General features: G+C 40.8%; 4 protein-coding genes and 1 long non-coding RNA gene across 5 annotated transcripts; 1 reads left to right on the top strand and 4 right to left on the bottom strand.

Moving 5' to 3' along the window:
- Positions 1–9,452: 9,452 nt before the first annotated feature.
- spef1 (sperm flagellar 1) lies at positions 9,453–20,032 on the bottom strand. The gene is made up of 7 exons (XM_018750854.1): positions 19,625–20,032; positions 18,747–18,858; positions 17,388–17,538; positions 16,222–16,270; positions 10,625–10,712; positions 10,374–10,476; positions 9,453–9,601 (listed from the first exon to the last, which is right to left on the bottom strand). Exons 1-7 carry the CDS (start codon positions 19,731–19,733, stop codon positions 9,488–9,490), a joined length of 726 nt encoding a protein of 241 aa, XP_018606370.1. The 5' UTR covers positions 19,734–20,032; the 3' UTR covers positions 9,453–9,487.
- A 107-nt stretch (positions 20,033–20,139) lies between these two features.
- adam8b (ADAM metallopeptidase domain 8b) lies at positions 20,140–32,376 on the bottom strand. Its single transcript, XM_029259235.1, has 26 exons — positions 32,230–32,376; positions 31,790–31,905; positions 31,152–31,225; positions 30,881–30,959; positions 29,679–29,755; positions 27,631–27,814; positions 27,161–27,226; positions 26,881–26,952; positions 26,582–26,767; positions 25,742–25,807; positions 25,390–25,532; positions 25,093–25,270; positions 24,862–24,951; positions 24,485–24,680; positions 24,107–24,209; positions 23,781–23,949; positions 23,570–23,647; positions 23,383–23,461; positions 23,123–23,167; positions 22,239–22,359; positions 21,909–22,080; positions 21,614–21,658; positions 21,448–21,495; positions 20,938–20,988; positions 20,774–20,851; positions 20,140–20,494 (listed from the first exon to the last, which is right to left on the bottom strand). Exons 1-26 carry the CDS (start codon positions 32,279–32,281, stop codon positions 20,441–20,443), a joined length of 2,622 nt encoding a protein of 873 aa, XP_029115068.1. The 5' UTR covers positions 32,282–32,376; the 3' UTR covers positions 20,140–20,440.
- A 1,014-nt stretch (positions 32,377–33,390) lies between these two features.
- On the bottom strand, positions 33,391–44,038 carry tubgcp2 (tubulin gamma complex component 2). Its single transcript, XM_018750813.2, has 18 exons — positions 43,969–44,038; positions 43,426–43,581; positions 43,063–43,191; positions 42,716–42,892; positions 41,923–42,082; positions 41,361–41,568; positions 41,049–41,248; positions 40,761–40,950; positions 40,466–40,611; positions 40,112–40,292; positions 39,334–39,514; positions 36,004–36,176; positions 35,683–35,811; positions 35,116–35,236; positions 34,538–34,681; positions 34,317–34,445; positions 34,062–34,225; positions 33,391–33,973 (listed from the first exon to the last, which is right to left on the bottom strand). The coding sequence occupies exons 2-18, from the start codon at positions 43,573–43,575 to the stop codon at positions 33,898–33,900; spliced, it is 2,658 nt and encodes an 885-aa protein (XP_018606329.1). The 5' UTR covers positions 43,576–43,581; positions 43,969–44,038; the 3' UTR covers positions 33,391–33,897.
- Positions 44,039–47,282: 3,244 nt separating this feature from the next.
- LOC108933652 (homeobox protein MSH-C-like) lies at positions 47,283–50,447 on the bottom strand. The gene is made up of 2 exons (XM_018750843.2): positions 49,786–50,447; positions 47,283–49,096 (listed from the first exon to the last, which is right to left on the bottom strand). Exons 1-2 carry the CDS (start codon positions 50,192–50,194, stop codon positions 48,681–48,683), a joined length of 825 nt encoding a protein of 274 aa, XP_018606359.2. The 5' UTR covers positions 50,195–50,447; the 3' UTR covers positions 47,283–48,680.
- A 3,797-nt stretch (positions 50,448–54,244) lies between these two features.
- Positions 54,245–56,691, top strand: LOC108933699 (uncharacterized). Its single transcript, XR_001966079.1, has 3 exons — positions 54,245–54,314; positions 54,934–55,011; positions 56,619–56,691. It is a non-coding gene; the product is annotated as an uncharacterized LOC108933699 (long non-coding RNA).
- Positions 56,692–59,877: the final 3,186 nt, after the last annotated feature.

Raw genomic sequence — 59,877 nt, 5'->3', positions numbered from 1 at the left:
GGATTGGAATTGGGGGAGGGAGAGGGACATCGAAGATATTAACCACACAGCCCCTTTTTACAGCCTCCCTGGGGTCCACACTTTTGAGTTCACCATCATTGTGACTCTGAAAATAAAAAAGTGAAGATGTCTGGAACTGTATTTCATTCTTTGGAAGAACAGTGTGGCCTTCTTGCGAGGCTGTGAAGACTGCAGTTCTGTGTGAATGTCGGTTAAAATGTTAAGACTTGCTGGCTTTTGTCTGTACAGTGGACTTTAGGGACGGAACTGTTGCTGAGAGCGGCGTGCCCCAAGGCTGTTGGGAGCGACCTGCCAGGGGCCGCGAGATGGCCGGGGCCCTGTGGCTTCACCGGCTTTCCTGCCCAAATGGTGGTCGACCACACAGGGCAGAAATAAAGACTGTGCTGGTTCACCTCACTAGCTGTTTGAGAGCATTCGCAATCTTGTAGTCAGTCACTGCTAGCTGAGTGAGGCTGTTCTCTGTTCACACACAGTTTTTTTTAATACATGCTCTTGATGCATGAACATTTCACAAAATCAACAGACAGCGGTTTATTCTTCTCAAACTGTGTTGTCAGTTTAAAATGATATTGCTGGGTTTTGGGCTAAAGCTGATTGCATGTTCAGAAGGAATGTGGCAGTAATAAAGACTGTGAAACGGACAGCTGGTAGTGTAGTGGTTAGATGTTGCTGCCCTTGCATCTAAATGTCACAGGTTTGATCCCTGCCTCTGGCTGTAGTATCCTTGAGCAAGGTACTTAGCCTGAATTGCTCCAGTAAAATTACCCAGTTGTATAAATGGGTAAATAACTGTAAGATTGTCATAATTGTGTCCTTAACATTGTAAGTTGCTTTGGAGAAAAGCATCAGATAAATGTAAAATGCCACAAGCTATTATGGAGCAGTATATCTGTTTGCATTTAGCAGACAGTCCATAAGAATGGAAATAGGTCCAGAACAGATGGGCTTGAGGTCCATCTTGAATACTGGAAGGGATTCAGCAGTTCTGAGGGTGACAGTGTGATGGGGTGATGGTTCCTTAGTTATATTCCTTCAATTGCATTTGTCAGCCTTAACATCAGTGGGAACCCCATTACAAATCCATCCACTTTCAATGACTGATTGTCCTGAGCAGGGTCTCTGTGAGCCAGAGGCTCTGGGCTGCCCCACAGTCAAGACAAGACCAAAAGGTATACACCCTGGACCAGATGCTCTGCACAGACTGAGCAGGGATTGAACCCATGTTCTCTCACACCCAGACAATACTGCTACTTGCTGTGCCACCATGGTACCCACCATTCCCCATTCTTCCTGCTCTATTGTCATAAGTGGTAAATTTTGCTCCAAACATTTAGATGGCTGTCAGTGTCAACTCGCACAGATCTGTTCTTGTCCAGCTGGCACTTGGGCAGAAACAACACATAAGAGCTGTCTGCAAATTTACTGCTCTGTGGCAAATGACTGGACTGTATGTTTTTCTTCTTACTCTTGTTTGTTGTTTTGTTCTCATCTGTGGAGCTCACAGGCTGGAATCTGCCATGCAGGATTAGGGAGAGGCCCCTCTCCTGCAAGAAAAAACACTCTCTTCACCTTGGATGGGAGGGACCATTTTTCAGACCTCCAACAGATAAACAATTGCAACCGTCCAAACCACTCACCCCATACGGGGCACGGGGAACCAGAGCCTAACCCAGCACACAGGGCATAAGGTCAGAGGGGGAGGGGACACACCCAGGACGGGATGCCAGTCTGTCGCAAGGCACCCCAAGCAGGACTCAAACCCCAAACCCCAAACCCACTGAAGAGCAGGACAAGGACCAACCCACTGCGCCACCACACCCTCTAAACAATTGCAACATTTTTTTTTTTTTTTTGCAATTTCTGTAAGATAATTTGTGACTTCCGGGTTTGTCTGCAGAGGCCCAGGGACTGGGGAATGAATATGGCGGCAGGAAAACAAGCAGTTTACAGCACACAGCAACTGTCCTGAGTTTAAGGAAGAAATACCTGAACAAGAAACAGTTTGTTTCATAGCCCCACTTGTGCAACACTCCTTCCCTCCACTTGCGCAAAAATTTATCCTGTGTGTGTGTGTGTGTGTGTGTGTGTGTGTGTGCCACCAAACAACCAGAGCCAAAAGGGGATCTTGTGAATCACGGGATTTGTCATTATTACCAGAACTGTGGCTCTCAGCTGGAGTGCACAGACAAAAAGAACTAAAGCTCTGGGCAGCTGAACAAGACGGCAGAAGTACAGGAGAGGTCGAACGCCACGCAGGCCTCCCTCTATGGACGTCATTGGGGACAGAGTGAACAAGCTTAACCGCATCGGCAACTTCCTGAGCTCATGAGTCCCAACATACTGCCTTGAGAAAGAAAATAACCACAGAAAACAAACAGATGTAGTGAGGCAAGGCAGTCAGCTCTGATTCCACAACTGCTGTGGCCTAGGCTATGGTTCAATCCATTTGAAGATGAAAATCCTTCAAATATTTCTGAAAGAAACCATACCATCAGGTACATATAGAGCATATATATGCAGCTGGACATTTAAAAAATGTGAAAATGAGAGTAAAAGTTGACACATTTAGTAGGTGTTGCCATGTGAAACATTTACTGTAACGACTTCCCAGCAAAAAAGCTTTCTATCACTACATGTGCTCTCCACACTTGGCCCTGGACATCAACAGCATATGCAAGATATTGTTTCAGAAAAAATCCCGCCCCTGTTCTAGTACCCTTGATCGAGGTGCTGTACTGTACTTACCCTGAACAGTAAAAATTAGCCTAAAATTATCATAAATAAGTAAATGATTGCAAAAAGTTTAGTGTACATACTCATCATCGTAATTTGTCTTTTACCTTTACACAAAGGTGTGAGCTGAATAAATAATAAATGATCATTAAATGGGTCATTTATGAAATCTTTATTTGTGTTTTTGCATTTTTAATGTAACAACAGAACAGGCCAGGCAAAATATGAAAAACAGTACAAGCAGTGTTTTTTTTTTTTTTTGTAGACACTATTTTCTTTTCTTTAAAGTGTTTATATTCATATGACCCAGAAATCCTGAAAGGTCTCAGAGTGCTCATGGGTTTGTTTAAAATGATTCAAATACAATATAAAACTCCAGACTTCTGTGACCTGTTTTTATTTGGTTTATATGCCTACAGGTACTGCACATAAACCCCATCTAAGGGGCACCAATAAGAATATCCTGTGGACATTTGTTTCTCGGAACATCACTGAATATTAGTTAGACCAAATGGTATGAAAAGCAACAAAATACTAAAATTTCAGTATCAAAAACTGGGAGTTTGCACCCCTGTGGCTAGAATGATAACATTTGTGAAGGTAACAGAACATTAATTATAACAAAGAATTTTTGTTATTAGGTAACAACACTGAAGCCTCTTTCTGTCTGAGATATAAGAATGTATTAAATTTATTAAAGACTTAATATTAATAACAGTTTTGCCCCCACTAATACCACACAAACTCTCTTACACCACAATTTGTGTATCGTAAATAAAGCAGCATGGATTTCTGTAGTTCATAGGTTATGAATACTGATATATGGGGGGCATCATCTCCACCACCTATTAGTCATTACAACAGTAATTTTGTGTAACACCAGGAACTCTGCTGGTTTCATATACTCCCCTTTCATCTCATTCGCTTCAAAGTGACATTCTGGCCAGCAAGCACATCTGTAAACCGCTCTGTTTCTTTTCAAGTAGCAGGTGGTAGGTTATTGTGAGTACATGAGTGAAGAATAGAATAAATAAGGCCAATGACAATGAGTCATAATGAAATATGTTCAAGACCTCAGTCATGGGCACAGCTGCACAAAGCTGTGGTTTGAGGGAAGCTGGTGCCTCCTGCTATACCAACTGTAGGACCCCAGCATTAAGGTGAAGAACATGACCTTCCTGACAGTGCTGAGATCATGGCCCTCTCTGGGCAAAGAATAGGGTGCTCTCCAGAGGTAAGAGGGAACAACTGCCCCTACTGGAACAATTCAAGTATCTTGGGGTCCTGTTCAGTGATAGAGAAAGGGAACAGGAGCTGGAAAGGCAGGTTGGGGAGGTTGCAGCATTTCTGAGGGCACTGTACTCATCTGTGATGGGGAAGAAGGAGCTGAGACTTCAGAATAAGCTCCACAACATGGTGAGGAGCTTGGCAATCCAGAAGAGCCTTAAAATAGAGTCTCTGCTTCTCCAGATTGAGAGGAGTCATCTGAAGTGATTTGAGCACATCTTAAGAATGGCATGTCCCATGGGAGGAGACTCTGCGGCAGACTAAGGGCATGTTGGAGGGATTATTTCTTTTGAATGGCCTAGAAATGCCTGGGGACCCCCCAGGAGGAGCTGGGCACTGTTGCTGAGAACAGAAAACTTTGGAGCTGCTTGTTCAGCTTGCTACCACAGCAACCCTCACCAGGACTAATAAAAATTGGGAAAAAATCCTAAATCATATAGTGGAAAACTGGTCTATATCAGAAAAATATAGCCATGTTCCAACATAGCAAAAGCAAGAGGTACAATGAATTTCCCTGTAAAGAGCAGACATGAAATTACAGTACTGTATAGATTATATGCAACCAAAACATCATCCCTTCAGCTGTATGTTTCCACTTTCTTTGTAATGTCGGGGTAGGTGTACCGGTGTATCTGCCGAAGGTTTATGCTGTGACAATGGCGGCTTTCACTGCAAAGCCAAATAGGTTCATTTTAACGCTGCATTAAGGGCATGTCTGACTCACGGGGGCTCAGCAGAGCAGGAGACAGCAGGGAGAAATGGATAGGGGGGAATCACTCACACAGCACAGCTCAGTACAGAGGTTTGAGCCTGCAGGCAGAGCCCAGGCAGGGAGGGAGGGGGTACCAGTAGCTTGGCTCTTAGAAACATTGACACACTGCTGCTAGACTTGAGTTAGAACCAGGTCTCCTTGTGTGTCTAATTTTTCTTTATCTCACATTGTAGATCTGGACCCGTGTAATTGAAAGAAGCCACCAGATAGTGATTAAGTGTAACAGAGGAGTGTTTCTGGCTGCAAGCAGTTCTTCCTTAAATGAGATTTCGATTAAATTGATTTCTTTCAAATATTTCTCCCACATCATTCCCATTGTTCCTGCAAAAATGCTGTTTTCTGCCATCCCATACAGCACATCTCACATTGTTTTAGTAAAGTCAGATGATGTGTCTATTGTCAGTCTGCAGACAGTTGGTAGTGTAGTGATTAGAGCAACTGCCTTTAGATTTGCAGGTTCAAACCTTACATACTGTTGTAGTACCCTTGAGCAAGGTACTTACCCTGAATTGCTCCACTGGGGAAAGGAAAAAAAAAAATTACCCAGCTGTATAAAGGGGTAAATAATTGTAACCTTAACATTGTAAGTTGCTTTGGTGAAAAGCATCAGCTAAAGCTAGTCTAGTTATTTTCAGACCTCCTGTAAAATCAAGTCATAATTTCAATGAAAAGCAGCTCCTTCTTGCTGTGTTTGTTTTGTGATGGATGTCGTACATTACCCAGTGGTCTTAATAAACTGGGCAATTGCATTATTATTTTGTGTAAGTTTAGGTAACCATTAAATAATTTATTCAAGCAAGAAGAAACCGGTTTTCCTTCTCTGTTTTATGATAAGCCTGCAGGGGTAACCACCTGAAAATTACATTTACGGGCTGAGTCACATTATGCAATGTGTTACAGCTGAACATTTCTCATCCAAGTTGTGGGTAAAACTTCTTCCTCTTGCAAACTTGCAAACTTAAGCAAGCAAAAAAAAAAATTCACAAAAGCAATCTTATGCATTTCACAACTTATTGCATTCTGTCAAGTAAATCTACTACAAAACTCTTCAGTGTGGAACAAGTTCTAATGTAGGCTCACATTCATAGTTTAGAATATAAACTAGGCAGTAATAATTTTTGTAGCTGATATACAGTACTTCAGACTATAAACTATTCAAAGGTAAATTAATGATTACAGTATAATTATTTCTGCATTTCTGCGGAATAATAAATGTTATAGGAGATATCTGAAGAGAGTAAGATGTACTTTATCAAAATGATTATAAGGCCAATAATATAGATAGGTTATTTATATACCTTTTTGTGCCACTTTCATGCTAAAAAAATTTTATTTAGTTGAGTATATTTACATTTTGTCTTTACACTTTATTCAATTTGAAGGACAGAGACCTTGTCAAAAAAGTTTGCTAAAAAATTTACTGTCCTCGGATTTTCTTACACTTCTTTGGCAGACACTTTTCTCCAAAGAGATGTACAATGATTACTAAGTAGAGTTTAGCTGACACCTGTATCCTGTATGTATGGGTACAAGGAGTAGTACTGTTGTCTCACAGCTCCTGGGTGGTGCGAGAAGACGTAGGTTCGATCCCTGCTCAGTCTGTGTGGAGTTTGCATGTTCTTCCCATGTCTGCCTGGGTTTCCTCCCACAGTCCAAAGACATGTTGTTCAGGTTCACCCATAGTGTGTGAGTGACAGATAGAGTCTATTTCACTGATCTATGGATGAGTGACCCATTGTAAGTAGTAGATCTAGCAGTGTACATCACCTTGTTGAATAAGGTGTGGGGGCTGATAATGCTATGTAGAGTTCATTGGGAGCTGCTTTGGACAAAAGTATGTGATAAATAAAGCCTAAGTGTCTTAAGGTGTTAGATACACTGCACTTAATTCCAAACATTCACCCATTTATTGCAAGGCACCCCAAGCAGGACTTGAACTCCAGACCCACGGGAAAGCAGGACCCAGTCCAACCCACTGTGCCACTGCACCCCCCCTAATTAGAATATATATTAGACTATACAATGCATTTGTGTATTTTTGAACGCATTTTACATTTGTGGAGTTTCATTTTTTCATCTTAAAATAAAAATCAAAGAAAAACACTATGTAACAAAGGATTTTGCAACATTAAATCCATTCATTTTTTTCACTTCTTTGTTGAAAACTATACTCTCTTTAGTGAAACATAAATCAGAAAAAAGTCACAAAATTTTGTTCTGAGACCCTAAGACTTTTTTCGTCTGGTGGGAAGGTGACCTGCTCACCCAGACTGCTCTGAGGGTCTTAAAGATGAAAAAAGATGTCTCAAGGTGGGTCCTGCATGGCTGCCGCATCACTCACCCTCAGATAATCCCACCAGGGCTTCCAGGAAGATAGGCCTGTTCTGAATCAGCCTAATGGCTCTGAATCAGCGTGACTCAGCCCCCTCCACCCTCCCTCAGCCGCTCTTCGAGTTTCGCTCTCCTTTGTGTCCTCATTCCTGGTGCCGTGGTGGGTTCGTCTTGGAGGAGAGGTGCGGGGCGTACAAAGAAGTGAGTAAGTCTCTTTCCATCCTGTCAGCTGGATAGGTGATCATGAGACAACTAAACCAGGCAGTAAATATGAGTAGGTAGGCCAAGAGGAGGCTGTTCACCGTTTACTTAGCGCTTTCAGCGCTGTATGGCTAACACTGTAAAAATGCACTGCATGAGCCCTATAAACAAAGCTCCATCCTTTACGATGTAAACTGGGAATGGAGAGTACAAAGTAAACAGAATGAGATCAGAAAGTGAAACGGGAGAAAAAGTAGTTTATCTGAACTTACCATGACGCTTCAACACAAAAACCCACATTGAAAGGAAAATTTGACATTGCACAAAGCCTTTAAATACACATTGACAAAGGACGAGTGATGAAGTACAGAAATATTTGTCACAATATGCACTTAGAACAAAAGTGAAGAAAACTGCTGAAGTGTAAAGGACAAATCCTTGACACAGCTTATCGTAAAGGTCCTCGAGAGGGCAGCTGGACACGGCAAGGTTTAAAGTTATGTGCGAAAAACCATGTTATGCAGGACTTGCAGAGAACTGAAAATGACCTGAATATGTCTTTCAACATGTCCCTTTCACGGCAGTGTACTGCAGAAGCCGGTAGCATGAGTAACACAGAGGGCACGGCCATATGGTATAGCAGATAGTGCAGCCAATTCCTTGGTGGTGAGATCATGCTTCACACATGGGTCTTATCTTGTGTGAAGTTCCTCACCTGTCAGAGATTACAGATAAAATACGAGCTTTTAAATAAAAAACCCATTGTATATTCTGTGCCATATTCAATGATTGGTCTGTTCCATTTTCCACCCAGTTGTGGTGTTTTTAACTTTTTAATTAAGAAATCATCTTCAGCATTGCCTTGTGGGAAATCTACATGTATTAAAAAAAATGTTCATAAATCTGTAATAAGTGTCACTGAAAATGAATGTTGTGGCTTACTACCAATGTACACACAGTACGATCACACACTTACTATGGTGATCTACTTGCCCAAGTCAGGATCGTGGTTGTCCAGAGCCTATCCTGTTGTCAAATAGCTTATTTAATGTATGATGATTAAACACCCCTTTATGTATAGCAGACTTTAAGTCTATATATGCATAAAGAAACATTTCACAATAAGTATCTTCTGAATCTGAAAATTTTAAAATATTATTCCTTAAAAATGTATAACAATTGATCAAAACTTTGTGATTACAAAGTGTTGCAGGGAATCCATGATGGAGCCATAGAGTCTCACACGCTCAGACAAATATTAACATCACACCATGACTGAAATGAAGCACGAGACTGAAACAGAGGTTTTAATGAAAGTTTGACAAGTTTTGACATTTTGATCAGAGAAATTAGTGACAAAGCTTCAAAAGGAAAAACAAACATATTGATCATCATTTTGTGACTGCGATACAAATAAGAGTCTCTATAACAAAATGCACACTCTGTCTACAACTGCTTGTCCCAGCAAGCTGGCACCTAGCCCAGCAGCGCAGGGCGCAGGGCACAGGGCTGGAGAGGGAAGGAACACACCCAGGATGAGATGCCAGTCTGTTGCAGGGCACCCCAAGTGGGAGTCAAACCCCAGAACCCCCAGAGGGCAGAAACCGGCTAAACCCACTGCGCCAGCACACCCCCCATAACAAAACAATGAATTCTAAATGGATTCTACAGATGTATTACATGTAGACTGGCAGGAAATTGATTTATTTACAACTTAACAATCTATTATCATAAAAATATACTACACACACACACACACACACACACACACTTTCAGAACCGCTTGTCCCATACGGGGTCACGGGGAACCGGAGCCTACCCGGTAACACAGGGCGTAAGGCCAGAGGGGGAGGGGACACACCCAGGACGGGACGCCAGTCCGTCGCAAGGCACCCCAAGCGGGACTCGAACCCCAGACCCACGGGAGAGCAGGACTGCGGTCCAACCCACTGCACCACTGCGCCACCGCACCCCCCAAAAATATACTATATCCTATGAATATTTTATCACTTTTCAGGTACTCTGAGGTTCTTTAAAGTCACATCTATGTGTTTCTTTAATTAAAACAAAAAAAGAAAGAACTTTTGTTACAGAATAATAACCCCTGCACATTCATGATGTTTTCCTGCAGCAAACTCATGTTCACGGCATGTTAGCTCTTGACTTGTATTTCTCCAAATGTTTTGTCAGGTCGTCAATGTGCAAGTCTTTGAGCTGCAGCAGATGCTCTAGTCGGTTCACCTTGATCTGCAAGACCTGTTCAGGGATTTTTAAAAGAGAGACCAGCACTCTTTAGCCATACAGTACCTCTTCACAAGGTACACACGGACAAAAAAGTTAAAGTGGTTGTCAATCTTAAGAAAAGGTTTGCATGTTACCTTGTTTTACCTTAGGGTTAGGGCTGAGATAATGGACTCTGAAAGCCCTACTGTGCCGCATGTATATTCTGTACAATGCATTATACATAGCAAAATAAGGCAATGAAATCAAACAAGAACTATGGGAGAGCTGGTAGTGTAGCGGTTAGAGCTGTTGCCTTTGGACCCAAAGGTTGCAAATTTGAATCTCACCTACAGCTGTAGTACCCTTGAGCACAGTAGTTACCCTTAATTACTACAGTAACACCATCCAACTGTATAAATGGGTAAATCATTAAAAGTGTCTTGATGCTATAAATTGCTCTGGAGAAATGCACCTGTTAAATGAATAAATACAAATAGTTTGAATGTTACAGTTGGGGTGTATAAAATGGGGCTCAGGAATTCTATGCATCCTTTTTCATAGTTTTTAAGTCCATGTCTTGAGTTTCTATTGTTACGTCTAGTTCTGTCACAGAAAATCAGGGAAATCAACCAGATGCTGCAATAGCTCTTACACAATTGTTGTTGCACTGACAATAAATTGCAAAAGCGCATTAAATGGAGAAGTTGATGGGCAAGTGTCACCCAGATTGTGTATCAAAGCTTTCGTATGTACCCGGGCTGCTACGGAAGGTGACGAAAAGTGTGGCACAGTTGGCCCAGCTCACCTCCACAGTCTCCTGTAGACCCAGGAGAGTCTTTTCCTTCTCTTCCATGAAGTGCTGGAAGGCTGGGTCGATGCGCTGGCTCTCTGTTGCCAAGGACTCAGGTCTAGGGCACATTTCAAACAGGACACATTGGAGACAATGCACTGGTACATCAGTGCAGCACTGCATTTGGAAGAAAATTATGAAATATTTCTGTAGCAATAGAAACATGTCAACTGACATCTGTTTTCAACGTATGTGATAACTGGTACCTTGCCTTTTGAAGATGTGTTGGTTTCTCGATCATCTCACTTGGTATGGGTTTCAAATGTACAGGCATTTTTGGTATTTGAAGGTACTCTATATCAAGTGAGATAACAAAAAATATTTGTTACCTATATATTAAAAAGATAAGAATGCAAACTATGCTATAACATTGGAAAATACTGCAGATACCTTTCCGACTGTTGCAGTGAAGGCCTGGCAGAGCATCACCAAGGAAGAAACCCAATGTCTGGTGATGTCTATGGGTTCCAGACTCGCATTGAAAAGCACAGAAAGCTAACTAGTAGTTATGTTAAACAATATGTTACAAAGGTATAATTTTGAGTGGAAATTATGACTGGGCTGTTCTGAACTCTCTTAAGAGAGGAAGAAAAGCCTGTTTATTCAAGAATTTAAGGGAAGAAAGCTCCGCACCCTCAAGATGCATAAGATGCATATGAAGACTAAGAGGGAGGAATGATCAATGTCCACTTTTTGAAGAAAGTTAGATATTGGTCCCATCTAGTTTATGACAGTGATGAACATATTAACGCTAGAGAAAAAATGGAGAAACAGTCAATAGCCATGTATTTATCAAGAAGTGTAACTATATCAGGGGGTGCAATGGCATAGTGGCACAGTGGTGCAATGGCATAGTGGCACAGTGGTGCAGTGGCACAGTGGGTTGGGCTGGGTCCTGCTCTCTGGTGGGTCTGGGGTTCAAGTCCCTCTTGGGGTACCTTGTGACGGACTGGCGTCCTGTCCTGGGTATATCTTCTCTGGCCCTACACCGGGAGTTGCCGGGTAGGCTCCGGTTCCCTGCGACCCCGTATGGGACAAGCGGCCCGGAAAGTGGGTGTGTGTGTGTAAATATATCCCAACATGGAAAAATGATCAGAGTCTACAGGGTAAGAATAAAGTGATTGGTGTTTTCAATGTAGTTGTGAGTAAAGTTGTTTTGTTATGACTGGTTGATTAATTTTTGCTTAGAATACCATGGATGAAGAGAATCTACTATGGTCTGACACAATTTTCTAGAGCTTTGCCGTAAAATGTTTAAATGAACTTGACTAAATTTAAATGTATTTTTCTTGGAATTAATGTTTTATGAACCTTGATTGGGGGTGCAGTGGCGCAGGGGGTTGGGCCATAGTCCTGCTTTCCAGTGGGTCTGGGGTTTGAGTCCTGCTTGGGGTGCCTTGCGATGGACTGGCGTCCCGTCCTGAGTATGTCCCTCCCCCTCTGGCCTTAGGCCCTGTGTCACCGGGTAGGCTCTGGTTCCCTGTGACCCCGTATGGGACAAGCGGTTCTGAAAATGTGTGTGTGTGTGTGTGTGTGTGTGTGTGTGTGTGTGTGTGTGTGTGAACCTTGATTGTTCTTCCCTCTGCATCTTCACATGTCACATTTGTAAAACAATGTTCTAATATGAGGGGGGCGCGGTGGCGCAGTGGGTTGGACCGCAGTCCTGCTCTCCGGTGGGTCTGGGGTTCGAGTCCCGCTTGGGGTGCCTTGCGGCGGACTGGCGTCCCGTCCTGGGTGTGTCCCCTCCCCCTCCAGCCTTACGCCCTGTGTTGCCGGGTTAGGCTCCGGTTCCCCGTGACCCTGTATAGGACAAGCGGTTCTGAAAATGTGTGTGTGTGTGTGTGTGTGTGTTCTAATATGCAGGGGTGTGGTGGTGCAGTGGGTTGGACCCCAGTCCTCCTCTCCGGTGAGTCTGGGGTTTGAGTCCTGCTTGGGGTGCCTTGTGACGGACTAGCGCCCTGTCCTGGGTGTGTCCCCTCCCCCTCCAGCCTTATGCCCTGTGTTGCTGGGTTAGGCTCCGGTTCCCTGTGACCCTGTATAGGACAAGCGGTTTGGAAAATGTGTGTGTGTTCTTCAGCTTTAAAAGTAAATATATGTTTTTTTAACTTTTTAAAGGTTTTCTCAGATTATCTCGCAGATGCTAAAGACACATTGATACCCAGCTCTTGGTCCAGCACAGTTCTAGTAACCCCTTCATTCTCTAGTGTCTACCACTGATACCTGCAACGTATCTCACCAAGCAAACTTACAGACCTGTGTGATAATTTCTACAATATTCAGATCATTTCTCAAAACGTCATGAAGAGAGGTAGATTCACTACCATTTACTACGGCAGTAAAATTCCTAGTCTGGCCTTACATACCGCAACAAAGTTGATTTTCATGCAAAAGCCAAACCATTTCATTCTCTTTATGTCACAGTTTTTTTATCTGATTTTTTTTGTCTGTTGGTGAAAAAACCTTCCCACCATCGGGCACTCTTCAGGCTCTACAACCTAGATTGTCAAAACTGACATACAGTGGCAAGAAAAATTATGTGAACTCTTTGAAAATTACTGCATTCATGTATAAATTTCTCTTATAATTTGGTTTGATGGTCATCTAAGTTACAGTAATCAACAAACACAATCTATTTTAACTTAAAACACACAAATTATTGTATTGTTCTTGTAAATATTGAAGCTATCATTCAAATATTCACAGTAACCGTTGGAAAAAGTATGCAAAACCCTAGGCTAATGACTTGAACAAAAGTTAATTAGAGCTGGAAATTGGCAAACCTGGTGTCCAATTAATGAGACAAAATTGGAGGTGTGATTTAGAGCTACTTGACTTACAAAAAGCATTCAAACAGTTTGAGTTTGCTATTCACAAAAAGCAAATGTTGATGTGAACCGCCTTGCAAAAAGGTTCTCTCAGAAGACCTTTGATCAAGAATTGTTGCGTTGCAATAAAGATGGAAAAGGTTACAAAGTTACAAAGTGATCTTAAAGAGCTTAGATATTCATCTGTCCACTGTTAGACAAACTGTCTATAAATGGAGACGATTTAGTACTGTGGCTACTCTCCCTAGAAGTTGCTGCCCAGCCAAGATGACTGAAAGGGCACACCGCACAATTCTCAATGAGGTAAAAAAGAACCCTAGAGTGACAGCAAAGGGATACCTCATCAAGCTACCAAAGAAAGGCAACCTCAGCAGCTGCTCTAACTATAGAGGCATAACACTCTTGTCGGTCCCAGGCAAGGTGTTCAACAGGAATGAAGGACACAGTTGACCAACAGCTCCGAGACCAGCAGGCGGGATTCCGGAAAGAGCGATCCTGCACAGATCAAATAGCCATGCTGCGTATCATATTGGAGCAGTCAATAGAATGGAACTCACCACTCTACATAAACTTCATTGACTATGAGAAAGCTTTTGACAGTGTAGACAGAGACACCCTGTGGAAGCTGATGAGACATTACGGAATACCAGAGAAGTTTACCAACATCATCAGGAACTCCTACGATGGGATGACCTGCAGGGTGGTGCATGGTCAGCAGCTCACTAGCGCTTTCCAGGTGTGAACAGGAGTTAGACAAGGATGCCTCCTGTCACCATTTTTGTTCCTGCTTGTGATCGACTGGGTGATGAAGACCTCCACAGCCGAGAAGCGACTTGGGATCCAATGGACACCTTGGGAACAGTTGGATGACTTGGATTTTGCAGATGACCTCGCCCTTCTCTCATATACCCACCAACAAATGCAAGAGAAGACCAGCACTGTGGCAGAGAACTCAGCATGAGTGGGTCTCATCATCCACAGAGGGAAGAGCAAGATACTGAGGGTCAATGCAGGCAAGGACTCTCCAATCACACTTGAAGGTGAAGCGTTAGAAGAGGTGGACAGCTTCTCCTACCTAGGCAGCATAATCGACAAGCAGGGTGGGACAGACGTTGACGTCAGAGTCAGAATAGGCAAGGCAAGGGCAGCTTTCCTGCAACTGAAGAATGTGTGGGCGTCCAGAGTTCTGACAGTCAAGACCAAGACCCAAATCTTCAACTCCAACGTAAAGTCAGTCCTACTTTACGGAGCAGAGACCTGGAGGACCACCGTCACCACCACAAAAAAGATACAGACATTCATCAACAACTGTTTGCTACAGATTCTCAGGATCTACTGGCCCCTGATCATCAGCAACCAAGAGCTATGGCAGAGATCAGGACAACAACCAGCAGAAGATGATATCCTGCAAAGATGCTGGCGATGGATCGGCCATACCCTGCGAAAGCCAGCTTCAAACACTACAAGAAGAGCCCTCACGTGGAACCCCCAAGGCAAGAGGAAGTGAGGCTGGCCAAAAAACACATGGCGACGCCACCTGGATGCAGAAGCCAAGAGGATGGGCCACACCTGGGGAAAACTGGAAAAACTGGCCCAGGACAGAGATGCCTGGAGAGCCCTTGTTGACGGCCTATGCCCCAAGAGGGGTAGTAGGCATAAGTAAGTAAGAGTGACAGCAAAGACTTGAAGAAATCATTGGAACTGGTTAACATCTCTTTTCATGAGTGTACTATACAGAAAACATTGAACAGGCAGGGTGTCCATGGCAGGACACTACAAAGAAAGCCGCAGCTTTCCAAAAAAAAAAAAACATTGCTGCGCACCTGACGCTCGCCAAAAACTGCCCTGACACTCCACAATGCTACAGGGAAAATGTTTTGTGGACTGATGAAACTAAGGCTGAGTTCTTTGGGAAAAACACGGAGCACTATGTATGGTGTAAAAAGGGCACCGCATACCAACATGAAAACATCATCCCAATGGTTAAGTACGGTGGAGGGAGCATCATAATATGGGGCTGCTTTGCTGCTTCAGGGCCTGGACCACTTGCCATCAGAGAGGGAAAAATGAATTCCCAAGTTTATCAACATATCCTACAGGATAATATCAGGGTGACTGTGCGCCAGCTGAAGCTCAGTAGAAAAGTTGAATGATGCAGCAGGACAATGATCCTTAGCATCGATGTAAATCCACTACAGAATGGCTTCAAAAAAAGAGAATCCACCTTTTGGAGTGGCCCAGTCAGAGCCCAGACATTAACCCTATAGAGATGCTGTGGCACGACCTCAAGAGAACTGTTCACGCCAGACATCATAAGAATAAGTTCTGTAAGGAAGAGTAGTCCAAAATTCCTCCTGAATGTTGTGCAGGTCTAATCTGCAGCTACCGAAAACGCTTGGTTGAGGTTATTGCTGCCAAAGGAGGACAACTAACTACTAAACCCAAGTGTTCACTTACATTTTCCACAGTACCGTGAATGTTTACTGGGATGTGTTCAACAAAGCCATGAAAGATTACAATTGTTTGTGTGTTGTTAGTTTAAGCACATTGTGTTTTTCTATACTTGTGACTTTGATGAAGATGAGATGACATTTTATGACCAATTAATGCAGAAAACCAAGTAATTCCAAAGGGTTAACATACTTTTCCCTGCCACTGTTAAGTTGATGCAACTTGAAGTGAGCAAAAAGAGTAATGAAATAAATTAACAGAGGCTGTGACGAATTTAACTAAATCCAGCTACTTTCAAATAATTCTATGAAAATGAACTGAACCAGATGTCTGTCCTACTTGGCAAACAGCCAAAAAGCACATTTTTTTCAGCTCATGGAAAACATTTATTCCTTCTCCCCCAACACTGAAGCTCCCTAAAAAATGCTGAATGAACCCTGCCACAACCTGACACAACATAGTCCACCAAACAAGACTACTGACTACTGGCATTATACCATTTTATCATTTAATAAGGAAAAGGTTACCTGGTACTTCTTGTTGTTTCAAGTATGTATTGTTGGAGTATTTCAAATCCTAAAAAGGATTAAAGAAAACAAAAAAGTGTTGAATAAAGTAACTAATGAAATAACAATTTTGTCTTTTTTTTGTCAGTGTTGAATAAGATATAAAGATGCAATGGGAATAACAAACAAGGTCCATAAACATTACTTTCAAGAAAAATGAACTGAATTTTTAAGACTTAATGAGTCATGTTCATGTTATACACTTATGGCAAAGCTATAGAAATGGGTGTCAGACCATAATAAAGTACCTTAAACCCCTCATCTCTGGTACTGATGTTTTCAGCTTTGTTCAAACTTGGTAGTCAAAATAGTACATCTTTACTAGAATTTTCAGATTTAAACTCTTTCTAATCGAAAATTAATCGACTGATCACAATAAAACAATAAGGGGGTGTGGTGGTGCAGTGGGTTTGGCCTGTGCCTGCTCTCTAGCGGGTGTAGGGTTTGAGTCTTGCTTGGGGTGCCTTGTGGCGAAGTGGCATCCTGTCCTGGGTGTGTCCCATCCCCCTCCAGCCTTATGCCCTGTGTTGCCAGGTTAGGCTCCGGCTCGCCGCGACCCCGCTTGGGATAAGCAGTTTCAGTCAATGTGTGTGTCACAACAAAACAACTTTACTTATGACCACATACTATACTGAAAACCCCAATGAACTGATCATTCTTACCTTATGGACTCTGATCGTTCTTTCATCTTGGCTAGATTTACACACACACACACACACACACATTTTCAGAACCGCTTGTCCCATACGGGGTCACGGGGAACCGGAGCCTACCCGGCAACACAGGGCGTAAGGCCGGAGGGGGAAGGGGACACACCCAGGACGGGACGCCAGTCCGCCACAAGGCACCCCAAGCGGGACTCGAACCCCAGACCCACCGGAGAGCAGGACTGCGGTCCAACCCACTGCGCCACCGCACCCCCGGCTAGATTTACACTTCCTGCTAAATACATGGATATTGACTCTAGTGTTAATATATTCGTCAGTCTCATAAACTAGATGGTGCCAATTTCTAAATTTCTTGAAAAAGTGGACATTAATGGTTTATCCCTCTGTGTCTTCATATAGCTAACATGCTGGAAGGAATATATACATGGTAAGTTCTGATATGCAACAGAGACAATGTACCTGTCTCTTATCCACCGTTTTTCCATGACGCCTTTCTTCAATCTTCTCTCGGAGCATATACAACACAGGCTCAATAAATCCTGCAGTATTCAGGGCAATTTTCTTTATAAAGTCTTCAGGCACATGAAAGTTCAGCTTGGAAAACACCTTCCTAGGATTACAGCAGAAAAGCTCAGTTTCATATTAACTGTAGCTTGAAAATATCTCAATACACCCAACAACAAATTACTTGTTTTTATTAAAAGTAGCAGTACACAAATTTTACAAGAAAAAACACACACCAAGGGATCTTCTCTTTGAATTACAATGAGGAAAAATATCAAGCTAGGAAGAAACCAACATAATCTATGTTACTACTTATAAAAACCTGCCTTAACAAGTTTATGTCTTAATTGTCAATGAAAATGTAACAGAACATTTTTGTTTCCTAAAACACTGCAGCTGTTACCAAGGGCAATTTTACTCATCTTCCAAGTGTAATTATTCCATTTTTGAGCGTTAATGTTCACTCAGTCTTCCGTTAAACAATGATGAATGGTAGGGAATTTACTTCAAGCAGACCTCAAAGGCCTCCAGCAGGGAGCAACCCATGAATCATGCCCCCTCTTGGGCAGTGCTCAGCAGCAACAATTGCAACATAGTTCTTATCATACGTTTGTTTTGACAGGGTGTTATTGGTGGAGTCTCATGAACTCAAAAGTCCACTCAGCAAGATGTCGAGGTTGCTAATGGCCTTTGCGAGGCTTGTTGGTGCTTCTCATTTAACCGACCTACCAAGACCTTCCCAGCTTTACTCTTGCTAGGTGGTGAGATGGCAGCTGGATTTGGTCTTCAGTCACTATAGACAAATTTAACTCATTTAAAAATACTTATTTTCTATTGAGTTCATCTGATGTCATTTTTGGTGTCATTTTTGTTTGTCAGATGTTAAGAGTTGATAAAGAATGACCTTAAGTTCTTCATTCATGAAGTAAAGCATTATGGACACATGTAACAGTTATGTTAGTTCATAAAAAATATGACAGTATTTCCTCCCACAGTCCAAAGACATGCTGTTTAGGTTCCCCCATCGTGTGAGTGACACAGAGATAGTGTGTTCCACTGATGTATGGATGAGTGACCCATTGTAAATAGTGTATCTAGCAGTGTAAGTCACCTTGGTGAATAAGGTGTGTGTGGACTGATAACACTAGATAGAGTTCATTGAAAGTCAATTTGGAGAAAAGCGTCTGCTAAATAAATAAATGTAAATGTAAATCTATGTACAGTTAATAACCAGTATCCAATTAACAGCTAATTGCTGGCATCATTTGTCTCTGAAAGAAGACCAAAGTCCTTGCTGAAGGCATTCACACTTGCCTGTTGAGTGTTATCCAGTTAGTCACCTTCTGCTGAGTGGAATTGGCTGTTGTGTAGTTGTGCAGATCCACCAGCTTTGGGAAGAAATGCTTCACAACCTCAGCAGCCATCACTGGACACATGGAAGAGTCGGTCCAAACCATTAACTCGGCCATATATCAGTAATGCTGAAAATGATCCATAGAAACTGAATCCATAAAAATCAATACCTATGACTTATTGTACATGTCGTTGCAGAGTTAAAAGTAAAAATACATAATTTAATAATTTCTTCATATATTAATATAATTATAAATCATTAATATACATAATGGGGGGGGCGTGGTGGGTTGGACCAGGTCCTGCTCTCCGGTGGGTCTGGGGTTCGAGTCCTGCCTAGGGTGCCTTGTGATGGACTGGCGTCTCATCCTAGGTGTGTCTCCTCCCCCTCCAGCCCCACGCCCTGTGTTGCCCGGTTAGGCTCCGGCTCCCCGCGACCCCGAATGGGACAAGCGGTTCAGTCAACGTGTGTGTGTGTGCGTGTGTGATATACATAATAATAAAATCATTTGAATAATAAGAGCCGTTAATATTGATAAAATACAAACTAATGATGTTTCAGTTTAAGTTCACATATTATCCGATTCTCAGACCATCCTGGTGAAAAAGTCAGACAGACAGCTGAGCTGTTAAAATCTGGAACATTCGAATTATTCGCGGCTACCGTTATTATTTATGCTTGTAACTGATGTTCGTTGAGCTCTGCGTTTCCATGATCATGTTAAGAAAATACCTCCAAAATGTACAGTGCAGTGGGACTTTTCGACGCTTCATCACTCGATTAAAAAAAAAAAAAAAAAACGCAGGCTGCAGCCGCCCGTCCCCGTTACTGTACTAACCTCCGTCACTGAAATCTCTCGTGATATTCCGTTTTGCTCTGGAAAGCGGTATTTTGTCAATCCAGGCGTAAATATCCTGGAGCATCTCTTCGTTTAGTTCAGTATTCATCTTAACATATCGTACTGAGTGATAAATCGGTTCTATTTGCTTTTGTTGTCTTTTGCTTTACTATCAAGAGACAGGAAATTGTTGATTACGGTTGCTTAGTAACCGAGCCTCCACACGTTCTACTACGGTGGCCTGAGACAGACATATCATGTTCAAAACCTTTTATTTTTCTACAGTTTCCTATAAAATAAGACACAAATAAATAATATATATATAAGCATTACTAAAATGTTCCAGATGCTTATATCCAATCTTGCTGAATGGAAGATTTACAGCATTTTTCACAGGCATTGACCATAAATATAACAACACAACTACTTGGATGTAACAAAAATTATTTTCAGTAAAAATGTAAAACTTGTTCATGAAAGGCTTAAAAAAGTTAAATACAAAAATGTATCTCAGGCTGAAAGCAAGTAAAATGAGAAAATAGACACTGGGGCAATAAATACAGCAAAAGCACTCCAAAACTGGATGTTTGTTAACAAATACTAAGAAATTAATGAGGAAAAAGTCTGTGCATAGTGCATAGAACTACATAGCTCCAAAACGTGATTGCTCATTCTTTCCCAACACACTCTTCAGTGCATGATCCTCAAAGCCAAGCCACAGATATGAGAACATTGTTCCTGCATCTACACATGAATGTGGTTAATGGGTCTGTGTTGGAAGTTCAGTGGATCACTCCTGTTACTTCTTTCCATTTGTCATCTGGGCCTGGCAGGGGGCTTCAGCGCAACCTTCCCTTTCACTGGTATGTCCTATAAACATATAGCAACTTTACATTTTTACATTTCACCATGATCTACCATCAATATAAAATATAAATGCATAAGATTAGAATAAACTGTTTACTCATGTTTCATTTTTTTCCTCAAATAAGAATTAAATTTAAAATTACTCTATACCCGTTTCTTTTTTACTTTCATTTCATCTTATACTTCTATTTGTAATTTTCAGTTAGTTTTTAAATTATAACAATGTTGTTAGACAAAAAGGTACACATTTTTGCACTGGTCTAAAAACTTGAGAATACAGACCTGAGATTGGGTCTCTGGAGTTTTCAGTCCTTTCATCTTCATTAAAGGCACTGGTGGGGGTGGCTCTGGTTGTCTGGCCTATGAAAGTAAATATGTTACATCAAAAAGTATTGAGCTTGAATATAAATTTGTACATCTGTCGACTGAAGGTAGGAATAACTCACTGGTTTCACAGTAAGTGGTGGTAAAGGCTTTGTAGGAGGTGGTGGTTTAGCCTGTAGCAGAAAAGCAGAGACACTGAAGAGTCATGCAGATGTTACAGCAAATATATAAACATTTTTATGTTCTTTAGCAGTGGGGGGCGCGGTGGTGCAGTGGGTTGGACCGGGTCCTGCTCTCTGGTGGGTCTGGGGTTCGAGTCCTGCTTGGGGTGCCTTGCGACGGACTGGCGTCCTGTCCTGGGTGTGTCCTCTCCCCCTCCAGCCCTACGCCCTGTGTTGCCAGGTTAGGCTCTGGCTCCCCGTGACCCCGTATGGGACAAGCGGTTCGGAAAATGTGTGTGTGTGTGTGTTCTTCAGCTTTAAAAGTAAATTTATGTTTTTTAACTTTTTAAAGATTTTCTCAGTTTTGCTATGAAGCTGTTCAGTCAAATTTTCTCTGTCAGCATTTCGTTAGAAACAGAAATGCCATAAAAAATTCCTAGATGTGTGTACAGTTGTGTTTTCTGATCTCACCTGTGAACATTGTACTTTGTTTTGGGAAATCAGAGGTGGAGTTTCTGGCTAAAATATAACATTCAAAAGATATAGTATAAGAGAAAAGAATAATAGCCACTGTGGTGCAAGCACTCACATTACTTAGAATGACTAGCTCAGTTAATACAGTATAGCGTTACATTACCTGGTCTGTATTTACTGGTGGTTTCATTGGTACTTTCTTGGGAGGCTATAAGAAAAAATATTCAATCTTAAAGCAATTAACCAGGAACCCTGATATGCAAAACGCTGAGAAACCGATAAGCAGCTTGATTCATTATTTACTAATGTTGGCTGTAAATAAATGGAGCTTTGGCCACTGAATGATCCACATGGTTACAACAAGGCCCATCGGTCATGGTTCAAGGCACTGTCGGGTTATGGGATACGAGTGCTTATTTTGAATGTGACACCACAGGCTGTGTAATGTTTCACTTTACCTCTGGAGGGGGGTGGCAAGGAACAGTGACCGCAAGTGGTGTGCAGGGCTGAGTGAATGTGGATTCCACAAAGGTTGGCTGGCTGATGTCAGCGGACCTACTGCAAGGATTGCCCTTTGCATTGGCATCCCTGAACAGCGGGTTTGAAAGGCCCGAGGTACTTGGCATGTTCCTGAAAAAGAAAGCAGAAAAAAGCATATTTATAACACTTCAGAAGGATACTTTAGGAAAAACTGAAACCGCAGTAAAATGGCTTCACGATGAGTCTTATCGTTCTGCATATTCAGCAATCTACCCTCGAAGGAGAAGTTAGCCAACACAGTTACTCACTTTTTACTGAAGTACTGTTCTTTTCGAGACTTTCTGCAGCACATTAGTCCTCCAACAACAAGGGTGATAAATATAAGGATTCCTATTGTCACTGACACGCTGATCACCACCGTGTTCTTGCCTGCGAAGCAAAAGAAAACAAGGAGTTTAGAGGTAATCCATGCAGAAACATCTGCTTGTAATCTGACTATTTTTAAGCCTAACTGGTCTGAATACACATACAGTACATCTTGTGGAGCATGATTTTTATGAATATACAGTCCTGCAATGTCTGGGAACAGATACCGATGGTTACCTACAAATTTCTTGTAACAGTCCAATTACAGCAGAAAATCAGTCCTAGGAAACATGGTATGCAAAATATAATACAGAAAATTCCCATTTTTATTAGATTTCAGCACAGAGAAAGACGAGGGCCCAGGAAACTCCTGGTGCCTGGTTCTGTGCCTAATACCCCAAAAAACCTGTAATCAAATTACTTCTAGCTGCCATGGCCACTTTTCTTCCTGTATTCAGCACGGTGGCACAGCGAGTAGCGCTGCTGTCTCACAGCACCTGGGTTCTATCCCCGCTCAATCTGTGTGGAGTTTGCATGTTGTCTGTGTGTGCTTCCTCTGGGTGCTCTACTTTCCTCCCACAGTCCAAAAACATACTGTTCAGGTTCACCTGTAGTGTGTGTGTTCCACTGATGTATGGATGAGTGACCCATTGTAAGTAGTGTATCTAGCAGTGTAAGTCACTGTGGTGAATAAGGTGTGTGGGCTGAGCATCTGCTAAATAAATAAATCTAAATGTATTCAATACAGAAACAATCTGTGCACTCGTGTATGTATTGATGAGCTTGTTTATAAAGGTTACAACACCTTGCTGTGTCTTTACAGTACCTTCTATCTTTGCCTTTTCAGTGTCTTCTCCATCCCATGAACTACCTGTTTACAACACATATAAGAGATATTGTATCAGGATGCATAAAAAAAGATTACATGGTGAACTCTAAAATCTTATGCACAACGGATGTGGCATCTGCTACTTAGTGAGGAAAGGAAATGCAGTTAACCCTGTGAGACCCACAGAAGGGAGGAAAGTCAAAGTTCACTTTACACACAGCACAAACGGAGATGAGTCTTGCGAGGTCCACTCATACCTGTGTCGGAATATTTCCTTTCACAGTAGGGCGGAGCCCAGCCGGGATCGCAGTGGCACTGCCTCTGATGGTTACACACCTAACACACAAGTCAAATAGATGGGAGTGACAGCTCATAACTAGCAACACCTTGAAATGCATTTCAGACTAGTGTCACACAAGGGTCTCTCAGAGCAGCCAGACTTACCCCATGATTGTGGCATTTTGCTGAACATCCCTCTGTAGCATAAAGCTGAACGTCCTGGCAGACGTTTTCATAGCACACCTGTGGACCGGTTCAAGAATCAGTGATAAACTGTTCATCATCTGAAACTGCAGCATGCTGGCTCCAGGGATACTGTAAAATGTTTACTTACCGTACAAACAAAGCAACCAGGCTTGAAGGAACACAGTTTTACCTTATTATGATCACATTTGGTTCCTGTTGGGACCATTCCCATGTCTTCTGTTTCAGACTGATCCACAACAATATTGCACTGCACACCATGAACCCAGAGTATGGCCTTTTGGCGAGTTATGGGAAATTCGGACCCTCCAGTGCAGAATAGCTTGCCACATTTTATATCTCTGGGGAATTAACAGCACTTGTTAGAGTGAGCTGAAACTTATAGTTCTCAATAACACAACAATGAAGATGCCAACAACACCCTCAACAATCACACTCAAACTCAGAAAACAGAACACCATTATCTGACTGCAGCATCTGTGCAGATATCACACTTACTTCTGTGCACATCCTTGGTATAGATTCCTAGTCTTAACACAATAAGCATCCTTAGTACCATGCATATTCTGGTTAAAACACGTCGTCGGAGCAAGTCGTGCACCTAAAAATTTGAAAGAGCATCAGGTAAGTTAACCACTTGAGTTTTACAGGATGTAATCCATTGAAAATAGTACAGAAAATACAGCACTGCAGTTAGACAATTAAAATGCAAAACTAAAAAGTACTTTTTGGAATTGTTCTTGAGTAGTGACCTTATCATATGGGTGGCTCTTCAGTATTATGTACATAATGTACACTGGAAAGTCAAATTCTTCGGTGCAATACTGACAATAAGCAACATGTGATCAAAAGTGAGGGAGTAACTTCTGGAGCTACCTGAACCCCACAGCTTTTCACAGTGCTGCTCCAGCGTGGGACATTGACCATTGTAGCAGTACCCCTGGTTATGATTGCAGGGTAGCCCGTTCATTTTAAACGCGTTACTGGGACACTCGGCCCTACTGCCTGTGCAGTACTCGGCCAAGTCGCAGTCATGAGCTGGGCTTCTGCAGAGACTTCCGGCTTGCTTGAACTGGAGAAAAAAAGGAAAGAAAACATGGTAGTTAAATGTGCGTGTTGTTTCCTGTTGTTAACGTACAATTCTGTGAAATCTGATGTGTAGTTCTTGGTAACTGACATTGCTGAAGCTTCACTACACCAACGCATGGTGTTATAATGTGAGAGATGAGAGCAGGAGAGGGGCGCTTTTTTACCTGGCAGCTCTCACAGCACTCCCCCTGTGCACAGCGGGACCCTTTTGTCAGACGGCAGGTGGTGGCGTTGCAGCAGGGGTTGGTGCACTCCTGCAGCAGACGGGGACACCCAAAGATAACACGTCAGACCTTGGTGAAGACACTGAGCTTCACATTTTACAGTGATGCATGATCTTCAAAGAAGGGCTCTAACAGTATGGAAATATCTACATGAAACAGCGATCGGTTTACCTCCACAGTACCACAGTCACACTCCTCCCCTGGCTCCAGGAAAGCATTGCCACAGACTGGACCCCCATATAATTTGTCTGGACTTGGTTTGTCCAGCAGACACTGGGGGTTGATCTTCTCCAGAAAGTTCTTCAACTCTTCCTGACTGCAGCTGCTAAAGGTCTCCGGGTAGTTTTTTCTAAGGAAAAATATATGTTTACCAAATAAAGAAGAAACGAGGAACAACAGCACATTGCTATGATTTGCTGGGGAGCCTAGGGGTTGTTCACTATGACTTAAGGCTGTGTGAGCTCTTACCCAACACGGTCTGCCATAATGCAGTTTTTACTTAAGTATGATGTCCTGCAGTCACAGTAAGTGGCATCGTGGGACAGTCCCAAGTTGTGTCCCATTTCATGAGCGATGGTTGAAGCTACCCCAAAAGGATTCTCATTGTGATCCTACAACAGAAATATACACAAGACTCAGAAGTCTTCTAAATAGTGGTGTTTCTATATAATGAATGGCATGCAGAGCCCAGAACTTCCTAAAGATTATTTTATTTTTCCTTGGCTTTAATTTTTTTTTTCTGTGTTTATTTACCATATACAAACTCTTAAATATAAGCTATGGATTTTAACTGATTGCAAAAAAAAAATAATAAATCTACCTGATTGACTGCACCAGATTCATCCCGACACATTGCGAATTTATTCGCCAAGCCTACAGTGTCGCCCTTGAAAATCAACGCCTCTGCATAACAGAAGAGAGAATCTCAAATTAGGTTTTAACATATTATCAGCAACAATGCCGTCAAGGGCGAAAAACACTGTGCTCCTTCACCTCCAGCTGCTTTGTGGACCTACTCACAAGGGTGCCAAATCTTATGTTTTGACTCCGGTGTGGTGGAATGTGATCCTGCCCTCCCTCCCTCCCTCCCTCCTTCAGAACTGCTGAATCCCTTCCAGCATTCAAGAAGGGTCTGAAAACTCATCTGTTTCAGACTCACTTCTTTTCCAATCTCCTAACAGTTCCATAAATTTGCAAGACACCATTCGTCACAATCCTCTTTGGGCTTCCTACCAGACTTTCAATTCTATAGGCACCTACTGAAGCAAAAAACAATATCAGACAAACTACTTGTGTATCTATGTAAAGCTCTTTGTCTTTTAGCAAATACACCTTAGTTTATCCTAATCAGTGTACTGCTTTAGAGAAAACTATGCACTAAAGGAATAAATGTAAATGCAATGCTAGCTTCACTGGTCTGCAAGCCTCTACCATAGTGAAGCTGAAGGAAGACACCAGTGAATATGGACACAGACTGATGGAAAATACAAACACTATCCTGACATATTGGAAAAAAAAAAAAAAAAATTCAAAGTCAGATTTGCAGTAAGTCTTGATACGCTTTGTACAAATCTACCCATCATTCCTAACTGGCCATATGCAGGAAAACATCTAGTCCTATGTCCAGTGCTATTAAAACATACATGTGACTGGAGTACACGGTGCAAACTACGTACGTGATAAACTGTGCATTGTCATGTTTTGTATTCTTCAACAAGGTGTTCTTCCGCCACTGGATAAATCTTGTCAGAGTGTCATCAGGATCAGCGCTGACGTCAAACATGTCCATGTAAGACCAAATCTCTAAGCCCACCAGCATGACACGAATATTCATGGGCCTGTATAACTGATAGGACAAGATAAAATCTCTCTTACTACAGGAAGATACTCAAAGCTGAAAACCTCACACAGATCTGCAGACATACATCAGAAAATAACGATTAAAAAATTGCAAGTTACCTTGTCAACATGATTTGCGATTTCCAACATTCGAGCCTTTATAACATGCATGTCTCTCATATAGTGTCTGTACTGAAATAAACAATAAAACACATGCTTATAAGCATCACTGTCAATGGATTTTGGGACAGACAGAAATGACAACAACTATTATGGATCAAAGGAGTAAACTTTAATAAGATTATGATTTAAAGAACTGAAATATGCACTCTATATAAATGTATTTGTAGCAGATCAGGAGCATATAATACCAGCACTGATGAAAAGAAAGTGTACGTACCTCTGCATTGTCTACCACCAAAAACATCTCCACGAACCTTTGCTCATGAACCATAGGTTTGCTTTTCTGAAAACAAAATACAGTATATTACATACATTTTCCCTTTACACTAACAGGAATCAACAGCAGGTCTTAAATTTAAACAGTGTAGAGTGAGTGTGTCTTATTTTACCACACTGGTGTTACCGGGTAGGCTCCGGTTCCCCGTGACCCCGTATGGGACAAGCGGTTCTGAAAATGTGTGTGTGTGTGTGTGTGTGTGTGGTGAGAAACTGGTCTAATAACTGTACTCAACATTGTACTTTGATGTCAGGCATTTAGGGAAGTGTAAAACCAATGTTATACTGTACCAGTAAGAACAGTTTAATGGAAGCTATGTGAAAAAGTTCGCCTTGTCCTAGAGGCTGATTCACATTGCAATACAAAGCACTATGAATTTGACCAACTGTAAAAGGGACCGGTTCTATTACCCAGCCACTGGCTTTATAGACCCTAGAGACTCGGGGTTCATGGTCATAATAGGTGTCATTGGTGTTGCCACACGTGGCTCTCCTGCTCCTTAGGTTCTCGTGTCTATAGATGGCATGGTCTCCATCCACAGAGCCAGCCAAGGGTTCGATCAAGTACACTGACCGCTTGGCCCTCACGAAACCCCTGCAGCATAGGGAAAGAAAACCATAGTGGGACACCGCACCATCGTTTTTCCATTTCACATTAGTCCACAGAGAGCACTTTGAACACCTGCTTTTATTCTCTTACATAGGCTAGGATTAGTGAATTTTTATTTTGAATTGTTCAGGCAGGATTTTACATAAGATATCATAAATATATATCTCTCTCTTGAATGACATCGGTGTCACATAAGATATGAGTCGCAGGTTTTGTTGATTCTTTGGAAGGTGAGAGACTAAAATCTAAAAAAAAAGCAGTTTACCCTTAGCCTTTTACAGTTTAAACTTCACTTTTGGAACTTGCACTACGAAGAAGCAAATATATGGCATTTTGCCCCAAGTGCTCTCTAGCGACATCTGTTTATATAAAGAGAGAAAAATATTGATATTTACATGACAAATACAACACAAAGTTCAGGGCATCCTCCTTGCACCAATATCCTGTGTGAACTTGTGCAATGCTATTTATCAGATGTGCACGGCTTTTTTTCAGAACCACACCCAATTGAATAAGAAATTTCTTCACTGTTACACACTTGTGAGAAACAACTTCCCTGGAAACATACTTATGAAATACTTCAAAAAATACCGTAAGTCAGTATTTCGTGCCATCCTGTTTTCCTTCAGTGTTAACAAGCTTCCTTTCCCTACAGACATCTATAGTATGTTTACATGACGCTTTCCTGTAAAGCGACTTACAGTGTTCAGCCACTTACCATTATTTTCCCATTTATACAGCTGGATAATTGTGCTTGAGCAATTTAGGACAAGTACCTGCCTGTACCTGTAACAGGTAGGAGAGCTGAGGGGGGATTTGAACCTGTGACCTTGGAATCCAAACCAATATGCTCCCAGTTGACCCCACTAGTCTCTGTGGATGTACCATCCCCAGGTCACTAACTGTTCCTTGCAAACTTTTGATTGATTAAATGATTGATTAATTGACACTTCAACAGCAATGACTCTTTATTTTTTCCCCTTTACTCCTATAATTCAAAATAAAAATAGAAATTAAGCAGATAAAGAACTCTTACTGTATTGGGCAATATGACTTCTTGAGTTGCAAAAATGACTTTTATGAGCTATGCAATGAAGTTCAGAGGTTGAGATAGGACAAAACATGGGTAACTACTCAACAGAATCTTGAATATGTCATACTCTAACCTGTCTGGTTGAGAGACAAGGTGGCAGTAAGAGATGATTATAAACCAATGGGTTCACCAACAAGGCAGCTGAGAGCCACAACATGTGGAAAAGATCTTGTGGTCCAGTGAGACCAAATGAGAGCTTTGTTTGAAAGACACAGATCACATCTGACTGAGACCGAGCACAGCACAAAGCCCACCCAATGCCACAGTTACAGTGAAGCACAGTCGAACATGGTGACAGCATCATGTTATGGGGACACATCTCCTCAGTACACATTACAAAGTGTGTTACAACTTGAGAAAAATGTGATGGATAAGACAATGTGTGATTAGCTAAGACAATGTGTGACTTTTCTGCTTAAGACCTAACTACACTGGAGTGACTTAAAAAAACGAATGGAAGTATCTCTGAGTGGCTTCTTCAGGCACTTCAAACATGTTACAATGGTTTGGGAAGAATGGTAAACTGCTGAGATGTACATCGCTCGGGAGAAAAGCCCCTCCGAAATGAAGAAATGTGAGAGTAAATGCTGTCCACAAGCGATCGAAGAGTAATTGTAGAGAACCTGAGAAAATGTGACAGGAACAATGGGCACATACTGCACTAAGCCTGTGCAGAGCCGGCAGATACCCATAAGTGCTTCCCCAAATACCAATATTGTAAACCAGCCATGTAAAACAAGTTAAGTCAAGCCATACCTTATTCCGGAGCAGATGCCAACACTCACTGACGAATCTTTAATATCCTGAACATGTCCATGGTAATAGCAGTGATCCTGAACCAAACAGAAAGACTTCACTGGCATGTCTTCCTTAGAATGGCAATGAAAGGTGTGGTTAAAATGAAAGCTTAATATTTTCCAGGACTTACCTGCTGAGTTTTTCTTTTGACACAAAGATCAACTCGTTTTTTTCCTACCACATGTTTAAATGTCTGATACTTGCTCAATATTCTACAGTTAATACCCATTTCTGCTAATTCAGAATAAACAATGATGTATTCCCTTACGCCCTGTGTTACCGGGTAGGCTCCGGTTCCCCTGTGACCCCGTATGGGATAAGCGGTTCTGAAAATGTGTGTGTGTGTATTCTTCAGAACTGACTTTTGATGAAATATACTAGTTCTTTTTTAGAGTATGTTGTTATTATTTAAAAAACTTTAGCTGTTCTTTGGTTGTTCTTTGCTGTCAGCAATGTTACTGCCAAACAGATAATTGTTTTAAACATGTGAATTGTTTCAAGTACAGCACCTATTACCAATGTCACAGCAGTACTAAACTAAATTTCCTACATTAAATGAGTTTCAAATTTAATTTGATAGCATTTTCACAGGACTTTCTACTTGCCTTTAGACAGGGCCACTTTTTCTCTTAGAAAGCTATTTTAATCATCTGTGTGCAAGTAAAATATTTCTTAAAGTGTGGTATATGTTTCTGAATGTTGTGAATTAGTGGACAAAGAACTATTATATATTGCCACATGACTGAGTGTTCACTATTCAATCATACCTTTATGTATAACTCACTTTTAGAACAATGGCAATTTTAACAAGAATAAAAATACATTTTTACGCATTATGAGTAAATGGTAAAATTTACTTTATTGGAATACTTTTACTAGTTAAAACATTTTGCCAAAAAAGAAAATTTGCAGGGGTAAGAAACTTTGTTTTTCATTGGCACCCTACTGTTCCTGCTACCATTAATTAAAATAAGATGAATTTCATGCAGGTATCGAAGAAATGAAGTTCTTTACAAAAAAAAAGGAAAAATCCCATGAAAATTACTAATATATTATTAACATGTAACTGACTGCACTAAAAGTTACGGTAGAACAGATATGCTTCATAAAGGATTTTTAAGAGAATAATGACAGTAATGTAAGAAAAAAAAATCTTGTACCTCATAATTTGGTGATACAGTAACTCTGGTTCCATTGTCCAAATAGTGTGTCTCTGTGTATTGCTTTCCAATGAGAAGCCTTGGCAGTTAAAATAATAAATAAACAAAACAGTCACAAAAAAAACTATAATTAACACAGTAAATAACACAATAAATAGCTTCACAGCCTTTATTTATTTTTTTTTTCTTTGCATTTGTTTCAGAAACACAACACTTTGGAATATGGTACTGGAAAAGAATGTTTTCTCGTTCAATCAAATAATGATGTTACCTGTTTTTTTCAAGGTGGAGAGTGTAGTTCTTCCCCTCAATGGTCAGTGCATACTTGACCTCTTCAGGATATTCCTATTCAAGATTTAGTCAAAACAAATTGTCGTTAAAAGTTACTTTGCATGCTATATGTGCTTGTAGAGTGACTATGCAGTAGGAAACACATGAGTTTCTCCTCTGTTAAAGTCCAAAAGATTACTGAAATTGTTATAAATGAAAAAAGAAATGTGCTACAGTTAGTTACGTTTACTTCAACAGCAGGCATACAAGAAAGATTTTTTTTTTGTTCAGAAACCCTAAAGATCTTAAAAGTACATTTAATTTTATACTATGAGAGAGCACTTGTGATATGAATGAAGTGTGGTTTTGGGATGTTCGTGTCCTTGTCACAGTTTTTAGACAGTTAAACAGCATTTGCTAAACACAATCACTGGATGAAAGAAAGCAAGGAAGGATGAGCTAGATGTGACTGAGCGACCCGGAGACCCCAAAAGTAGTATGATGTGAGCACGAGAGTCAAGTAAACAGTGAGTAAACACAGACAGAGCGCGTGTTCACACAGACGAGTTGAAACAAATGCTCAGTCATGTTACCGTTGATGTGAGACATGTGCGGAAAGTGCGGAAAAGGCTGAAGGACCTGGTGCTCGGCGAGGCTCCGCTTAGCCCGGATGGACACTCGGACAGGTCGGACCACACCGAAGTCCCGCACGTGCCGGGGCAGAGAGGGGCGGCGGAGCGAGAGCGACAGCAGCCCTGTGAAGAACAGGAGATCAGGCGCAGCGCGGTGTCAACAACGGGCTACACTGCTACAGCGCAGCACTTCCGTTCGTGGGCGCAAAAGTCAGCAGCACCGGCTGCTCACCACTGAAATTAACTTTACACATAAATAAAGCTGTGCACGCGCCATAATAATATAAAACCCACGTTTAAGTGCCTTTTGAGGCACACGGACGGAGCGCAGTTTCATTGGTGACAATTCTCAGTAGAGTGACGTTCCGCGCCCAGTACTGTAACGGGACAGTGTGTGTGGAGGGGGTGTGAGGGTGGACCCCCGCGGAGCTCGCTGCCTTGCCGTACCTGGAGAGAAGATGAGCAGAAGTGCAGTGACGGTCCACGCGAGAAGCCTCATGGTCCGGCGTGGAGGCGCGAGACGTGCTGGTCAAAGAGCCGCACCGGAGGCTCTCAAAGTCCGAGCAGCGGGTAGAGAGAGAGAGAGAGAGGGTGGGGTGGCAGAGAGAGAGACATGGATGCGGGGGGGGGGGCGAGAGAGAGAGAGCTTCAAGCCATGAGTCATCAGCGCAGCTCTTCTACATTCCTGGAAGAGTCTCGGGATCCGCGTGCAGAAAGAACCCCTGCGAACTTCTCACTGTGTTCACACGCACAACACTTCTTTCTTCGCCTCTTAATAACTCGGGCTGTTTCACTTGGTGATACTGCATACACTACCATGCACTGCAGTTTCAGCAACCTCTTGTCCTGATTAGGGTCGCGGTGATCTGCAGCCTATCCAGGAAGCCGGGGGTACAGCTTAGACGGACGCCAGCCCATCGCAGGGTGGCCACAAAACACACACAGTCACTCACTGCAGGCAGCTAGTATCACCAAATAACTTACATTTACAGTTATTAATTTAGCAGACACTTCTCTTCAAAGCAACTTCCAGCAAATACGATGTAGTACTCAGGCCACACTTTATTCCCGGAAGGTGATTTACACTGCTAGATACACTACCTACATCAAGTAACTCATCCATACACCAGTGAAACACCATCACATACTATGCGTGACAGAGTCCCCAATCAACCTGAACAGCATGTCTTTGGACTGTAGGAGGAAACCAGAGGAAACCCACACAGACACGGGGAGAACATGCAAGTTCCACACAGACCGAGCGATAATCAAACCCACGTCCTCTCACACCACCCAGGTCCAGTGAGGCTAACCACTGCACCACCGTGACACCCTCACACCTTATTAGATTTACTTCATTGAATCTGTATATTATGATAAATAGTTCTGTCAGTATATTATTTACCTGTATTTAGCTAATCAACTCAAACAGCTTCACAGTGATTCACCATTCAAGCAGTTATTCCTACTGTATCAATTCAGAGCAAGAACCTTGCTCAAGGGTACCACAGCAGAGTGGAATTAGACCCAGGATTACAAGGCTACACCATAAAACACAAGAAAAATTAAACCCACATACACAAGATTAAGGGAACTTGTTTTAATGTCAGCAAAGTCAAACTTGACTACAATCATTTTATGTTTCATTATGAAGCTACTGTGCAATCTTTAATTGAATCAGACTCCTTACAACACATACTGTGACTGAAGTATTGAAACTTCATGTAAGGTGCAGTCCAAAAAAATACATAAAATGCAGCTGACACTACACAATATTCTACATTTCATAATCCAACCTTATTTCATTTGAAAAGAAAAAACTACCAAAATAGTGCTTATTAGTAAAGCAATCTTAATGTACAATAACAAATAAAATCCATACACTTTTCTATATATGTGACAAGAGACAGAAAATCTTACTGCACATTTTAGGTTCACTGCAAAGTTTGGGGGGATGGGAGTGTGTTCAAACATACATACATCATGCTGTTTAACAACATCTGTTACAGTTTCTGTTGCACCACAACATGTGTTTCACACTTAAGCTTCACTGAGTGCTCATCTTGAAGGAATATAGTCACTGTCACAACGTACGTCTTTCACGTACAACTGACACTAGGCAGCTGCCTTCTGACTTCTCTCGACGGCCATCCGCTCTAAGCGTTCTGTGTAGAATCCATTGAAGTCCAGCCTTGAAGACAGAGAAAGAAGCTCAGTTCAGCCACTAGCTGGAGTGGTTGCCGTTCAGCATTGTAATAACAGAGGCTGACAAAATATACCTGTATATGATGTTGATCATGCTGTGCTCACAGTCATTGGTGCTGTAAATGCTGAGCTTGTCCAACAGCTCCAGCAGCAGGCTGCTGAAATTACAGTCAAACTTGCTAATGGTAGCTTCGAAGCCAGAGTCCGACTGTAGAGCATCTACATGATCTGCTAAATACTTGAAATAAAATTGAAAAGAGGCAAAACATTTGAGAGAAGAGAACCCAGGAGAACTGTGACAACAAATAACACCTCTAACAGGAAATTACCTTGGAAGTGAGCCTCTTTTTCTCGGCTTCTTCTGTTCGTTCATTCTTTGTAGGGGGACCTTCCATTGTGCCATGTTCAAGAGTAAGGCGCCCCATTTCACTGTCAACTCTCAAGCTCTGTGTGAAGCGCTGTAGTGACAAAGTCAACACTCGTTTGTTCAGAAAGAGGCATTGCTCACTTACAGTACAGGACTGTTAGACGGTCTTTTACGAGTACTCACTTGCATACAGTTTGTGAACATAACGCACACAGACATGAGCTTTGAGAAGATCTTGAGGAGTTCTGGGTTGGTCAACATGCAGTCCTTCAGGCAGTTGTCCAGAAAGCTGGTGTGGTGGCACAGGACATCATCAATATTAGATGCCTAGGAAGAATGATACAGTCAGTAAGTACACCCTGCAGTTGAAATTATTCATTATTTGGCAAAAAATTTCAAATATGCTAAAACACTGAAAACAAAACGTCAATCTGAGCATTACCATTAATCATAAATAAAAGTGATATTACGATTTGTGTTATTCTGCTCCTCGCAAAGATGAAATACCACTTGAACAAGGTAAAGAATAGACAAGACAACATTTTATAGAGCAGCAGTGAAAGCAGCTTCCTAAACTGCTTCACAATAAAAAAAACAAAACACATGGATGACAGCTACAAAGTGATTTACAATACATATCAGCTCTTGAAATACATTAACAACAAATGACAAAAAAAAAAAAAAAAAAAAAGGAGAAAAGGAGAGCACTAAAATGTGTTACACAAGTGATTCTGAACATATGGGCCTTAAAGCCTTCTTACAGATTTCAGATTGTTTTCCATGATATGCCATGTGGGTTCCATAACTTCAAACATCATGTAGTACTGAATGTTTTGGACAAAGTTCAACATCCGCTGTCTCAGGGCAAAGGCTCCGGCAAACCTGAGCAGGAGAAACAAAACATCACTGACCGTCAAGCTAACACATTTTATGCAAACGTTAACAAACCTTTCTGTCATACCACACTGCAAACGCATGCGTGGGCAGGCAGGCAGGTATGCACGCACGCACACACACATGTCAGATTCCAGGCTTGCCCAGTCGATATCCAAATCATCATCACATCACACACTGCCAGCTGAACATCTGGTAGAGCTCATATATCTATCAATTAACAGTACATCATGTCATGGGAATCTTTAAGCAGTTGAACAAATAATTCTGCAGTCACACAAGTCTACAGTTTCCCTAAAATCAGAAAAACATTAATCAGACAAGCATAAATTCAACCGACTAACAAAGCAACTGGGTATAAATCAATGATGTGATGTACCTGTCATTCACTGGTATTCAGTACTTGGACCCTGGCAGCTTCACTGTATACTCACCACTTAGCAGAGTGAAGAGAGTACTGCCTTGCCGCCTTGTTGCTGATCCACACGTTACACAGCAGTCTTTCAACATGCTTGCAATAGAACATGTGCCGGAACAACATCTGATATCGGGTCAGAGCCTTCCTGTGAATACAAAGATAAATATACTTTTCATATACTACTGAAGAAACCTATATAAAATTTACTTTGATAGCTCTAACTGGTCAAATACAACATGCATGAGAAAAATACTTCTAGCAATTTTAACAAGAGATAGAAAACAGTGGAGTGTGCTCTAAACGAGAATTAGAGGACCAAGAGGTGTCCAACACTTGCCTGTTGATAATAAGCGAAAGTGGCCATTTGACGATGTAATCGAAGGAGAAGGCCTCCAGCCCACTGAGGGCCACATCAGTTGGGTCGGCATTAATTATGGCTTTCTCCTGTTTAGTCTCTATGGCCAGCACACGCAACAGCTGAGTGATGACATCATGGGGCATGAGGTCAATCTGGAAAAACCAGAGACGAATAGAGAGTGAAATATGACAAACTCAAGCCGCCAGGAACATATGGAAGGTGGCGGGGAGAGAATCAGGCTTACATGGCTGTACTTAACATGTTCAGTTAAACACAGCAAGCTATGGCATGATATATCCATGCTATAGTTCACATGTACAAACCTTGTTTTATTCAGAAATGAGAATATGATTGGTAACATGCAACTGCCACCAATATAACAGCAAGTTATAAGTGAACACAACTGAACGTCCATGTATCTACCTCCTAAATTTGTTCTATGAAATAGAAACTTGCCATGGTTCAACGAATCAACTCGTGCAATAAAGTTAGAATGTCGTAAATTAGAGTGTAAATGGCGTTCAACTAAACTAAACGTTTATTATGTAACCTGGTCCGATTGTCTAAAAAAATATAAAAAGGCACTTTTTCATGCCAGATCCGAATATTACGCAAAGTTAATTGATGAAAATCACAAGAACCCTCGCTTCCTGTTTAATACCATCGCTTACTTAACTGGTAAACACAAAGATAAACAATATATTTCTACTACCATTACCAATGATGAATTTATGTTGTTTTTCAATAATAAATTAGTGAATATCCGCAAAACCATAGTGCCTTCTAGTTCGGTTTTAGCAAACATAAGCGCTTCTGACGATATTAGTTGTCCGCACTATCTCAGTAACTTCGACGCAATAACTGTAGAAGAAATTACCGTGCTAATTCGCTCTATGAAAAGTACTACCTGTCCTTTAGACCCAATCCCCACTAAATTACTGAAAGCTGCAGTTTCCGTGCTTACAGAACCTATTGTTAATATTGTTAATACGTCGTTACTAAATGGATGTGTTCCAAAAGCCCTTAAAATTGCCGTTATTAGACCCCTACTAAAGAAATCGGATCTGGACTGTAATAACCCGTGTAATTATAGACCGATTTCCAATTTATTGTTTTTATCCAAAATTCTTGAAAAAAATCATAGCGTCCCAAATTGTAAAACATCTTAATCACCATAATATATTTGAAAAATTTCAGTCTGGTTTCCGCACTGGTCACAGCACTGAAACGGCACTTACACATGTTGTTAATGATATTCTTATTTTTTCTGATGCTGGTCAGATCTCTATTCTTATGTTACTTGACTTGAGTGCTGCGTTTGATACTGTTGACCATAGTATCCTACTGAGTAGACTTGGAAACCTGGTTGGACTAAGAGGTACTGTTCTGAAGTGGTTTGAATCGTATTTAGCAAACCGTTAACAATTTCTATTGAAATCCGACGACAGCACCCCGTCCATCTCTACTACAGTTCAGTATGGTGTGCCGCAGAGCTCCGTGTTGAGTCCATTACTTTTCTCACTTTATATGTTACCACTGGGTGATATTATTCGCAAGCACAATGTTAATTTCCATTCGTATGCTGATGACACACAGCGTTATGTATTGCTCAAGCCAGATGATCCATCACATGTGGTGTTGTTAACTAATTTTTTACCAGTATAAAATTATGGATGAGTAATAATTTTTTTTTTTTTTAATCTCTAAATGCCAGTAAAACAGACGTACTTGTGGTGGGTGGTGATGCCAAAACTCTCGACTCAATCACGTCAATCTTTACAACAAATGGTATTACCTTCAAGCGTACCAATTGTGTCAAGGATTTGGGTGTCCTACTGGATGGAAAGCTGTCATTTCTATCGCATGTAAATGTTTGACTAAGTCGTGCTTCCTCCAATTAAGAAGCATAGCTAAAATGCGGCGATTCCTTTGTAGATGGGATTCTGAGAAACTGGTTCATGCTTTTGTTTCCAGCAGGCTGGATTACTGTAATGCTTTATTGTCGGGTTGTCCGTACCAGACTCTATCCAGGCTACAGTTGGTACAAAATGCTGCTGCGAGAATTGTTACTAGAACTAGGAAGTACGACCATATAACACCGGTACTTAAATCCTTGCATTAGCTCCCGATCTCTTATAAAGTTGATTATAAAAATCCTACTTTTGACCTATAAGGCAATACATGACATTGCTCCGGCTTACCTTTGTGAGATCATTAATCTTTATATCCCAGGACGATATCTCTGTTCACTAGATGCAGGTTACCTTAAAGTACCTGTGATCAATAAGACCTCAGTAGGAGGTCGCGCCTTTAGTTATAGAGCACCTAAACTGTGGAATAGTCTACCAGTTACTGTCAGAAATGCCCCGTCTGTTTCTGTTTTCAAATCCCGACTAAAGACTTACATGTTCGCTCAGGCATTCCACCTCGTAATGTAATTCAACCTGCCTTGGTTATTTATTTTATCACCTTTACAAAAATGCATTTTAAATTTACTTAATTAACAAATTAACTCTGTCCTATCTTCTCGTTGAGCACTACCTCGCTACATAAGACCCGAGGAGGCTGGCCAGTGGTGACAGACGAATACCATGCTGACAGAGGATGATGTCCATCTGCCGTGACGATCGAGACGTTCCATGCCGAGTCGGGGATCCAAGATGCCATTTACCAACATTATAATTACTTGTTAAACGCTGGCTTACTAATTGTTATTTTCTAGAATGCCCAGGAGGGGTGGGCTACCATTGGCCCGTGGACCCCCAGAGGTTTTTTCTCCCTAAACTTTCAATTGGGAGTTTTTGTTCCTTTCCCCGGTGGCCAGTAGGTATACTTATAGCTCTATAATAAGTTCTTCATTATGGTAGCCATTAGTTGACCATCTTCTCTGCTTGTATCTGTTTTTCTTGCCTTATGTCTGTGCTAAAGCGCTCTGTGTCACTGCGTGAGAAGAGCGCTCTATAAAAAATAAAATAAATAAAACAACAAGCATTGCAATTTCATTTAATTAGGGCGCTTCCATTCCAGTCTTGATTTACTTACGTTACTTGCAACTGGAGACATTACTGAAAAGCTAGTCATACGACGCATGTTTCCAACATAAATGATTCTGGCGCCCCCATTTAGACAGTTTGGGAACTACTTTTTGTATTAAAGGAAATCCACTTAAATCCATGACAATGACCTGCACATAAAAGCTCACAAAACAGGAAAACAGTGAATATTGGTGAGCTGTTTTATAATAAAATGACAAATATAGCTCATTAATATCCGTTCTAATAAAAGCCACAGACAGACAGAAGCCCTTACCTTTAGATCGTCTTTAAAGGGGTCGGTGTTTGCGGTGCTCATCCTCAGAGCAAGCTCCAACAAGGCCTCCAGTCGAGGAGGAATGATGTCATCCACTGGTTTCTTGAGCTCCTCCTCAGTAAGGTCCATAAAGTGCACAAAGAAGTCTCCCTTATCCATTAGGAAGTAATGTTTAATTGACCTGCAAAGGGAAGCCAAAATGCATCTCAGCAAGCTGTCTTGTGGTTAAACTGGTTAGGGGTATAGAAAGCTGCAGTTTGAATTCCAGAGATGTATCACTCTGATTTTGTAAATAGACAAGGAAAGAAAACAAAAATAAATGATGGCATAGTGAGTAGCATTGATGTCTCTGCACCTGGATGGTGTGAGAGGACATGGGTTTGATCCCCCCCTCAGTCTGTGCGGAGTTTGCATGTTCTCCCCATGTCTGTAGGGTTTACTCTTGGTGCTCTGGTTTCCTCCCACAACTCAAAGACATGCTATTCAGGTGGATTAGTGACTCTAAAATCACCCATAGTGTGCGAGTAACAGAAGGTGTGTTTCCCTGGTATGTGGATGAGTAACTCATGGTAAACAGTGTATATATATCAGCGTAAATAACCTTGGGTGAATATGGTGTGGGCTGATAACACTACATACTGTTCACTGGAAGGCACTTTGTAGAGAAGCATATGGTACATGAATAAATGTAAACTTAAAAATGTCTACTTCTCTACAGCAAACTCAACTGTAGGGAACTGCATAATTGTGCAAGGTAAACATTTCCGGGAGAGTTTACCTGAGCCTTGTTACCAGCTCTTTCTCTTCCATCAAGAAATCGAGGAGGACTTTGCTGGCATAGTTATAAGCTTTCTCAATTTGTTCAACATATGCCCTCTCCTTCAATGTGTACAGCACCTCCTTGGCGTCAGGGCATGTCACGTCTCGACCACATTCTCTAACCACATTCAAATACTTTCCTATGAAATAGAAACTTGGTGATTTCATGAATACAAATATTTAGGTGATATGCCAAGAGAAAATGGGATACATAACAGGTAATTCTACTGACACATTTGCCCAATATCAGAAAACAGCCACCTGTTCAGGATAGCTCATAGTGTAATTATATTTAGAAAAAGAAATCACTCACCGGTGCTTAGTATTTTGTCTGCCATTTTCTGGAGAAAAGATGGTATTCTATGTTGCACAACTGTATACCGCTGATCCCAGTACTTGTCGTTGTAGTCCTCCTGAATCTTCTCTTTCTGGAGCTCATGTTCCTCCACCATAAATTCACTATTACAACAATTTCGGCAACAAATTAATTTAAAAGGCACAATCTACATTTTCAGTATTTGCACATACTAACCTGTAAAACAACCATATAAAAGGCGCTCAAAGGCACATGACCAGTTAGCGTATGTAACACTTTAAAAGGACTCTACCTGTATGGGTCTTTAATGATGCCTCTGTAGATCCACTTCTCCAGTATCTCAAAGTACGGTACACTAGCTGCTTTAGTGAGGTACAGGCACAGCTCCTGGGCCTGACTGTCTCCAGTGTAGTTGAATGTTCTGTCATGGAGGAGACTCAGAGTTGACCCTCCCATGCAGTCGCCTTTGTCAACTGAGGTGGCTGAGATGAAAATCAGCAAGCAGCCTTCAGCATAATGACACTTCACCAAGTAATGCTGACAGCACCTGAGGATGTGTGCCAAGGCATGACAGCCTCACCAATTGAAGCGAGGATCTCCATGGTCCGCATAGTAGGCTGGATGTAGAACCACAGCTTCTGCAGTGAGAGAAGGCCCTGCCTATGCAGATGCTCCAGTTGGGTGACCAGGATTAGGTACTCCTTCATCAGCGTTCTCATGGCAGCCGTCAAAGCGTGATTCACCTGGCCATACTCAAAAGAGGACTTCTCCTCTGTGAAGCTGGGTGAGGAGACATATACTCATAAATATACTGAGACAAAACTAAAAACTGGTCTTATATTACAAATGATTAATAGATTTAAACATATAGCATTGTTAAAGCTTCATTTACCGAGTGATTGTGGAGTAACTAGCTGCAACCGGCAGTATCCTATTGACGAGCTCTTTGACTGACATGTCTAGAGTTGGATCAACGACGAAGGAGCGACTCTGTCTACCCAAAACAGGTTGTGCTACAATGTCTCTTCCATCTACTCCTACCAGTACATATAACAGGTCTTCAACCAGTACTTGTTCTTGGGCTGCCAGAGGCATATTACCTGTGAATATACAAAAGTCAAAGAGATAAAATAAGAATATATCAACAAACGCAACACTGGATGCAATCATAAGCCTTAAAATGAGGATGGCTTCCTTGTTTGTGCACATTCCTCTCAAACTAATTACACTCAGTCACTCGAGTTCTAAATCTTCCTAAATGAAGCAAACAATACAAGGTTACAAACTCAGATTTAAAATATGCCAAAACACAATAACGATACTCTAATAATAACAGATTTATCCTTAATATTTTTATGAACTAAAGACAAAAGAAGCTGAAAAAAACCCAAGCATGCAGACAGTCCTCGATGGTCAAAGTGGACACCCCTGGAAGTGTATCTATGAATGTATACCTATAGCAAGCGATGAGTCTGCCACGACTGGAGTGCCAGTGAGGAAGTCCCCAATGAGTGCAGGTCTTTCATACACCCAATTTGGGAACACAGGGTGCAGCACTGTTGGATTCTTCTTACTATGTTTCTCCCTTAACATCTTGCGTGTGACTTCAGCTGACTGTAAGGGGGAAGAAAAAGACATGCTGTTCTACAAGCATCACTTTTATCAAGATCAAACATTAATACAAGTACTTACATTAATTATGTAATTAATTACAGCAAAAGTAATACTGACATAATCCTATTTAAACATTTTCAGTTATTTATCCACTAACATTTATTTAATTAGCTGATGCTTTTCTCCAAAGCGACAATGTCAAGCTACTTACAATTATTTACCCATTTCTACAGTTATGTAATTTTTTACACTACCAGCTGTCCCTATATTTAGCCAATGCTTTTCCTCAATGTGACTTACAATGTTTACATTTGCATGTATTTATTTAGCTGATGCTTTTCTCCTAAGAAACTTAGGATGTTAAACTACTTACAAGTATTTATACAGCTCAGTATTTTTTACTGGAGCAATTCAGATTAAGTACCTTGCTCAAGGGTATGACAACAGGAGGAGACATTCAAGCCTCTGACTCCGGAAGCAGTAACTCTAAGCAGACATAGACGATTTACTAGAAACTGTTCACTTAACCTTGCTGTAGGATGCTACAGGTACATGTCCCTAACCACCAGATGGAACAAGAAAAACTGGAAGCCACAAAAACAAGCACATAAAGCACATAAGATCTCAGAAGACCTGCTGCACTGTGGAGCTTGCTGTGACTGTACCAAGCTTCTTCCGCAGCTCCTCTAGCTCCTGCATGGACATTTTGGTAGAGGTTGGGGGAATGCTAAAGCTGGTACTACTGCTAGCTGTGGCACTGGCAGAAGCTTCTGACCGTTCCTTGGCATTTTGCTGCAGGCAGTGAAGTGCCTAAGGAAGCGGAAAAAACAATGGCATGACAAAAATTATTTTCAAACAATCTTTTCAAAGATGTGAACTTTCCCTTTCCACTACACCATCATTAACTATACAGACAAACAAATATGACTTCTCTAATGTCATTGTGTGAAAACTTGTGCCACAGGGAGACATCTGCTCACCTCTTTATCCTCTGTGAGCTTCGATAACAGATAGACCAGAGGGTCGAGGTTACGGACATTCTTCGATTTCATCTCCTCATACTTCCTCAGGAAGTCTTCCGGCGTTTTTGAGAACTCCGCTATTTTAACCTGCTCATAAGCGGAGAAAGTAGGTAAGCTGCAAGGAGATTCTGGGGGCAGCAGCTATTCATTCTTAATACATCTACCAAAGAAAACTGCATCAGTATATATAAAATAAAAAATGATGTTTCATTAGCAAAGAAAAGTGTAATTATTAAACAGGTAGAGTTTATGTTACTGTGGCCAAAGTGGTGTGTTTGTATGCCGATCTGGTAGTTAGAATGTTGTGCTAGTTCTACCCACCTTGGCACTGTGTGCTGACACTGTGGTTGTCACATAGGGGGTCCTGTTCTTTTGCAGTAAATCAATGTAAACTTCAGCCCCATCGCCTCCTCGGACATGGAGCAGACTCAGCAGCTCGTTCACATCGTGATGTATTCGGAACTCACTCATTGTTCTCTTGACAGACATGATGAACACACAAACAACAACGTGATTCATTCTTTTCCACACTGACTGAAACTACGCCGATGCGGTGCACAACAACACACTGAGCCACGATTCAAGTTAACACCGCCAGCTTCTGTAACTGTGTAGTCAGTCAGTGTTCGTTTTAAAAATGCAAGAAGAAGCTGCAATGAACATAAATATTTAAAAACATACGATCATGCGCACGTACCAAGCAAGCAGCAACAACAGCTCAGTCTGAACTGAAGGCTGGTCTGATTTTAAACGAACACTGACTTCCGCACTTTTTACAACTAACCCCTAACCCCCAGGGATAATAGCATTACATAAAAAATCATAAGCACATACTGTACATTTAAAACCATTACACTGACTCACAACGATGCAGCGCTGCAATCCACACGGTGACACCAACCTCTCCCGCCTGAGCGCCAATATACAAAACCAAAGTGTTACACACATAACATCCCGGCGATCGCGTGGCGCTCCGCCCAAAGGTTCCGCCCTGTAGCGTCTAGTTAAAACGTTTGTATTTATTCATTTTAGCTGAGGCTTTCCTACAAAGCGACTTACAACGATGTTAATCTAACTACACGTATTTACCCATTTGTACAGCTGGGTAATTTTTACTAGAGCAATTTTAGAATTAGTACGCTGTTCAAAAGTATTAATCAGAGGTGAGATTCGAACCTCGATCGTCAGAGCCAAAACTAGCATCGCTGAGCACAATGCTAAGCAGACCCTAACTAGAGCCGTAGTCACATCCAAGTGTAATATTACTTCGAATGAAATATAAGTTTTTAGAATCACCCCAGAGCTATCTATCTATCTATCTATCTATACGGGGAAATTACTGCGCATGCTTCAAGTAAAAATAACATATTCTCTTTATTAGAAAAAAAAAACTAAGCACATTTAAAAACATTTCTAGATAGAACCATATTTTCAATTGGCAAAGTTTTTTTTCATTTAACAGTAGCGAAAAAAAAATATGAAGTACGTTTGGATTTTTTAACGCATTATTAGATGTGAATTGGACAAGCGGTTCAGAAAATGTGCGTGTGCGTGTGTGTGTGTGTGTGTGTGAATTTAGATATGCCCACTAGGCGGCGCTGTGGTTAAGAGAGGAGGACCTTGAAGCATATTCATTAAACCAAAGGATATCGGACCTTGTAGTTTAGCAAGATCAGGGATAAAAACTTATTTACTGTAGTAATTTAGAGTAAAAAATATATACATGAAGTCCATTTTCAAGATTATTCATAATTATGTAAATATGTGTTTTGCGCATGTCCCAAGTTCAGTTCGTGCCTGTTCTTATCCTGCCACCTAGTGTTTGAACTCAGTACTTCATTGCTCGAAACATGACTGTCGGCAGAAATTCGATCGGTAGAAAAGAAAAAACAACAGAAAAAAATGTTGGTATTATACACGTTGAAAAGTGTCATTGAGTTGGCACCATGAAAGTTTAAGAAACGAACTTAAAAAGTTATTGATGATCTGTTATTTAATTTAGATAAAAATTCAAGTTTCAGATTTTTGGCAGAATACCCAAAAGCCAAAGCTCTTACTTTCCCATTCTGTGTAAAAGTAGGTAATTGGAAACAAGTGTTAGGAAAACTACATATAAGGACAAAATCTGTGTTTTGAGACTATTAAGGTACTAACAGGCCAGTTCCTGCACAGTACAGTAATGAAAATGACTGCACTTTGTGACCAGATGCTCATAAAAACTGCCTGAAAGAGACTAAGTGATGAATTCACAACAGAGGTAAATAAGTAGTAATGGAGTGAGTAGCAATTTCTAAAGTGGCGGTTCCCCAGTGTATTGGGACAGGATTGAGGAGTCTGTGATATTTTGGCCTATTGTGACATCAAGAATGCCAAGAACCTGGGGATACAAATCATGAGAGTCTGATGCAGCCAAAACCACACTGTAGCAAAGAGTCATGGTTTTGTGCTCGCAATAATTCTACCCTAAGCTGTGTTGCTCCTTCTGGTTTGCTGAATAATCACGCCAAAATTTAGTTTATGCAATGAATTACTTCACAATCAACTGATTATGACAGTAAAATAAAGTCTTGAAAGTCTTGGTGCTGGTTATACCTTTCCGTAAACACAATGTATTTTCCCCAACAGACACAGATAAAATATCAACAGAGCAGTATATGGTTTTCTCCCTGAGGAATAAAAAAAAGAAAAAAAAAAATAGCTGAAGCTGAATAATGTTTAAACAGCATGTGCAAAAGTTATTTTCAGGCAACCTGAAAAAAAAAGAAAAAAACATCTTTGAAATGCACTCCAGACTAATAAATACAAATGTAAGAAATCTGATTGTCTGAGGCTCATTCATATTTAGTCCGTTTAGACTAAATTTTGACCCGGAACAAACCGTGTCGGCCTGTCTATATACTCGAATTTCAAGGGGTGTAATAACATAAACAATAAAAATAAACATGCAAGCATCAGTTCACACAACTGATGGTTTTGAGAAGAAATTAAATTACTGAGTCATTTCCTTCCAGCTGAAACTCACTCACTCAGGAGAAATGGCTGTAGAGAATGTAACAGGAGTAAAAGTGGTGTAAAGGTTATTTTTGTCTAAAGAACAGTAGTCATTTCAGCAGTGGTGGTTAAAACGTTGTCTTTTTTAGACATTACATCTTAGAACTCCATGGAGGCCTTTTAGGCAAAAACTCTTAATGTAGAAATATATGCCAAGAAATTAGAAACTAAAAATTAAAAAAGTAAAAAATAAAAATAAAAACTGAAAAAACTTTACGGTGTGTTTAAGCACAGAATCTTGTGTTAAAATAACACATTTGCCTATTTTAATATTTGGGTGGTGCTCGGAACTGCTTTCTGTGTTTAGTGCTCCCTTCCAAAATTGTGCTGAACCGTTATAATTATTTATAAGCCAGTTATAGGACATAAAGGACCCCCTATGGCTAATGTTCCACCAACTTGATTCCTAGTCACTGTCACCAGTTCTGCTCAGTGCTACAGACCTAATTTACCTGATAAAACAGCATTCGCGCGCGCGTGTGTGTGTGAACCCCTGAATGTGGTGTTCGATTCTCTTTGCTGACTGCACGTGCAACATGATTTGAATAAAAGCCGTGCGATTCACTCACCTCATGTGTTCGGGTGTCCAGTGCGGAGAAAGTGCCGAAGCCTTATGGCAATCAGATGAAAAATAACATATTTTATGATCTATTGTCAGTTATAAAAAGTTGTAAATCGGTCCGCTTTTACCAGAATCCGAAGGTTAATGAGGGAAAATTCCGCAAGTAGCACGCACGCACACACACACACACACACACACACACCGAGTTGCGGGGAACCGGAGCCTACCCGGCAACACAGGGCGTAAGGCCGGAGGGGGAGGGGACACACCCGGGACGGGACGCCGGTCCGTCGCAAGGCACCCCAAGCGGGACTCGAACCCCAGACCCACCGGAGAGCAGGACCCGATCCAACCCACTGCGCCCCCCTGCAAGTAGCACATTTATCACCAAATAATATTGTACATGAAGCACGTGGATTTCCAGTAACTATATATCGAATAAAAACTGACCTCAGAAACGTTATATTCATGTTCACGAACACAGTAATAGTTAAGCCCAAGTGTGAACAATCTCAAAGCTTTATTGAGTATTTTGTACGCAAAGTTTGTCTCGAAGTTACCTGTACATTTAAAAAATATACACATGACATGTACAAATGATATGTAAACATTTTATAAATATTTTCTTTAGAGAAGTTTGAAATCTGCGAAAACAGGCGGCATCTCTATAGTACAGTTTGCGTTACATTATAAACCAATGAACCCATGAGCATTCAAAACCTTTTCTGTTTTCACAATAATCAAATGCAGGTTAATTATATTTAACAACTGTCGCATTTTCAGCCTTCTCTCCAGATATTTTACCGTCTTTTTTATTACAGGCATTTCCAACCACCCCGCCGCTCATTCCCATCAAGTACAAGTTAACAAAATAGAAACCTCTAAAAATTCTTAAAGTAGTAAAACTTTTTTTCTTCTTTAGAAAATACTAGGGAGTTTTTCAGATAAAAATGTACCCTGCTACACACTCTAGCACAGTAGTGGTTTTTGCTCCATTATGAACTGAAGTAGGAAGCACCAGTTTTTAATACCGATAAAAAAAAAAAGATGCGCGCTCAGTGTGACTTACATTTACATTTAGATTTACTTATTCAGCAGACTTGCTTTGAAAGCAAATACAGTGTGTGTGTGTGTGTGTGTGTTTTTTCTCAAATGCTCAGAAGAGTCCACGGGGTCTTGGAAATCACGTCAAGAACGCGTTTACTTGCTCCGCAGCAAATCTTTGCACCGACTTTATGTAGCGCAGGTAGAATTTCGGTTCCGAAAGATGGTTTCGGCTCGTATCGTGTGCTGTTAATAAGATGTTCCGCAGTGTTACAGCGCTGCTGTACCTGCGTACCTCAGTACCTACGCTGTGACAACGCGGAACATCTCATTAAGCACACGAGCGGATTTCAACAGGAAACCCGGCGGAAAGGCACAGGTCGTGGAATTAACGTGAAATAATTTACCTTTTACAGCCACAACAAGTGTTATAAACTACACTTATTCAATGGAATTTCATACACATGATTTTAGCTCTCAAAACTGGGTTTAATGAAAAAAGTACGTACAACATGACCAGACAGCTACAAATTTAGCGTTCTTCCATTAGACATGATGTACACTTGTGCAAGGGGGAAGAAGAAATTGAGATCCAAAGGAAGACATGCACTTTATTTAAATATAAAAAATATTTACCAAACAAAAAGAATAATACAAACTGACTGCTATTGTTAAAAAAAGGAGATTAATGTCACTGTGGTTGAACACCCGAAGTCAGTTTCACTCAGTATCGGTACCTGTGAATACAATGAGGTGGAAGAAAAAGAACTAAATGCAGAGTTTTCTCCTGTGGTAAGTGCCTCCTAGTAGCACCCACTGGGCACATACCAGTGTAGCACTGCACACTGCAGTGACTTTACATGGCAACATGAAGATGACAGTATGGATGCTCTTCATTTTCCTGCTGGGTTAGTCTTCTTTAGGACAGATAATACATCCCATAGGCAACAGGTCCGTTGAAAAGTCCCGGAACTGGTAAGGTGGGCCTTGGGAAGGAGTTGGAATGTCCGTAAATGGATGGAGAAGTCAAGGGCCCACCAAGAGGGAAAGGAAAGGCAAAGGCTGGAACCAGTGGCTTCGCTGCCAGTTTAAACTTCTCGAGCTCAGCCTCCTGCAGTCTCTTCGCTTTAGCCCGCCTGTTCTGGAACCAGATTTTCACTTGAGTCTCTGTCAGATTGAGAGAATTGGAGAATTCAGCTCTTTCTGCTATGGAGAGGTACTGTTTCTGACGAAACTTTCTCTCTAGTGAAAGTAACTGTGATGTGGTGAAAGGGGTCCGAGGTTTTCTGTTGTTCTTGTGCTTCCTGAGGGGACATGGAGGTGGGCTTGAGTCTCCTGTTAACAAAAGAAAAACATGCAAAATGCATATTGGTAAATGCAAATTTTCAATTGTTTTCTGAAAATGAGACATGGCCTTTCGAGTCACAAAATGTTAAATTATGCAATTATTTATCGCCACAATATTTTCCTAGCAACTAGTAGGAGCGCCGCTGTTATACTGTTACTAAAGGTTAACTTAATTTATCCTGACGTGTCTTCTGTAATACATCCACATATTTGATGGATAAGGTATTCCTTTACATAATCTTCTGAGAAATGGCTGAGGACATCTTCTTAATTTCAAATATTAAGTGATACTTTTTTTTTTCTCCAAAAGAAAAGTTACTTTGTAAAATTATAAAACATTTGATTGCTTCAGATTGTAGGTCCACCATTTATTCAACTCTTTTAAAAAATTAAAACCTGTACTTGCAAATAATAATAATAAAAAAAACAACAAAAAAAAACAGTTTCCTTTACACAGTCTTCCATCCAGAACTCACAGAAACAAATCAGAAACACATCAATAACACAATAATTATTGGATATTTTCACAGAAAAGAGAAAACTTTCAATGATGAATACAGATGTCACTGTCTAAATGTAACAAACAAAACATTAACTAGATATAGTTAATATATAACTAGATATAACTAGATTCACAGAAATGTTGTCAGGATGTACAGCAAACAGCGACAACTTACTAGGAGATGTTGAAAAAGTTGAATTCTGGATCCAGGTGCTCTGATCCTTTTCATTAGGGTCCTCAGTATCGTTTCTTGTGCATTCTGTCAAGTTTGGGAAAGTATCCATGGAAATGTTACCTCCTCTATATAGCGTCCTTGGAGATGGGTCTGATTTCTCCTGCTCTGCCACAGTCTTTGACAGACCCACATCTGCATCAAATGCAGAATACTGTGTCCTGTAAGTTGTTCTTTGTGAGATCAGCGACTCCACACTGAAAGGAAGGCTGAATGTCTTGCTTTTACATCCTTTGGCAATCTTGTCTGGTGATTTAAGGTCTTCCTTCTCAGTGTTTCCTTTCTCCTGAACTGTCGGATCTTGGGAGGGAGACCCCTGGACAGGATTCATGTTACAAGAGTATGGGGCCATACACCTCTTAAATGAACTGACAGTCCCTGGATTGCGTTCTTTTCTGGCCTCCAGCAAATCCTTGGAAAAAGAACAGTTGGGTATTTGTCAGATGCTCACATGAAACTTTATACACTTCGCATCTGCTTTGCTGTCAGCTTTTAAAGCGCTGCATGTTTCCTCTCATCTTCCCGCCATCCAATGAAACGCACGGCCTGGCCAGAAGTCGTCGCCGGCGTGTCTTATGATTGGCTAAGCAACGTCTGGCGCGCCTCGAGGAAGACTTTCCAGGAAGCAACGTCTTGCTGCGGACGTCCATAGATGGCTGAAGGACACAAGTTGTTTGCAACACGCGTCTTCTGGAGCGATACTCATGTCATTAATCAGCAGGGCAGCGCAACAAAAGAGCCCCTTTTACTTATTACTGGAGCCCCACAGTAATTTCTTACAGACTAAAAGCGCCGTTCAGGTTTTTCGCATGAGGCAACGCGTAAACAAAAAGCACAGCGAACGCTGGTTAACATAAAAGAACTTTTTACATACTAGGAATATTTTCCGAATGAATATATATCACGTACTCGCTAGGAGTTGTAGGTATTTCAAATACTATTTGTAATCATTTAAAAATGATTATAAAACCGGACTAATTAAAAATAGGTTCAATTATTCTAAAAATGTGTGTGTGTGTGTGTGTGTGTGTGTGTGTGTCTCGCGTATATTCACTAGGCAGGGATAAAACTGACGATGTTCGCTCGCCATGTGCAACAGAAGTTCTTCCATATTTTAATCAACTTTGTGCAAGTGCTTAGGATCAAAAGTGTTATTTTCACAAATTTTAAAAGAATTAAATTCAACTTAGTAAATTAATTTAATCAACTCTTTGCCGAACTTTGGGACAAGTGAAAAACAGTATTACTGTCATTTACCCCCAGATTATAAAAATGCACAAATAAATAGATTTATTATTGGCCCAGCCCGTAGAAATGATTCCATTGCTTAAATCGTAGAAAAATGCATTAAAACAACATTCTTGTCCAAACAGGAGGTCTATGAAAACAGAGTAAAATTTAATACATATCCCTGAGGCTACTTCATAGATGAAGTCTCCTACACTAGCAATCTAATGAGTAATAAAACATTTAAGCATAGTTTTTTCTTCTCCTAAAACACATGTATGAAACATGACATCAAGATGATCGCAATGGCCATAAAATTGTTTGTGTTTCCTTATTATGATTGTTTGCTGTTAAATAGCACTGTAATATACTTCATTTGGAAATGACAATGTTCTCTTTATTAGTCACCCTTTAAAGAGCAGTGACTCACACATCTGGGTTGTATTCTTCAGCCCCACATGTCCACGATAAGCAATGCTATTACCTTCTTTGTGAACATTACCTGAGTAAATGATCACAGCAGGAGCAGCTATGGTCTGTTTAAAGTAAAGCAACTTCATAGAAGTTTTGATGGTGAGGTCCACTATGTTGTTTTTTTTAAAGCAATCCACAGCTGTATGCTAGTGTACACTCCTACATGAGGTTCCACTGAAACCCTTAAATTACATTTAAGCGTACTTATCTCACCTTGGATCAGCACAATGGTTTGGCAAGGTCAGAAACCCCAGGTGTCTGGGTCATCTGTGGAGTGTCCAGCTGTTCTCTGTGTACTGAAGCTGCCAAACCCAAAGATCTCTGCAGTACTACTAGCTAAGATGTTCGAAAGGCATGCAGAAGCCTTTATAATACAGAAATATGTGATTTTTGTCATTTACGTTAACATACATAATATACCTCCTTGACTGAGTTTATATTACTTTTGACCATTAAAATGTTGCCAGTTTTAATATTCACGAATCTTACAATGTGTGTTGCATGTTGGTAGCATAGAAAAAAGAAAATTCAGAATAATGCAGTACATTTTGCCAATAAAAGGCCCATAATAGGTTTACTGGCAAACTTTCACATTTAATTAAACAAATAATGTGTTTTTTGGGAGGTTTACTAAATTGTCTCTTGACCATTGTAAATAACAGCAAGCAATTTTATGCTTCTGTGCACACCGCAGGAATGGAAAATAAAACGCTTTCACATACCCAGTAAGGCACTCTTTATTTTCTGGTTTTCAGTAGTTTATTACTTTCACTCCTTTAAAAATTTTTTCAAAATCTTCTGGATCCCTTGGAATTATGATTTCCTTCAGACTTATAATTAATTCATTCATATCACTGATCTCCCAGATGCAGAATTATGCGGGTACTCCTTGGCTGGACTCCTTGCCATGCCGAATATAAAATTCTGACAAAGCCTTTAATTATTAACATGATTTTAACAGTGAGAATCAATTAAATAATTCAAGCTTAATTTAAGTAAATTACCTGTTAGATTGAATTTCCCCAAGGACTAAGAAAGGCAGTACAGACTCAGACAGCCACCTCCTGTCCCTCTTTCTTGTTCACTGCTACTGGAGTATATATGCTTGTCAATCCATCCATCCATGCATTCATCCAATTTCAATGACCGTTTATCCTGAACAGGGTTGCAGTGAATGGGAATCGATCCCGGAATCATTGGATGCAAGGCTGAGGAGGAGTAAACCCTGGATTGCAGGGTGTATACTGCTAAAATCTAAAAGCCAAGATCTATTTGGAGATATATGAATGCATGTAGCCTGTCCAGAGCAAAAGTATTTTGAACTGTAAATATTCTACTAGCTGCATAAGTGAGGTATCACTGTGACCCAGTGGTTGCTAGTTCAAGTCCTGGGGTTGGTTTTCTACAGTACTCTTACGCAAGATACCCAACCACAGTTACTCCAGTAAAAAGATTCAGCTGTGGAAAGAGGTGAATTTTTTCTGTCATACAGAAGTGTCAGCTAAGCAATAAAATGATGCTGTGTATCTGCTAAATTTTAGAATGCTGTACTTTGTTTCATAAGTCCCAGATGAGTGCAAAAAGCACAGTTGTACTTTTTCATTTCATAGCTGTTTTAATGGAACCCTGTTTGACTTCAGAATTTTAAATAAAATTTGCATCGAGTGTTCATGTAGGTAGACTTTATAGCTACTTCTGTGGTGCTACAGCCAATTTAAATTCTCTCAACAGAACTGACTTGTTCCAGAGGTAATAATTAATTAATCAGATTCACATATGGTTTCCTGTAATCTCAGAGACAAAAAGTAAGGCCGTGTGATGGTGTCTAAGGGACAATTGTCATGGAAAGCTAGCTAGCTTTTCATGACAATTGTCCTTTAGACACCATATCATGTAACCAACATGATAGCTTTTCATTAATGGAATCTAATGAGGAAAGCTAATATTTGTAGTATGCAATGTATGATATGCTTCCTCATCAGGAAATCAGGTTCCATGATTTAATGAATTTATTAGTATCCAATGCATACTACATGGCTTGCAGTTATGTCTGTTTACACAGGTGCATCTTTTACAAACAACTCTGGATTAATTGTAGCACTGAAAAGGTTGACTTGACTTGCAAGACTTGAACTTTCCATCAAGTATTTGAGAACTATCTGCTGTCTCATAATAAATTGATATATAAAATGTGATATTTCAGTTGACTGTTGTAATAGTAGAGGGGGTGCAGTGGCGCAGTGGGTTGGACCAGGTCCTGCTCTCTAGTGGGTCTGGGGTTGGAGTCCCGCTTGGGGTGCCTTCTGACGGACTGGCGTCCCGTCCTGGGTGTGTCCCCTCCCCCTCCGGCCTTACGCCCTGTGTTGCCGGGTAGGCTCCGGTTCCCCGTGACCCTGTATGGGACAAGCGGTTCAGAATGTGTGTGTGTGTGTGTGTGTGTGTTGTAATAGTACTATTACAAATGCAACATTTACTCTCCAACCTTTTGAAGACATCCTATAAACATCTTACAAACATGAAGATCTTGAAAAGAAGGCTATTATTTATCCAATGAAATCAGTGTTACAGACAGCTGGGACTTGTCCCAGTTCTGAGTAGAGGGACAGAAAATCGGTAACGTTAATCACGAGATAAAGTTCTGATGATATCTCAGAAAGGAACAATTTTGCACTGCACACAGCAGGCTTCAGGCTGTTAACGCACTTGTGCCTGGTTAAGACATCACAGCATCACAGCAACATAATATTAAGAGTTCATCTCATGATATCATGGTAAGTTTTCCTCATATTAATACCATTTCACTTGTCAAGGTTAACACAGAATTCTGATACAAACTCTGTACATTTCTTGCAGTGGGTGTGACATTAAAATAGAGAGGTGAAATGAATGAGTTAATGGTGGTGTTTACCTTCTGGTTTGTTCGTAGAAGGAATATGATCATACCCAATTCCAGAAACAGAAAGACCTGTTTACTGCTTTGTTATGTTTTCTTGCCTAGGCGCCTGGTAGACATATGACTGCCATGGTTCTTGACAGAGCTTTGCTTTTTCAGTCTCCTACAATGAAGCATATAACACAAGGAATCAATTGGTGACATTTTGTATTACAAAATCATCATAATTATGGTGTGGGTTGTGTCACAGCAACTGATATAACAGGATTTTTATACACTGAAAAACAAAGCAGTTAGGGAACAAAATTTCTATCATAGTTCTTAAAAAAATTCAGTTTTTCATTTAGTAGAACCAATGTTTCTTTCGCATTAAAATAGTGCACTAATTTACAACCAATAATGTGTAATTTCATAAAGACAACCTTTTTGATATTTTTTCATAAATCTTTAACTCAGAGAAATCCATCCAATTTCAATAACAGCTTTTTCCTGAGCAGGGTCACAGTGATCCAGACCCTATCCTGGAAGGACTGGGAACAAGACTGAGGGGGTAACCCCCTGGACAGTACACCAGGGTAAGGTAGCCACAGCCGCCCTCCCACACAGAGCAATATAGAGTCACCAATTCACCTGAACTGTGTGTCTTGAACTGTGGAAGGAAACCCACGAAAACACAGGGGGAAGATACAAACTCCACACAAACTGAGAGGGGATCAGACCCACGTTCTCTCACACAACCCAAGAGCTGTGAGGTGGCAGCACTACTTGCTGCACCAATGTGCCGCCCCTACCCAGAGAAAATGTCAGATGAAAATAAAAAAAGAACAAGGAACTTATTTTACTAGTAACCTCAAAAATATCTTTACTAAAGTCTGTACAAGGAAAGTGAAATTGCTGCGTGAGCTTTTATTTCTTACACTGGTCAACACCTCCTTCCATAGTGATATCTTGTGTCCGTCTAGGCTGTGTGTACTTGATTGTCCCGCTTTATTGCTGTCCAAGAGAAATCCTCCAACCAGCTTTAATGTCTGTCTTCATTCCACCTGAGGATTCTGCCCTGTGTCAGTGGCTGCTGGGAATCTTTGCTTGTAAGCTGCCCTTTTTTGAACGTCTCTGGAATCTAGATTCTAAACCAAGTGAACTAATAAAAAAAAAACTGAAGACGTGGACCTAGTTATGATGAGCTAGACATACTCAAAATCAGGTGAAAATGAAGGACGAATAGATAAATATATTCTCTGTAGGAAGACACGTGAGAATATGCAGTTACTGTTTATAGTTGTGTTTGTGTTGTATGAAAGAAAATGTATCCTCTTCTCAGTATTAAGTGGGATGTGCTTTCACAGAAGCAGCAATGTTTCAAATGGAACCATTCTGAAATATTTATTATCTGGATAAAATTTCCAGTCAGTGCACTAAAACAGAGCAAAGTTGAAGTACAAAGAAAAAAAAAATCTGGTTGACAATTTTAGAATTAAAGTATCACTGTAAAAAATCGTTTGCTAAATCATAGTATTTCTTCTTGCCATCAGATTTAAGGAACATTAAAAAGCTTTTTTTTTTTTTTTTGCTGGGAATTAAACTTATCTGGTATATTTCAGTTTGTGTCACGCAAGTTGAAGATGAAGTGCATTTGTTTTGAATCACATGTCTGGTGCTGGAAAAAGTCTGTAAAATGTGCAGAGCAACTATAAAACATCCTGATAACTATTATCAAATTAGTGACTTAATTGAGTAGGAGGATGCTGCAAAACTGTGCAACGGAAATCCAGGCAAAAAAATTGGCTAAGATCACATCATGACAAATGTAAACAAATTAATTAAGAGAAGACTCTGCAGCTCAGACCTACTGTACATTCAGAAATAGCTGCACAAATTCTAAACCATGTGTGAGGTCACCAGCCTTTCCTCCATAAGATCAACTGCACTTATTCTAATATTGCTTTCTGAACAACCCTTGGTGTGACAAATATTTTGGCATCTGTATTTCTGCAGTCCTGTGGATGGTTTATAAAAATAATGCAGTTTGAAAGTAATGTGACCTGGAGAGCAGTGACACCAAAAAGTATTGCTTCTGGAAAATGTTACAATAAAAAAAAAAAACCTTTACATTGAATTGCTGCTGTTCTTTAAAGTGACTTAGAGTATTAATCTACTTATGATGATTTATCCGTTTATACAGCAGAATCATTATGAAGCAGTTCTGGCAGAGTGCAATGGACTGGCGTCCTGTCCGGGGAGTACCAGCCCTCAGCCTCACGCACCTCCCGGATAGGCTCCGGCTGAGCGTGGCCCTACTCAGAATAAGCAGTTATTGAAAATAGATGGATGGGTGGAATTCAGGGTAAGTACCTTGATCAAAGGGATTTTAGCAGGTGGTGGAATTTGAACTTAGATCCTTCATTTGCAAGGCTGCAGCTGTAAGTACTGCACCACCTACTGCCCATATTACAGAGATGTGGCAAAAAGACAACAGACACATCTTTTATGAGATATTGTGAAAGGTTCAACACTGAAAATACAGCAATAGGATGAATGACTGTACATGTACACCAGGAGAAACAGTTGAAATTCACACATAAAGTAGTTCTGAAATCTGGAAAATCGTAAAAGAGCTTTTAAAATATTCTGAAAAATGAAGACAGCAATGAACATTTTGACATGAAATATATTACAAACGTTAAGAAAATGTATTTCTGTAGAATTAAACAAGCTTTCTTAGGAGCAACATGGGATCATGAGAGGTCTGGTTTGCATGCAGGAACCAGAAACAAATTGTGGCTGCTCTGTGTGACCATGAGCAACTAAGGAATGTCACAACATTTTTCTGCACCCTCAGTGGCTGAATTACATTGAATTATTGTCTTAAGAAAGCTTCTGAAAGAGCAATGGCTATCTTTTCAGTGCAAGACCAAAGTTCTGGCATTGTCAAGGCACAGACCACTGAATATATTACCAACAATTCCAAAAATATGTAGAAAGTTGTTTTTTAGAGCACATTGCACTAAAAAATAATGTATAACAGGACTGCAACATTCTGTTTGCAAGACATACACAATGCTCAAAGCTCATTATGTAATAGTACACGTTCCTCTGTAATTACCTACAGAGTAATCTTGAATACACTTAGATCACTAGTTTTCCACCTGGTATGGAAATATCTACAAGTAGATGCAAAAATTTTCGAGGCCGTAAAAACTCAGCTGTTTGTCATAACATGATTCAAGGCACTGAAGTGACCATTTCAGCCACTCACTTAAGGATCAAAAGAAAAACGTTCATGACAAATTTACTTTTACTTTTATTTTAATTGCCCTCCTTATTTTATTCAATGTCATTTTGTATTGGCTTTGCAACGTGAGCATTTTATGAATGTGAACACATGATGTTGTTTTGTAATGTCATGCCAGAATATATATCTATATTCCCATGCATAAAAATACAAAGAGGATAAATAAAATTCAAAAATTTTGATGGGTCTTTCAACATTACCTTTTTGAAATATCTCAACAATGACAGTCTGAAAAGAGTCAAAACAACAAGGGCGTACTTGCATTGCTGCAGTTTACGACGCAGAAGCATCATTTTAGCCGCGGGGCCAAATCTACAGTCCCCTTGAAAAAACTTAATGTGATCACAGGGTGACTGTGTCTAGCAGACAGAGGCCCAAACAAACAGGTCAGTCCGATTGTTCTGAGATCACAGTTTTCAGATGCTTCCCATGAAATGCCCGAGAACAGGATGGATGAGCGTTGAAAGGGCCGCCAAATAAACAACCGTTAAATTGTTTTTTCAGAATGAGTGGCGTGGCCTTTCAGAGGTAGGGAGGATTTGTAGCACATCCTCCATCGGCGTACGGGCCGAGTCCTGTGGGAGACTAAAAAGATCTAATGCAACCAGTTTTTTTCCTGAAGTTTTCAGCTGAAGCTTATATTCCATCTCCCTCTTTTCATTGCAGACAGGGGGGAAATCGGGAAGGGAGAATACTTTGTTGTCCCATTGCTTAATGAGCTGGAAAATACAATTGCACTTTTCTGACTGTGAAAATTGCTTTGAGGGCATCATAAATTAGCTGCTGGAAGATGCTTAAACTAATGAGGCTTTGTGTGCTCAGTGCAGTGCCTGCCTCCCCCATGTCGGGGGGAGTCCCATTGAGAAAACTGTGAGCGATGAAGGATCAACAATCACAGTGTTTAGGCGACTGTGGTCTTTGTGAATGGTCTCACTTGTTTCAGTCTCAGTCCCAAGGCTCTGCAATTTGCATGGCTTCTTTGAAGTGTATCAAACCCACGTCCAGAAATCCAGTAGTTTTCATATCAACGGTTTTTTTAGCTTCAACTCTTCTCTAGCGTCAAGTCAAAATCTTTGACATCACTATGTCACCTAGCGGTCTAATCAGTATCCTTTGCACAGTATGGCAGCACTGAAGTACAAAGTATGGGTTAACAGCAATATTCCAACCTGACAAACATATTCTGTTTTAGGATCATTGCAAAAATAACTCTTGTATTGTTTATCAGTCAAATTTTCTTCATTCCTCATATTTAAAATGTAAATACCTGTTTTTGCTAATAAAGATTTTCATTTTCTTTTAGTCTGAGTAGTGCACATCGCTCACATTTTCGTTGCCTCTACCCTCATCATAGGACATTTCTTGCCTGCACATAGCACAGCTTTCCAATGTGATGCCCTGCCCCTTTCCTGCTGGGTTGTTAACTTTTGCTCGATGTAACTGATGGCTTCCACACTTCAACTGCCTTTATCTGTAGTGCAGGAGTCTTTGTCTCCGTTATTTTGTTTACAGGAGGCTAAGAATAGGCGGCAAGAAAGCAAAGGAGAGAAGTTCTCCCTGATATTTCACAAAATTTGGAGGGATTTTTTTTATTCATATTTTGCAGACTTGGCACATGCCTTCTGTTACTAAGTGGCATTGCTTTTAAGGGTTCTACATTCTCTATTCTTTGGCCCACTAGGTAGCGAGACTTACAGCTTTGGCAGCTGTTGGGCCATCTGAAAGGCTATAGAGCTCGCTCTGCAGGTGAGCTGTCCTGCCAAAGCACGTTCCACTCAAAGGCCCTTTCAGAATTTCAGTGGGGAGTTGACTTCCAAAGTGTCACTTCTCACAGCTCCTTCATAATGATGGCATTCCCCAAATATGCAACTTATAAAGAGTGCAACCATTTTGTCCTTTTGCCTTTTGATATGAGCCGCTGACTGGTGCAAGTTTATTTTTTATGGTGCAGGATGTTCCATTTGTTTGCTTGTTGACTGTTGCATATGATAAATGTGTCACAAGGTGTAGTACTTGCTCACATAGACCTATTTTGTTTCTTAAAGTCTGCTGGTGAACTGAACTATGTATTTAGTTGGTTGCTTAAGTGTAATTGGCTACTTTGAAACCTCAGAGAGGCAGATAATGTTCCCTATTCACAGGCAGCAAT

This window comes from Scleropages formosus, chromosome 16 (genome assembly GCF_900964775.1).
Source record: "Scleropages formosus chromosome 16, fSclFor1.1, whole genome shotgun sequence".
Lineage (NCBI taxonomy): Eukaryota > Metazoa > Chordata > Actinopteri > Osteoglossiformes > Osteoglossidae > Scleropages > Scleropages formosus.
This window is presented reverse-complemented; position numbering and strand designations above follow the sequence as displayed.

Excerpts from the sequence above, each read along its gene's own strand:
- spef1 (XM_018750854.1), bottom strand. The coding sequence starts at position 19,733 with ATGAATACTGAACTAAACGAAGAGATGCTCCAGGATATTTACGCCTGG. Across the intron at positions 10,713-16,221 it reads GAAACAACAAGAAGTACCAG|AGTACCTTCAAATACCAAAA; the intron begins GTAACCTTTTCC and ends CACTTGATATAG. Across the intron at positions 9,602-10,373 it reads GTCTACAGGAGACTGTGGAG|GTCTTGCAGATCAAGGTGAA; the intron begins GTGAGCTGGGCC and ends ATCCCTGAACAG.
- adam8b (XM_029259235.1), bottom strand. The coding sequence starts at position 32,281 with ATGAGGCTTCTCGCGTGGACCGTCACTGCACTTCTGCTCATCTTCTCT. Across the intron at positions 30,960-31,151 it reads CTCCACCTTGAAAAAAACAG|GCTTCTCATTGGAAAGCAAT; the intron begins GTAACATCATTA and ends TTAACTGCCAAG. Across the intron at positions 23,462-23,569 it reads CAAAATGCCACAATCATGGG|GTGTGTAACCATCAGAGGCA; the intron begins GTAAGTCTGGCT and ends CTTGTGTGTTAG.
- tubgcp2 (XM_018750813.2), bottom strand. The coding sequence starts at position 43,575 with ATGAGTGAGTTCCGAATACATCACGATGTGAACGAGCTGCTGAGTCTG. Across the intron at positions 39,515-40,111 it reads GAGCTGGTAACAAGGCTCAG|GTCAATTAAACATTACTTCC; the intron begins GTAAACTCTCCC and ends TTCCCTTTGCAG. Across the intron at positions 34,682-35,115 it reads TGGAAAACAATCTGAAATCT|GCATCTAATATTGATGATGT; the intron begins GTAAGAAGGCTT and ends CATTCTTCCTAG.
- LOC108933652 (XM_018750843.2), bottom strand. The coding sequence starts at position 50,194 with ATGGCCCCATACTCTTGTAACATGAATCCTGTCCAGGGGTCTCCCTCC. Across the intron at positions 49,097-49,785 it reads AACTTTTTCAACATCTCCTA|GAGACTCAAGCCCACCTCCA; the intron begins GTAAGTTGTCGC and ends TTTTGTTAACAG.